The sequence below is a fragment of the Cervus elaphus genome, chromosome 19 (genome assembly GCF_910594005.1).
Source record: "Cervus elaphus chromosome 19, mCerEla1.1, whole genome shotgun sequence".
In the NCBI taxonomy this organism is placed as follows: domain Eukaryota; kingdom Metazoa; phylum Chordata; class Mammalia; order Artiodactyla; family Cervidae; genus Cervus; species Cervus elaphus.
In genome coordinates, this window is record NC_057833.1 from 12,795,735 (window position 1) to 12,867,823 (window position 72,089).

General features: G+C 41.4%; 1 long non-coding RNA gene across 1 annotated transcript; it reads right to left on the minus strand.

The window, feature by feature from the left end:
• Positions 1-16,943: 16,943 nt before the first annotated feature.
• LOC122676164 lies at positions 16,944-32,988 on the minus strand. The gene is made up of 3 exons (XR_006335456.1): positions 32,915-32,988; positions 29,079-29,083; positions 16,944-16,955 (listed from the first exon to the last, which is right to left on the minus strand). It is a non-coding gene; the product is annotated as an uncharacterized LOC122676164 (long non-coding RNA).
• Between the last annotated feature and the right edge of the window lie 39,101 nt (positions 32,989-72,089).

Sequence of the window (72,089 nt, forward strand, 5' to 3'; positions counted from 1 at the left end):
ACATGTCTGTTGGAAGAGTGGGGAGTTGGATTTATGTCTCATTTTACTCAGCTCTACTTCTGAGGAGTGGTATGTAAATTGAGTTTTATTTTTAAGTATATTATGGAAACTTCTTATAACTTTTTCCCCCCTGAGTGAATGTCTCTCTAGAATGAAGATCCCATTGGTAAAATGAGCAATTATGCCACAAAATTATTTGCATCATGAATACGAGTTTCCACACCAAATTCATTTTGAGTTGGTTACACATGTTTATGGTAAGATGTTATAGATGAATGATGGACAAGAAGAACTGTTTGAGTGAAAAAACTTGGATGTAGTTTTTTTAAAGATACATCATCTTTTAAACTGTATAAGAGTAAGCAAGTCAACAGTGCTGCATGGCTGAGACTCATATTACCTCTTTGAATTAATAATCAGAATGCTTTATTATTAGCATATGCAAATCACAGAAATACTTTAAAAATATCTGGCAGCCCTTAGAAATGATTTCTGTTATTGGGTTAGCATTCTTTTTGTACTTTTATGTACTCTGAGGATGTGCTGGAAATAAACATTTTTCCAAATGAATGAAGATATAACTCAGGCCTCAGGAAGATTATCACAATTTCCAAATAAATTTGTTTAAAACTGCAAGTTTATGCTTTGCCTTTTAGTTTCACCCTTCATGGATTCAGAGATTGTTTTGAAAACAAACAAACAAACAAACAAAGCCTGTTAAGAATATAGTGAAAGTCACTCAGTCGTGTCTGACTCTTTGTGAGCCCATGGACTATAGAGTCCATGGAATTCTCCAGGCCAGAATACTGGAGTGGGTAGCCTTTCCCTTCTCCGGAGGATCTTCCCAACCCAGGGATCAAACCCAGGTCTACCGCATTGCAAGTGGATTCTTTATCAGCTGAGTAACCAGGGAAGCCCCTTGAGAATATGGTGAATTATAAAATTTTGTCATCAGCTCATTTTATGTATAATAAACTTTGACTTTATAACAAAAATTGCATGATGTGGTGTTTGTGGTTCAAACCTTGGGGAGTGTAAGCTTTGAGTGCCTTTGCTATTTTAGAACATTTAGGTGGTTGTTAATTTGCAGAAGAGTACAACTGGTGTGAAGGTGAGCAATCAATGTAAGAAATCCTGTTCTTTACTTCTTTCATTTCCTGCAACCTTCCCTTTACCTCCTTTTAGTAGGCATAGTAAATGTCGGATGCTGAAGAAGTAGAATTGATCCATCCTTTTAGCATTTATGACTAGTGTCAGGACTAGGCATTTCTGGGGAAGTACTGTATGATACAGTTCATTTCTCTCCTCTACCACAGAAGAGCACTCGAATCATCCAGATTATTACCTCTTTGTATGACAAGTTTACCTTTTATAACCATCTTTCTTAGGGTTACCTGAGATGGTGTTTTTGCATGTATTTTTTCTGTTGAGTTAAATAACACAGCTGTTACTTTTAATATGTAAAACATCTGTCTCTTCATGGCAGAATGGTATTTTATAAGCAAAGCACCTCATCTTTAATTTACAGGTGTATCGGACCAAGTTCTTTGTCTTCAGAAATGCTCCAAGTTGGCTTCTTTCTCTTTTCTAAGAAATCTATTTTCTATTTTCTCTTTGTCCCTTAAAGAGCTTATTCATTCATATCTAGGCCTTGAAATAGAACTTGGCAGTATTATAAAATCAATGGCTCCTCTTTAGAGCACCAGACCCAATCTGAGTGGTTGAAGTTGAAGCTTTTGTCGCAATTCCAGACAAGTAGCTGGCTGTCTGTGCTCCCTCTCTCCAACCTTCTGGATGCTTGTTTTTGAAATGAGTTTTCTTCTTGCACTGCTGACTTCTCTACCTGCTGGGTTAGTTTCCTACAGCTGCTGTAACAAATCATTATAAACTGGGCAGCAGGAATTTATTTTCTCGCAGTCCTGAAAGTTAGAAGTCTGAAATCAAGGTGGCATCAGAGCCGTGCTCTTTGACAAGGCCCTGGGGAAGAATCTTTTCTTGATGCTTCCAGCTTCTGGTGTGTTTTTCTGCACCCCTTGGGTTCCTTGTGCTGTAGATGTGTTGCTCCCACTTCTGCCTGTTATCACTTGACACGCTCCCTGTGTATCTCTGTTTTCACAGGGTATTCTTTTCTCTATGTGTGCATGCGCAGTCACTCAATCGTGTCTGACTCTTTGAGGCCCTTTGAACTGTAGCCCACCAGGGGTTACAATCCCTCTGTCGATGGGATTTTTCAGGCAAGGATACTGCAGTGGGTTACAGTTTCCTCCTTCAGGGGATCTTCCTGACCCAGGGATCAAACCTGCATCTCCTGCATTGCAGGCTGATTCTTTACTGCTGAACCATCAGGAGAAGCCCTCTTTTCTTTGCATCTCTGTCCAAATTAAATAAAAGTCATTGGGTAAGGGCCCACTCCAATCCAGTAGGACATCCTATTAACTTGAATATATCTATAAAGACCCTATTTAAACAGGGGTCCATTCTGAGGCTCTGGATGGGCATGCCTTTGTTGGGGACACTATTTAACATGCCCAGAGCTGTTAGGCCCAGAGCATGTTCATGGCCAAATATAATCAGTTCTAGTCTAAGATTTTTCTTTTGGTAAGTGTTTCAAATATATAGTGTATTTGTTTTCTTCTGTAAAGTTTTTGTTGAGATTTAACATATATGCAGAAAAGTTCATACATTTTAAGTGAATAAATTTTTACAGAATGAAATACAGCTATGTTACTAGCATCAGGTCAAGAAATAGAGCATTACCAGCAACCCAGAAGCCTCCATCATTTCCCAGTCACTGTTACCCCAGAATGACCTCTATTATGACTTCCATCATCAGCATGGATGAGTTTTCCTTGTTTTCAAGCTTGGAATGTGTGTATTATTTTGTGTCTGGCTTTTTGGTCCAGCGTTATGACTGGGAATTTCATCCATGTTGTAGTATGTGATTATAGTTTGTTCATTCTCTTTGCTGCACAATATTCAATCCTATGAATATGCTACAACTATTTTCCCATGCCATTGCTCATAGATATTTGAATTACTTGTGGTTTAAAAAAATTACAAATAATACTTTGTGAATATTTTTGGGCCTGTGTTTGGATGCACATACATATGTGTCTGTGTTAGATATATAGTCAGGATATGAATTCTTATCAGATACATGTAATTCAAAAATCTCTGAGGTTGGTGTTTTTCTGTTAATGGTGGCTTTTGATTGAATATAATTTCTTAATTTTAATCAACTGATGCTGAATCTTATTTCCTTTAGGATTGACTGGTTTGATCTCCCTGCTGTCCAAGAGACTCTCAAGAGTCTTCTCTAACACCACAGTTCAAAAGCATCAGTTCTTTAGTGCTCAGCCTTTTTTATTGTCCAGCTCTCACATCCATACATGACTACTGGAAAAACCATAGCTTTAACTATATGGACCTTTGTTGACAAAGTAATGTCTCTGCTTTTAAATATACTGTCTAGGTTGGTCATAGCTTTTCTTCCAAGGAGCAAGCGTCTTTTAATTTCATGGCTGCAGTCACCATTCACAGTGATTTTGGAGCCCAAGAAAATAATGTCTGTCACTGTTTCCATTGTTTCCCTGTCTCTCTGCTATGAAGTGATGGGACTGGATGCCATGATCTTAGTTTTTTGAATATTGAGTTTTAAGTCAGCTTTTTCACTCTCCTCTTTCACTTTCATCAAGAGGCTTTTTAGTTCCTCTTCACTTTTAGCCATAAGGGTGGTGTCATCTGCATATCTGACGTTATTGATATTTCTCCTGGCAATCTTGATTCCAGCTTGTGCTTCATCCTGCCTGGCATTCTGCATGATTTTTTCCCCCATATGGATATATAATTGGTCTGGCTCCATTTATTGAAAGGATCATACTTTCTCAGTTTTATTGAAAAGAAAGCAATTGTATATGTGTGGGTCAGTTCCTGGGCTTTCTAGTCTGTTCTGCTTAACTTTGTGCCATTACTATTTTGTTTTTATTACTATAGCTTTATAAGAAATCTGGATATCTAGTAGTTTAAAACCTCCAGGTTTGCTATTTTTTAAAAAAGAGTTTTAGCTGTACTTGGCTTTTTACATTTTAATAAAAAATTTTGAATCAGCTTGTGAATTTCCAAAAGAAAATACCTATTAGGAGTTTAATTTGTAGTTAATGAGTATATAGATTAGTTTTAAGATAATTGACATTTTTATAATTCTGATTCTTCTAATCATTGGAAGTGGTTTGTTTCTCTAATTCAGGGGTTAGCAGCCTTTTCCTGTGAAGCATCAGATAAGAAATACTTTAGGCTTTTTAGACAACATGCAGTCTCTGTCACAAAGTCTCTTTCCTTTTACGTTTACAACCTTTTAAAAATGGAAAAGCTCTTCTTAGTTTATGTGCAGTAAAAAGCAGTTTTCTGTTTGTAGTTTGCCATCCCTTGCTTTGTTAATTTAGATTCTGTTTAATATACCTTAATAATGCTTTATACTTTTCTATGTAGAGTCCTTTTGTGTCTTTCATCATATTTAGTCTTGGCTATTTGTGATTTTTAACACTACTTTAAGGAGTATTTTCTTAAAAATCATTTTTCCAATGTTTGTTTCTTGTACATAGAAATAAAATTGATTTTTGTATATTTACATTTTTCCAGTGATCTTGATAAATTTATTTATTAATTATAATAGTTTATCTGAGATTCTTCTGGAGTTTCTACACATAAATAATGTCATGTGCCAACTATAGATTTCTTTATTTTGATTTCCAAACTTTAAGGCATTTATCTATTTTCTTATCTTAGTGTATAGGCTAGAATTTCCAGTACAGGTTGAATATAAGTGATGACTGTGAACATCTTAATTTTTTCAAGAAGGCAGTTATATTATGTGGTTAATTATAGTATTAGCTATGGGACTTTTGTGGATACTTTTACTCAAACATGATTCCTTCTATTTCTAGTTTGCTAAGAGTTATTTTAAAATTGTTAATAAGCATTGAATTCTATCAAATACTTATTATCTATTAAGATGATCATATAATTTTTCTCCTGTATAATGTGGTATATTACAATTTTCAAGTTATATTTTACTTTCAAGAATTAAACTAACCTTGCATTCCTAGGATCGACTCTATTTGATTATTGTATATTATTTTTAAACATCTATATCTATATCGCTACTTTGTGTATTTTCATGGCAGATTGGTGAGTAGTTTTCCCCCTTTTGAAATGTTTTTATGTTGCTTTGATGTGTAGCCTCTTTTCTATTCTCTTTTTGTCTCTTCTGAGGCAGTTTGTAAAGTGAGTGAAGCTATCTTGGTCTCTCAAATCCAGCCAGGTCGCCTATTAAGTACTGGTGATTGCAGTCAGCGTTATGTAGAGTAGCATAGTCTGAGCTTTGCTGAATTCATGACTCACAAAAACATGAAATAGAATTATAAGGTTATTGTTTTAATTTACTAAGTTTTAAGGCACTTGGGTGTATGGAAGAATCTCATTGTAGTTTTAATTTGCATTTTCAAGATAGAATAATGGTTTGAGAAACTTTTCATGTACTTCTCTGCCAGTCATACATCTTCCTTGGTGAAATGTCTCTTCAAATCTTCGGCCCACTGATTTCATTGGATCTTTCACTATTACTGAGTTTTGAGAGTTCTTTATATATTTTGGATACAAGTTTTATCAGATAGGTGTTTTGCAAATATTTTTCTCTTAGTCTATTGCTTGCATCTTAAGTTCCTTAACAGTATTTTACAAAGAGCAAAAGTTCTCGATTTTGGTGAAGTACAATTAATGAATTTTTTTCTTTTATGTTTTTTTTTTTTTTCCTGTGACTTATTTAAGACATCTTTGCCTTAACCCATGGTCACATTTTCTTTTTTCTTCTGTATATTTTATAGTTTTATTTTTAACATTGTGGTTGTGATCCATTTTGAGTTTTGATTTTTGTTTTTGATGTGAGACAAGATTTGAGGTTTGTATCTTTGCATATGGATATCCAATTGTTCTAGTACCACTTATTGAAAACGGTCTTCTCTCCTTTGAATTACTGTGGAGAATGAATTGACCATATATGTGTATACTATTCCTGGACTTTCTACTCTATCCCATTGATATGTATGTCAGTCCTATCCACAGTGTCCAAATAACTGTAGTCTTATCATAAACTTTGCAATCAGGCTATTACATCCTTCAACTTTGTCTTTCTGTTTCAAAATTATTTTGTAAAAACAAAAAAAAATTGAGTATGTCTTCTGTTTCATGAAAATTTTATAATCAACTTGTGAAATAAAAAGTCCTGCTGGTATTTTGATATGGCTTGTATCGAATTCATAGATCAATTGGGAAAGATTTGATATTGTAAAAATATTGAGTCTTCTGATCTGTGAACATGGCATCTTTGCTTATGAAAGGCATAATTGATTCTCTCAGGAGTGTTTTGTAGTTTTCAGTATACAGATCATAGCTGCTGCTGCTGCTAAGTCGCTTCAGTCGTGTCTGACCCTGTGCGACCCCCACAGAGGACGGCAGCCCACCAGGCTCCCCCGTCCCTTGTTCTCCAGGCAAGAACACTGGAGTGGGTTGCCATTTCTTTCTCCAATGCATGAAAGTGAAAAGTGAAAGTGAAGTCGCTCAGTCGTGTCCGGCTCTTAGCGACCCCATGGACTGCAGCCTACCAGGCTCCTCAGTACATGGGATTTTCCAGGCCAGAGTACTGGAGTGGGGTGCCATTGCCTTCTCCGACAGATCATTTGCGTATTTTATTAAATGTATTTCTTAAGTATTTCATGTCAATGCTATTGTAAATTCTTTTAAAATTATAATTTTCTATTATTTTTAATTGAAGCATAGTTGATGTACAACATTATATGTTATAGGTTATTATAGTGATTTCTAATTTTAAAAAGTTTACTTCATTTATAGTTATAAAACTGTAATTTTTGGCTGTATTCTGTGTGTTTTACAGTACATATTTGTAGTTTATTTTATACATAATAGTTTGTACCTCTTATTTCTCCACCTTGATATTACTCCTCCCCCATTCCCTTTCCTCACTGGTAACCACTGGTTTGTTCTCTATACCTGTGATTCTGCTTCTTTTATGTTATATTCACTAGTTTGTTGTATTTTTTTAGATTCCACATATAAGTGATATCATTCAGTATTTATCTTTTTCTGTCTTACTTATTCCACTTAACATAATACCCTCCAAATTACAATTTTAAGTTGTTCATTGATAGTATATAGAATGTTTGACTTTTACTGACCTTGAGTTATGTTACACTACTAAGCTCCCGTAATAGTCCTAATAAAGTTTTTGTGGATTTCTTAGGATTTTTCACATGATTTTTACTTTGAACAGTCACAAGTATTTTCAAGAACTTAAAGGATACAAATGGTCTCTGTGCCCAGATACTTACCATTTTTGCTGCTCTTTCATTCTTTAAGTCCTTTGTTTTCCTTTGATATTATTTTTTCACTCTGAAGAAATTTCTTAAACATTTCTTTTTTTTAAAATCAGGTGTGGTGGCAACAAATTATCTTTGTTTTCTTTCACCTTAGAATGATTTTATTTTTCCATTATTCATAAAGGGTATTTCTGGTAGAATTTTGGGTTAAAAACTATATTCTTTTAATTCCTGAAAGATGTCTTTCCATTCCCTTCTAGCTTTCATGGCTTCTGATGAAAAATTTGTAGTCATTCAAACTGTTATTCCTCTGTACATGATATGTCATTTTTTTCTCTGCCTGCAGTTTAATTATGAAGTTTCTGGGCATGATTTCTTAATTTTATCTTGTTTGAGTCTCTTGAATCTGTAAGTCAGTATCTTTTCCCCAAAGTTCACGTCTGTTCTTTGATATTTTTCAGTTTTTTTTTTTTTTTTCTGTATGCTTTTTGTTGGACAGTTTCTCTTGGTGTGTCTGATATTGTTTTCTCTCAAGTATCCCATTGACTGTTAACTCAATCCAGTGCTGTTTTCACTTCAGATTTTGTACTTTTTGTCTAGAATTTCCACTTAAATATTTTCATATCTTCTGTTTCTCTGCTAATTGTGCTTATGTTTCCTTTACATGGGCTTCCCTTGTGGCTTAGCTGGTAAAGAATCTGCCTGCAATGTGGGAGACCTGGGTTCAATCCCTGGGTGGGAAAATCCTCTGGAGAAGGGAATGGCTACCCGCTCCAGTATTCTGACCTGGAGAATTCCATGGACTGTCTAGTCCATGGGGTTGCAAAGAGTTGGACACTACTGAGTGACTTCCACTTTCACTTTTCCTTTACATCATGGAGTATATTCATAAGATTTATAACAGCTGCTTTTTCTGAAAATTTCTGCAAATATCTGTCGTTTCTTGTTCTGTTTCTATTGGTTGGTAGAATCTTCTGTTTATAGTTTGTATTTTTCTTCTTTGCCACATGCGTGGAAGTGTTTGATCGGATTCCAGGCACTGAATTTTATTTTGTTCAATGTCAGATTTTGTTGTATTTCTTTAAAGAGTGTTATTTTTTACAGTTGCAGATCAGTTTGATCCCTTTGAAACTTGTTTTCAACTTTTCTTGTGGTAGGTCTGGAGCAGTCTTTATTCTAGGCTTAATTTATCCCCCACTGCTAAGACATGACTCTTTTGAATATTCTACTTAATGTTCTCTATTTTATGAAGTTTATTCACTCTGAGTGATGAGAATGTGAGTTATTCCTATTATCGTGTGATTTCAGGGACATTTCCAGCCTGTTTGGTTCATGTGATTCTATCCCTTGTCTCATGGAGTATTACCCCAGGCATGTGCAGATCAGTAGCTACAGACTTGAGGGGACCCCTTTGATGATCTCTGGAGCATTTTTGCTTAGTGCCTTCTTCTCCAATATTCTGACCTACAGAATATGTCTCTTTAAATGAGAATACTATATTGTTTGAGTTTCCACTCTGAACTACAGTTTTGAAATGTCTCCAGGAAGTAAACTGGGGCAATCAGAGCACTTATCTGATTGTTTTCCTTCTCTGAGAGATCAGAGATTGCCTTATTGACTAGTATGTGAAAAATTGTTTTATGTAATTTCCCTACTTTTCTGATTGTTAATACTAGGACAATCCCTGTAGTAATTGGTTCTTCATACATAAGTAAAATTCCAAAAGTAGACTCTTGAACATTTTTTGTGTACAGAGCCCTGGGTTGGAGTCACAGGTTAAATATTCTCCTAATTGTGTTAAAATGCATGCCGTGTTTATACATACCTCTTATAAGTTATCTGTTTATTTCCTTTCCCCTAGCCTCAAATTTGATACTTTCAATTTATTATTTCTATAAAATTGATTGTGTTTCAGTATAAATGATGATAGATGCAGTTTAGAACTATTGAAGAACTTAGTCATTTTATAGCTGGGCTATTGCGATAGACTCCTAACTGATCCTGATCTTCTCAGTCTCACTGTCTTCCATTCTTATCTCCTCAATATTTCCAGTGATTTTTAAAGTATGTGATCTCCTGGATAATTACAAACACCTACTAACTCTCACTGTGCTTCTACCTTATCCCCCAGCCCCCATCTGTTCTCAACCCAGCAGCCAGAATGATCCTTTTAAAACAATTCAGATCACATGAGACAAGTGCTCAGGGCTGGTGCCCTGGTATGACTCAGAGGGATGGGATGGGGAGGGAGGTGGGAGGGGGGTTCGGGATGGGGAACACATGTAAATCCATGGCTGATTCATGTCAATGTATGGCAAAAACCACTACAATACTGTAAAGTAATTAGCCTCCAACTAATAAAAATAATTGGGACAAAAAAAAATAAAACAATTCAGATCAAGTTACTGTCCTGTGCCTATGTAAATCCTTCAGTGTTTCCTGAGTTCACTCAGAAAAAAAGTCAAAGTCCTTCAAGGTCTTTGAGACCCTACCTGATCTGACCCTGTCTGATCGTATCTCCAGCTCTCTTCCTCTCGTTCTGTTCCAGCCACACTAACCTCCATGATGTTGTATAGGTACATCAAGCAGGGTCCTGCTTTATGGCCTTTGAACTGATCATCCCCTGTGCTTTGAATACTCTTCCTTCAGATTGGCTCACACTTAACCCCTCAGCTCCTTCAGGTTTTTGGGGAAGTGTTACCTTCTCAGTGTTGCCTCCCTGGCCCTCCAATTAAATGATGGAATCTGACCCGGTCATCCTCTCTGCTTCAGCACGTCCAGTGTCTTACACTGCTCTAATTATTTCCACAATATTTATCAGCTTCTAACATCCTAGATAATAAACACTTACTTACTATGTTTAGAATATGTTACCTCTTTCCCACTAGAATGTAAACTCTCTAAGGGCAGAGTTTGTTGTCTGTTTTACTCTCTGATGTATCCCCAGAACCTAGTACTTTTAGGTCTATAACAAATATTTGTTGAATGCATGTAAATTTGATATTCTTTCAAGTTAGTTGATTTAGCTATTAATGAGCATCAGAAGGATAAAGCCTAAACTCTTCACAAAGCAGAGTACATTCTTCATGAGAACCTCCTCTTTCCCATGTCCATCTTTTTAGCTTCTCCATCCCTCCATTCCCTGATTTCCACCCATACTTAATTAGTAATTCCTGAAATATTACTGGCTCTCTCACATTTCTTGGCAACATCTCAGGCAGCACCCATTGCTTCATACTCACTTTATGGCATTATAACAATTTCATATTCAGATGTGAGCAGCCCAAATTTTATTGTCTAATTCACAGTAAAGCTTCTTCCCTCTTCCCTGCTAGGGACATCAGCTCAAGGACCTAGAGTGGTGAAGGAGATGTGGTTTTCTCTTTCATGCTCTATCCTTGCTCCTGTCTGTGCTTCTGTTCTCTCCAGAGTCCAGTGAAGAAGGAGAGAGAAGGGGTGGAGTCTGTCATCAGTTGAGGTTGTAATCTAGTTGTTGGTGGCCTTTCTGAGGCAGATGCTTTCCCCCTGTCATCAGGGACCTCTGAGATGCAAAGCATGCTGATGCAGGTGACATCTCCCTGACTGATTTACAGCAGAATGACCCACTTAGCACCTTTCTACTGGGATATTCTCATATTGGTAAAGCCTTCTTGAGTGGGCTTCTTTCAAGATACCTTGAAAGAGATGCTGGATGTAAATATCGGCTACACAAATACAGATCTGACATCTAAGGCATAATCATCCATCCATTTTACTTTACTGCTGCTCTTGTGGTCCCGAATCCTGAATGTGAGGAAATTAGGTAGAATCTAAAGAATGAATCGAATTCATGGACCTGGCAGAGAAATGGAAATAGTTTCTCAGTGAGACTCAGTAAATGACTTCTGACTGGATGCAAGTTTCTGAACCTTGGTCTTTAACACTCAGATAAACAAGTAAATATGTGCATAGTCATGTTACCACTGACTAGCTGTGAGGTAATAGCTACTTGATCTCTCTGTGACTCAGCTTCATCATCCATAAAGTGAGGCAGTTGACTTTTTAAGTTAATGATTTATTGTAAGAGCCTATGATGCCCTTGGGCTTCCCTGATAGGTCAGTTGGTAAAGAATCTGCCTGCCATGCAGGAGACTCCGGTTCGATTCCTGTGCAGGAAGAGCCGCTGGAGAAGGGATAGGCTCCTCACTTAAGTATTCTTGGGCTTCCCTGGCGGCTCAGCTGGTAAAGAATCCACCTGCAATGTGGGAGACCTGAGTTTGATCCCTGGATTGGGAAGATCCCCCGGAGAAGGTAAAGAAGGCTACCCACTCCAGTATTCTGGCCTGGAGAATTCCGTGGACTGTATAGTCCATGGGGTCCCAAAGAGTTGGACACGACTGAGTGACTTTCAGTTTGGATGATAGCAGACATGATGCCCTTTGATTCTCTGCTTCCCTTTCTATTTCTTGGATGTGTCATGGAGATGAGGCTTTGCAAGGCTGAGCTCCATTTCTTTACTCTTTCTGTAGGATGGCAGTTCCAGCACTATGAAGCATTGGTTTTGAAATTTATATTGAATTATTAATGAAATACCACTTGTAGAGGGTAAGCTAGAACATAGCAGGGAGTCCAAGAAGCATGAAGACCTCAAATAGGGAACATCCCATTGTTTTCTCTGCCAGTGACTGGGTGGCCACCAGAGATGACAGACAGGGGCTTGGCAGCGTGTACCAGGAATGCCTGCCATGGGTCTTGGAAAACAGGCTGCTCAGTAGAAGGGGGTGATATATCTTCCTGACAAAGCTCCTGCCAGGAAAGAATGTACATAACTCAGCCCTGAGCCTTGCTATGAGCTCTGCCAAATCCGACAGGCAGATAACAAAACACTGAAAAGAAAGTAATGTCAGTCCAGCCTAGTGACGACCAATACTGCACCTTAATTACTCTACCTAGTGACAAAAGCTATTTATCAAGCTTGAAATAAAGTGGTTTTAAAGTCAGAAAATTAGGTGCCAGCCAGTCAGAGGCTGTAATTTTTGGGGCATTGGCTTAAAGGCACATAAACTTAAATGAAAACAAATTGGAGAGCTAAGTAACTATACATATGCCCAGTAGCTCCCCCGGTTCTGTCTTTGGTTTTTCTGATTTCCGCACCATGCCCCTGCACCTGTGTTTCTGGTCAATTACAGCATGTCATCTAAGCCAAGATCTCACCCAGGAACCAAAAGGAAGATGTTCTGTCTTTATTTATTCCATTTACTCAACAAGTATTTATTGTATTTTGTGAGTACAGTAGAAAAGAAGGCTGAGGAAGCCTGGAGGAATTCATTTATTCAACAGGTATTTATTGAATACCTGCTATGTGCCAGATATTGACTGGGGAGCTAAGCATGGTGGTGGTGAGCAAGACAGCAGAGACCTCTTCTCCCATGGAACTCACACACAAATAAATAAGAACACGTATAAATGAGAAAATAAATGACAGTGGTTGGAGGGAAGGACAGCAATGCTAGAAGAGACTGTAATGATCAGGGAGCAGAGTTCTAAATGGAGGGAGCAGCCTTTGCAAAAGCAATAGAGCAGGAATAAACTTCGCATGTCTGGTGAATGGGGAAACAGGTCAGCATGACTGAAGAGGGGTGGAGTAGAAACAGACAAGATCAGAGAAGCAGGCAGGGGCTAGATTGAGAAGGGCCTGTGGGTCAGGTGAGGAGTGTGGATTCTATTCGAAGTACAGTGTGAGCCCACTGGAGAGTTTTAGGGAGGGAGCAATGATCTGATCGCAATACTTTGTTGAGAGGGAAGGGGTGGAAAAGATTTTTGCAAAAGAAGAGGCTTTAATGACTTAACAGTTGTTTAATCAAAGAAGGATTTATTGAATTTTCCTCACGTGCCACATGCTGATGACAGAACAATGAATTGGACACACCATGTCCTCAAGATGCTTGAGGTACAGTGGTGAAGTCAAGTGTGTAAGAACAACATGACATTAGTGAGCCTTCTTGGGCAAAGTCACCTGTAGTCACTGCCATTATTAACAGTACATGGCTTCTTAAAGGAGGCTCTTCTGGATGTGACTTTTAAATACAAAAATCACACTGAGGGCAGAAGGAGAAGAGGGCAGTAGAGGATGAGACGGCTGGATGGCATCACTGACTCAATGGACATGAACTTGAGCAAACTGCAGGAGATGGTGAAGGACAGGGAAGCCTGGCGTGCTGCAGTTCATGGGGTTACAAAGAGCTGGACGTGACTGAATGACTGAACCACAACAGCATCAGCAGATGATGGACATGCCACTGGATCTGCTCTCTTATAGATAACACAGACAGTCTAAGAGGCACAGTGGAACTCTAAGTCATGAGACTGACTTCTCTTCTCTATGTGGCTGCAAGGGGCAAGTGTTCCCAGGAATCTGGGCTTCACTTCCTCTATAAGAAAGAGCTGAAATAATTGCTCTATAATGTCCTCTCCAGTTTTATCTGTTTGTAACTTAGAGGATGCTTTATCTTGGTCATTGATTTTAGGCTGCTTTCTTGCCATAGTAATACAGAAGACTAACTTTGAACCCCAATTAAGCAAAACGTTATCCCTCACGAAAGAATTTCAGTCTTCTCATTAGTAGACCTGAATTGCACAAAATTGCACTCAACTATGAGTATATATTTTTAATTTCATCAAGGTATTTTTAGAAATTTGTTTTTTCTCTTGCATCTAAGTCCCTGCATCATCTCCTTGATGCTACATCATGGCCTGAAAAGCTTACAGTGTTTATTCTTGGGCCCTTTATAAAAAAAGATCACTGACTCCTATTTTAAGGCTGGAATGTTGTAGAGCAGAGTTTCCTGGTTTGAGATCCCCAAAACCCCATACCTGCCAGATGCTCAGTGGAGAAGATGATTCCATGGTCCCTGACAAGTGCTGAAGTAAGAAACAAATCCATAACCACAATCAAATGAAGAAACAAACCCATTTCACTTTGTTTAATTCTGTGTTTCCAAATGTAAATGAAGTCAGACCTTTTATTAGATAACAATCCTTTTTTTTTCATTTATTTTTATTAGTTGGAGGCTAATTACTTTACAATATTGCAGTGGCTTTTGCCATACATTGACATGAATTAGCCGTGGATTTACATGTGTTCCCCATCTCGATCCCCCCTCCCGCCTCCCTCCCCATCCCATCCCTCTGGGTCTTCCCAGTGCACCAGCCCTGAGCACTTGTCTCATGCATCCAACCTGGGCTGGTGGTCTATTTCACCCTTGATAGTATACTTGTTTCAATGCTGTTCTCTCAGAACATCCCACCCTCGCCTTCTCTCACAGAGTCCAAAAGTCTGTTCTGTACATCTGTGTCTCTTTTTCTGTTTTGCATATAGGGTTATCGGGTAACAATCCTTAATTGCTCTGAACCCTGGACCTGAGCAGGTTCCCTCACCTGCAGCTCCTGTGTTCTCCTGGCAGGTACTCTTGATTTCACCCTGCCTGGCTGCAACGGCAGGGACGTCTAACTGTGTTTTGTGTTGTATCAGTCAGTTCAGTTCAGTAGCTCAGTCATGTCCTACTCTTTGCAACCTGAATCGCAGCATGCCAGGCCTCCCTGTCCATCACCAACTCCCAGAATTTACTCAAACTCATGTCCATCGAGTCAATGATGCCATCCAGCCATCTCATCCTCTGTCGTTCCCTTCTCCTCCTGCCCCTAATCCCTCCCAGCATCAGGGTCTTTTCCAATGAGTCAGCTCTTCGCATGAGGTGGCCAAAGTATTGGAGTTTCAGCTTCAGCATCAGTCCTTCCAGTGAACACCCAGGACTGATCTCCTTCAGGATGGACTGGTTGGATCTCCTTGCAGTCCAGGGGACTCTCAAGAGTCTTCTCCAACACCACAGTTCAAAAGCATCAGTTTTTCAGTGCTCAGCTTTCTTCACAGTCCAACTCTCTTATCCATAGTCTTCCCCTTTTGCTGGACCAGCTTTGCAGCAAACTGAGGAGCCACACTAGCTGAAATGATACTTCTTCCTTCCAACCCTGGGGAATGCCCTTTCTGAGGCTTCATACTGCATGCCAGTTGGATCAGTTCAGCCTCAGGATGAGGATATACAGATCTATAGATGATGACGTCGTTGTTCAGTCGCTCAGTCATGTCTGGGTCTTTGTGACTTCATGGACTATAGCCCAACAGGCTCCTCTGTCCATGGGATTTCCAGGCAAGAATACTGGAGTGGGTTGCCATTTCCTTCTCCAGGGCATCTTCCCGACCCAGGGTTTGAACCTGGATCTTCTGCATTGCATTGCAAAGGCAGATTCTTTACCACTGAGCCACCAGGGAAGCCCATAGATGATGTAGAACACATGAAATTGCTTTGCCTGTTTGTGGTGAGGCGTTTGAGTTAAGACATAAGTGCTGTCTTGCCTGTTTTTTCCTGTGACTAACAGAACTCTGTCCAGCTTATTATGCTCCCTGAGTTTCCCTGTAGGACAGCTACAACCAATATACAGTACCATGTGGCTCAGCCTATGTTGTGCAGGCCAGGCCTAGGCCCTGACTTCTCCCCCACCACAAGCATAACAATTTCAATAATAATAACTACCATCTCTTCTGAACCTGTGAACCCCCTGGGTGGGCTATGGTGCTGACCTTTGGCTGTGGTCAGAGTGATTCATGTAGCATCTGCAGGGTCAGACTCATCAAGGAGATTTTATCAGCAGTTGTCCAGCAACTGAGGCACAGACACTGGTTAAATGAGCGAGTGGGTGACTAAACGCTGTTCATCTCTGGAGAGCTGCATCATGGTCGGCAGAGACTTGTGCAGTGTAGGTGATCTAGACTACTGTCTGTGCAAAGGATACTATATATAAGAGGAGATGGGGCAGAAAAATTGAATGGACATGGGTTTGAGTCCTAGACCTATCAACGAGGCAATGCATCACTTTCATCGAGTTCTTTAACTTCTCTTGAGTGTTACTCGTCTCCTCTGTAAATGGAATAATCATACCTACCTTGCTGAATTCATGTGATGATGAGGCTATGGACAGGAATTAACATGAAGGCTAGCATGGATCTGGTATGTGGAAAAAACTCAACGGACTTCAGCCATGATTATGAGGTTATTAAGGGTGGGAAGCATCATAAGTCATCACTCCATCAAGTCCCCTCATTCTGTCATTGAGGAGACTTGGTCAATACAGTGGTTGATGGGAGAACACAGGTTTCCTTAGTCCTAACTCAGTGCTCTGCACAGCACATTTCTCTCTTCAGTTGTTAGTTAATTGCTGAGGGGAAAGACCTCATTCTGATCTTGGATATTTCCTATAAATCTTGACTCTGCTTTGAGATCCAAAGGATGGGTGTCTGGCATCCAGTGTGCATGGGTTTACAGTTTGACTTTTTACCCACAAAGCACATTGTTGTCCAGAAACAGGGCCTCTCTCCTGTTGGTACCTCTCACGTTGCCAGGCTAGGACTTGGGAACATTAGGCTCACAGATGCCTCGGACACACGACTGGGTGGCTTGATCACACCTCAGGGCTTGGAGGAGGCAAGCCGCCCTAGAGCCAGGTGCTGCCTTGTTACCACATGCCTGGCTGGAGTGTTCTGAGGAACACCTGGAGGCAGCACTGATGAACAGCGGGGACAGAAGTAGAAGCTGCAGAAGGAGGAGAAGGACCAAGCTCTTGCCATAGGTTGGAGGGAACAGTTGTTTTCCTAAGAAAACCCAGTGTTACACCTGGTGTCTAGATTCCTTCTCAGGCAGACCCATGGAAATCCCATTAGACACAATCTAGCACTTCCAGTCTGGGAATTTACCCAAAGGAAATGAAAATACTAACTCCAAAAGATATCTACACCCCCACATTTATTGCAGCATTGTTTGCAATTGCCAAGGTGTGGAAGCAAGCTACGTGTCCATGAATGGATATGTGGTTCAGTAGTAAAGAATCCACCTGCCAATGCAGGAGACGCAAGTTTGATCCCTGGGTTGGGAAGGTCCCCTGGAGGAAGAAATGGCAACCCACTCCAATATTCTTGCCTGGGAAATCCCAAGGACAGAGGAGCCTGGTGGGGCACAGTTCATGGGGTCACAAAAGAGTTGGACGTGACTTAGCAACTAAACAACAACAACTGCACACACACACACATACACACAATGGAATTTTATTCAGCCATAAAAAAGGAGGAAGCCTTGACATTTGCAACATCATGGATGGACCTTGAGGCCGCTATGCTAAGTGAAATAAGTCAGACAAAGAAAGGCAAATATCATATGATCTCATTTATATGTGAAATCTAAAAAAAACAAAGACAAAAAGTTCCCAAACTGCCCCATTACAGAGAATAGGTTGGTGGTTGCCAGACTCACCGGGAAAAGTTGAAGGTGGTCAAAAGTTACAGACTTCCAGTTATAAAATAAATTAGTCATGGGGATACAGTGTGGTGACTATAGCTAATAATGCTGTGTGTATATTTGAAAGTTGCTAAGACAGTAGATCTTAAAACTTCTCATCATGAGAAAAAGAATTTGTAACTGTAGTGATGGATGTTAACTAGACTTATTGTGGTAATTATTTGCAACACATACAAATATCAAATTATTATGTTATACACATGAAATAAATATTATATGTCAATTATATCTCAATTAAAAAATTTCCACTAAACACATAAAGAATATGAACTATAGTACTCCACAACTGACTGTGCTCCTTGGGTTCCTGTGAATGTAACTGGGTATCTACTTATCCAGCATTATCATAAAATGAGCTACCACTAATTATTTTACTATAAAAATATCAAAAAATATGCCATAGAGTGTAAAACAAAGTCTCTTCCCTCACTCTGCCCCCAAGATAGTCCCACTTAGTCGAATTTTCTGCTGTTAACAGTTTCTTATGTATTTTTCAGATATGCATACTCTCTCTCTCTCTCTCTCTATATATATATAATGTATATGTAGTATTAAAGTGAAGAAAGTGAAAGTGATAGTTGCTCATTCATGTCCAACTCCTTGTGACCCCATGGGCTGTAGCCCACTAGGCTCCTCTGTCCATGGGATTGTCCAGGCAAGAACAGTGGAGTGGGTAGCCATTTCCTTCTCAAGGATATCTTCCCAACCCAAGAATCAAACTCGAGCCTCCTGCATGGCAGGCAAATTCCTTACCATCTGAGCCACCAGGGAAGCCCATACATAGCATTGTTGTTGTTGTTCAGTTGCTTAGTCGTGTCCGACTCTTTGTGACCTCATGGTCTACAGCACGCCAGGCTTCCCTGTCCTTCACCATCTCCTGGAGCTTGCTCAGACTCATGTTCCTTGAGTCAGTGATGCCATTCAACAATCTTGTTTTCTGTCATCCCCTTCTTCCTCTTGCCTTCAATCTTTCCCAGTGTCAGGTCTTTTCTGATGAGTTGGCTCTTCACATCAGGTGACCAAAGTATTGGAGCTTCAGCTTCAGCATCCGTCCTTCCAATGAATATTCAGGGTTGATTTCCTTTAGGTTGGCTGGTTTGATCTTGCAGTCCAAGGGACTCTCAAGAGTCTTCTCCAACACCACAGTTCAAAAGCATCAGTTCTTTGGTGTTCAGGTGCTTTTATGGTCCAACTCTCACATCTATACATGATGACTGGAAAAACCATAGCTTTGACTTGACGGACCTTTGTATAGTAGGTACAAATTCCACAGGCATTGTGGAGGCACTGACATTTGATGTGCTACTGAAGATGGTGAAGAAAGCTGGGTAACTGTCCGGGGGCGTGTGGGGGAGTGCCAGACTGAGGGCCCATGAAGTGCAGAGTCCTGGGTTGGGACCGTGCCTGGTACCTTTGAGGAACAGCAAAGAGGCTGTGGGGCTGGAGTGGAGGGGACAAGAGGTGGAGAATACACAAGGCTTTGTAGGTCCTGGTTGGGACTTGGGCTTTTACTCAGAGTGAAATGAGCTCCTCGAGCAGAGGCATGATGTGACCTGACTTACAGGGAGAAATATTTAGAGGCTCTTATGTAATAATCCAGGTGAGAGATGACAGCATGAACCTTGGTGGTAGTGGGGTGGAAAAATGGTTGGATCCTGGACATGTTTTAGAGAAACACCTAACTGGTGTGATTTGTTGTTGACCTGGTTGTGGGATGGGGGAGAATGAGCATGTAGGGCAGATTCCAGATGTGGTGGCTGAACAACTGGAAGGCTGGGGTTTTAAATTTACCGTGGAGCCAGTATTCAGGACCAAGTGTGCTGGGTCGTGGGTCTCTGCTCCCTCCGCCACATCTTGCCTCCTGGGCACCACATGGTCATCCATCCCACTGTGATGTGGTAGACTTCTGTGTTTCAAGTCAAGGAACAAAATTTCACAGTATTGCCTTCTATTAAGTTGGGGACTTTCTAGCCCAAATTGTTCCTAGTGTCTCAGACTGTGTTATAGTGGCCATTTCTGGTAGGTAAAGAATCTGCCTGTAATGCAGGAGACCTGGATTCAGTTCCTGGGTTGGGGAGATCCCCTGGAGAAGGGAATGGCAACCCATTCCAGTATTCTTACCTGGACAATCCCATGGACAGAGGATCCTGGTGAGTTGCAGTCCATGGGGATCGCAAGGAGTCGGACTGAGTGACTAACATGCACGTATTTAAAAGATATTTATTAGAACCCTGGTAATTCATCCCTGGAGCTCTGGACTCACTGGGACTGCCTGCACTAGCCTGTTACTCTGGAGTCCTGCATCCCTGCTCTTGGTGGCCATACCCTTGGTGGCCTGAGTTTTACCATGCTTTCCTGTCAGTTACTCTCTGTGTCTTATAATGAAAACACAGTGAAGATGAACATGCTATTTATAATCTCCTTCCTGGAGCCATTTCAATTAAAAGTTAATTAAATGTCTTCACATCATAATTTTAAAGTATTCTTTGAGTAATAGTGAGATGGGGTGAGAGCTGTAAGAATTCCCAAGTCTAAAATAAACTTATGCAAATACCTTTTCAAAATGCCACTTTATGCACAGACAGCATTACTTAAACATGATTAGTGCTTTTATGTCTTTATTAATTTTATTAATTAAAATATTTAACAGGTGAGCTTGTGATTAGGGGTGCTCAGTGAAAGCATTCTTTAAGTGCTGGGTTATAGGTTGACCCTTGTGCTCTAGAGCCATGGGTCTATGGCTTTAGAGCCATAGCGAAACACCTCAGGAGCTGATGAAGAAGACAGAGGCTCATTGGACTGGGGCCTGGGACTTGCCTATTTTTATTGGCTCCCACATGATCCTGATACCCACCAAAGTGTGAGAACCACCGCTTTCGAGTGTCAAGCTGCTTTAGTGTTTCCAGTCAATGATTCTGCACTTGAAAAACTAGGGGGCAGATCTATTGTGATCTGCCCAAGGGCACTCAGGTGCTTTAGGCATGATATCTTCCTCCCCACATTCCAGAGTGTGAGTATGTTGTTTACAATGTGACTGAAATGGACACAGGCCCCCGAAACTTCATGCCTAGGCATATTTCATACACTGTTTCCTTTGAAAACAAGCTGTGGAATTCTGGAGTTCATTGATAAGACCTCAGGTATGTAGATTTGTAGGCAATATATTGGCTTGTGCCAAAGCAAGACTCTCATTTCTCTGCTCAATGCATCTCCTACTATGGCAGTACTCAGTCTATTTTTCTGCCAATGACTTCATGGTGGCCGTAAGCGGACGAGGCCTGTGTGGACCAATTCAGGAATGAGTCTTCCCAAACCAGTGGTGGCGGGGGGATGCTCATCTATGGCAGGGAGGATGGTGTTTCTGTAGGGTTTGGGCCTTTTAGGTCTATATCTTGTTTCTAGTCGGTAAGAAAGAGACTCTCGGCCTTATCGATGATAGTGATGGTTAATGGGTGAAGGAATGTTCCACGCGCTTTATATGTATTATCTTAATTAATCTGCATAAATCCCACTGGTGCTAGTACTTTGCTAAGTTGCTTCAGTCGTGGCCAACTGTGCCAACTGTGGGCTATAGCCCTCCAGACTCCTCTGTCCATGGGATTCTCCAGGCGAGATTACTAGAGTGGGTTGTTGTGCCCTCTTCAGGGGAATCTTCCTGACCCAGGGATCGAACCCGAGTTTCTTACATCTCCTGCATTGGCAGGCAGATTCTTTACCACTAGTGCCACCTGGGAAGGACCATAAATCCCACGGAAAGTTTGATATTATTTCTATTTTAAGGAAAAGGAAATGGAAGTACAGAGAACTTGCCCATGGCCACCTCAGCTAGTTGTGGACCCTAAGATCCAAAGCTAAGCCAGGCCGTCTGGCTTCAAACTTTATCATTTTAACTATTATGCTCTGCTGTTTTCCAATCTGACAGTATTTATGTTCCTTCTTTCTGTTATGTTGGCCTAGGAGTCATCAGTGAGAGTGACACACAGATGGACACTCCAAAGGGCAGCCATGCAGGGTACTGAGGAATTCGGGGACAGACGGGACAGACGGGAGCTCCTGGAAGCCCTCCCTCACCTGCAGAACCAGAGCCAGGTGTGGATAGAGGTGCTGGTGGGGCTATACAGGTTAGCATTCAGCAGTAAGACCAAACTCACTCCTTGCAGGTAACACCCATTCTGATGGGCAGTGCCATGGTACACCTGACATGGGGTGTTTTGAGTGTTGTTGCTGGTATATATCCCTCCCCTAGAGCCATAACTGGCTTGGAGATAGTCCCCTTGGTTATAATGGACCTTCTTCTAGTCCAGGAGAAGGAGAGGGCCAGCTGTCTACCAGGGCTGTTCAGATGCTGCTGGCAAATAGCAAACTAAAGGCCCCTGGGAAGCCCCTGGGTGACGGGGAGAGAATAGGTGGAGGATGGTAGAGGTGCAGTGAATAGGACAGGTGTCATGATCCAGGGCAGGATTTATAAAATTTGAGTAACATAAGGATTTATTTTCAAGGAAAACTGCTACAGCGTATTTCCAGTGGAAAAGGAAATTAGTCTTATTACAGTATTACTTAAACATGTTCAAACAAAACTAATTACAAATTCCTCACGTTTTTAGCTGTTGTACAGCTGTAAAACTGAAACATTTTAGTAAAACCAAATAAAAGCAAAATTATAATAGCAGTAATATTCCAGTTAGTGGCACTGATTTAATGTGATGGATACTGCTGTTTTGCTGAAATAGCCACAACGCATTATTAACACATGTGCATGGCAGTGACGCTGTAGGTTCTCTGGATGTCATGGCCTCCACTTCTTGTGTCATGGGATGACTCAGTTATCCATTATCCAGCTCCACTTGTCCGGAGGAACAACCATGTGGCTTTTGCTTGTACAGGGGTGGTGATGTCCTTTGACCTCCATTGAGTACAAGGACATCATTGGCTTCTGCCCAACTCCTTGGTGCCAACCTGATCATGGTACCAAACCTGGATGCCAGTGTTATATGGCTCTTCTTGGTGATAAAGGGATTGATTATACAGATGATAAAGAATGTACATATTTTGATTTTTGTTGAGATGATTTGGGATTGCACTCCACTGAAATGTAAGCTGTCTTGAGAGCAGGGACTTTGATCTGCACTCTGCCATATTCTTGGTGCTGAGTGTAGTGCCTAGAACATCTCTGTCCAATAGAAATATAATATAGCCCATAAATATGAGCCACATATGTAATTTAATATTTTCTAGTTGCTACACTTAAACTAAAAAGAACAGATGAAGTTAACTTTATTAATATATTTTATTTAACCCAGTATATTTTATATGTAGTAATTTCAACATATAATGAGTATAAAAATTACTAATGCAAGATTTTATATTTTTCTTTTTCTGTGAAGTCTTGCGTGTATTTTACATTTATAGCACATCTCAGACTAGCCATAATTCAAGTACTTGGCTATCGTGTTGGATGTGCAGGTGTGGAAGATAATAGGTGCTCAATAAACATGTTTTTAAAAAGAATATTTCTTGATGAGTTAAATAACTTTTAGACATTCAGGATACTGTTCTCAGAAATGCTGGTGCTCCCTCTTATGTTACAGTGAGGCGGGCGAGCAGAGGAAGATGGGGCTCTAGGTTTTTTGCCTCTCTCTTGAATGATTGAGACATCCTCCTGTCTGGTCTCACTGTGTCCAGCCTTGCTCCTGCCGTTGTGCTCCCCAGGAGGACCAGAGGACTTTTTCCTAAAATGAAAAGCCTATCAAGTCACTCCCTTGTTTAAAAACACTCCAGCGGCTTCTCTTAGGCCTTAGAGTCTGAGTTCCTTACCTTGGTTTACAAGGCCCTGGATGGTCTGGCCCTGGCCCTTTTCTCCAGAGTACCCTCTTCTGCTGTCCTCCTTGAGCCCCCTGCTCCTGCCACACGGGGCTTCTTTCTCTCCTTTCACAAGGAAGGCAGGAAATACCTCCCCCTCTGTGTCTTTGTTCACGCCACTTCCTATTCCTGTGACAGTCCTTCCTCCACGCTTCGTTCCTTGCTTATTTCCTGTATATCCGTCAGGTACAGGTTAAAATGTCACCTCTTCCAGAAAGCCCTCCCTGAACCCGCTGTCCTGTCGGGCCCCTGATTCCTGGTGCTGTGTGCTAGTTGAACATTTATCTCTCTCATTTCTCGGAGCTGTGCCCTCTACCCTCTGAGACCTGGAATAACTTAGGAAAGAATACAACTGATATGGATGAGGGAGGCCTGGGAGACTTTACTGTTGTCATAAAGCATGTCCCAAAGTCTTGGAACAAAAGGAACAGACATTTCCTACCTGATAAAAATATGCACTATGGGCAAGGCTTAAATAAAATACAGAAAGCCTATTCCTCATGGCAATCCCTTCCCTCTCCTCACTGCAAAGACCAGAGGATTTTTCTAGAGGGCTCAGCCACGAAATGTAACCTTCCCTCAATTGGGAGATGTTGATTATTGGAAAACTTATAACTCATCTGTCCTTGAGTATTGAGGGCTCCTCCCAGGCCCTCCTCCTCCTCAATTAGAATGACTTCCATAGTAGTTATGCTTAGTGTCTGTATCAGCTAGACCAGTGATTCTGAACCAGAGGAGCATCTCAGAATCACTGGGGAGTTTTCCTAAAGTACAGCTGTCTGATACTCATCCTCCCCCAATTCCCCTCTAGACCAATGACTCAGACTCTCTTAGGATGGGGCCCAGGAATGCATATTGTGAACAGGCTTCTCAGCCAACTCCGATATTTAATCTGTGGTTAAGAATCGCTGAGCTGGAGTGCAAATCCCTGAGCTGGGATCCAAGAAAGCAAATAGTCTAAAACCAAAGCCATTTCAGGTTATAATGGGTGCTTTTTTAATGAGGTGCTCTAGGGTCTAAGGGCAGTGACAGTTCCTACTCCAGGAGAACAATCTGGGAGAACCATTAGCCAAGGCAGAAATGGCATCCCATAGGGAAGGTGAAAGAATGCCATACCTGAGTGATCAGGCTTTATTTGTTCCTTGTGCAGCTCATAATCTTAACTTTTATTATTGCACAGCTGCCAGTTCGATTTTACAATGCAAATAAAAGTCTGACATGTTATGACACTTAGCATGTATTGTTCACCATATCTATTAAGAGATGAAATAGTTTATTAAAAATTGTTCTCAAACCACATTCAAATGCACATTGATAAGCATGTTAATATAGTAAAATCTGATCTTCCATATTCCACTGGCCATGGGGCTGGAGACTGAGGATAAAGCGTGGTGCTTCTGTATTTGGGGACCTGGGTTAAACGAAGCCCACAGTGTCGGTTCTCACAGTATTTTTGTTCATTCAGTAGCTACTTATTAAGGCCCTGTATCAGGGTCCTGTTTCTAGCAATAAAAGAAGGTCCAAACCTCTGCCCTGTGGAACTTATGTTTTAGTGGAAGTGACAAAAATAAGCAAAATAAATAAATACTTACATTAACTATATAGTGATAGAGATATGGTAATTGCTAGGGAGAACAATAAAGACTGAAAGGAGGATAGAATTACTGCATGTGGAATGTTTTTTGAAAAAAATTATTTGTTTATTTTAATTGGAGGATAATTACTTTACAGTGTTGTGATGGCCTCTGCCATACGTCAGCGTGGGTCAGCCATAGGCATACATGTGACCCCTGCCTCCTGAGCACCCCTCCCCTCTCCCTCGCCACCCCATCCCTCCCTCAGGTGGTCACAGAGCACTGGCCTTGGGTTCCCTGTGTCATATATCAAACTCCCGCTGGCTATCTATTTTACGCATGGTAATGTATATGTTTCAGTGCTGTCCTCTCAGATCATACCACCCTCTCCTTCTTCCACTTCTCCATCCAAAAATCTGTTCTTTATGTCTGTGTCTCCTTTGCTGCCCTGCATGTACGATCATTGGTGCTATCTTTTTAGATTCCGTGAAAGTGGAAGTGAACGTCACTGATCATGTCTGACTCTTTGCAACCCCATGGACTCTATAGTCCATGGAATTCTCCAGGCAAGAATTCCCTTCTTTCCCTTTTCCAGGGGGTCTCCCCAACCCAGGGATCGAACCCAGATTGCCCACATATCAGGTGGATTCTTTACCACCTGAGCCACAAGGGAAGCCCTTAGATTCCATATATATATGTGTTAATATATAATCTTTGTCTTTATCTTTCTGGCTTACTTCACTCTGTATGAATAGACTCTAGGTTCATCCACCTCATTAGAACTGACTCAAATGCATTCTGTTGTAGAGCTGAGTAGCATTCCATTGTGTATGTACCACAACTTCCTTATCCAGTCATCTGCCGATGGACATCTAGATCGCTTCCATGTCCAAGCTATTGTAAATAGTGCTGCAATTGTTGTGTGTGGAATGTTGATGGGCATAGGTGGTGGTGGTGGTGATATGTGAGCACAGACCTGAAGGGGAAAAGGGGATGGACTGTGCAGGTGTCTGGGAGTAAAGTGTTCCATGGGGTACAGTAAGTGCAAAGCCCTGAGACAGGCAGCAGCATATTTAGAGTGTCTGCAGAATCACCAAACAGTGAGGCGAGTATGGAGAGAAGAGGGAAAGCAGGCAGGAAATGAGGCTAGGGAGGTAAGAAGGGGCTGCAGCAAGAGTTTCACTCTTACTATGAATGGGAGGAAAAGCCAGTGCTGGCTTTTGAGCTGATGTGTAGAAGAGACGATTTAATTTCAGCAGGATCCCTCTGGTGGTGGATGGAAACTACCCTCTACAGGAACCAGGGTGAAGCAAGAAGAACCTTTAAGAAGCTGTTGCAATATCACAGATGGGTGATAGAAGGGGCTTAAATCAGGGTGGCAGAAACAGAAGTGGGAGAAGGGGTTAGATTCTTGACCTATTTTGGAGGGAGAGCAAGCAAGATTTGCTGAGCGTAATGTCAGAGAGAAAGAAAAGAGTTAAGGATGAGACCTGGGACATGTGTGCACCTGGAGAGATGGAATGGCAGTTCACTGAGATGAGAAAGGTCACAGGGAAGCAGGGCAGGACAGTGCTCAGAAATTCAGGAACTTGTTCTAGACCAGTTTACAAAAGCAAGTGGTGGTTCCCTTGCAGCCCTGAGCTTGCTACTGTACGCGGTTACTGCTTCTGAAGTCTTAATGCTTCTTGTCACCTTACTAGCTCATGTCAAATGGCAACTTTTATTGGTCATGTGCTTCTGAGAAAGGAATTAGGATGCTCCCAAATTTTGTTTCCTGATCTACAATTATTCCTTAAAAAGAAAACTTTTTTAAAAAATGTTTTCTTTAAACGTTACAGGATTAATTTCTTAACCCCTAATTTGGCTCTTTTCTGTGTGTCTTAATTAAATAATTCATCTTCCTTTTCAGAATTTCTGCTTCCAAGGAGCTGGATTAATTTCTCTCTTAAGTTGTTCCTTTTTAAAGAGAGTGACCCCACTCAACTTTCTAAGTTGTGAGAAACAGATTCTCTCATGTTCCCCTTAGTGGTAAGAATTCATAGTAAGGATTCTGTAAAATCCTTTCTGGGAAGAAGGATTGAGGTGAGATTGTTTCTTGCTTGATTCATTATTATATATTTTTTGCATATGTATATATATCATAGAATGTAAGATTGCAATTGAATAAGTACATAAAATATAAACAAATATGTGGGCTCATAGTGACACTAAAATGAAATAAAACTCATTGGTCACCATTAAAGATTGCTAGGGTACCACCTCAATAGTCTGAAAATAATAAAATGATGAAAACAATCTAGCAATTATTCTGTCTTCCTTGTATACTGTATTTGAGTCTGATCAATTGTTAAGGATTTGTTAAGGATTCCTTATAGAAGAATTTCAGTGAAAATGAAGAAGGAATTATGAAATCATAAATAAATGGATCTAGGCCATGTTCATAAGTGGGCGGTAAAACCATCGTGGGAAAGGAAAGGCAGATGTAGAATTTCATGATGGATGGGCCAAACTGACCATACCTGAACCCACTGATCCAGCAATTTCAGCTTGGCTCGAGGTCGGACACTTAAGGGAATAGATGCATAGGGGTTCACTGTCTTGCTCTATTTTTGTGGTGTTTGAAACTTTTCATAGTAATACAGTTTTAAAAGACAAAAATATGTTGATATTATGCACACACAAAATTTTTAACTACAAATAGGATCATACTCTCTATGTTGCTCTGCACTTATCCACCAAACTGATTTTCTGTGGGTTCGATATAGCTCAACCTAACTGGTCTCTAGACTTTCATATAGGGTAACTTTGCTGAGAGCTTTTATTTATCAGGACTGATAGTGAGTATAGGAGATCAGTGATCAAGGACAAACAAGCACTTTTCTTCCAAGACAGGCTTGCAAAGTGTACTGGCAGGGACCTCTTGAATCCTAAGAGATAAAAAAAGAGACTTTAGGTGAGAGGTGTCAAGGAAGCAGAAGTATTTGAAGCTGTTTTCCTGAGCAGGGAAGGGATTCACAGACTGTCCATGCTGCCATTTGGCGTCTTTAACCTTGGAGCAGCTTGGAGCGTGGTGGGGAGTGGGGGCTGCTTCCTGATGGTGGGTGGGAAGCCTCCTCCTCAGTATCTCCAGCTGTGCTGGCAGACAGTCAGCTTCAGACTCTTTCCCCTGGGTTCCAGAACTCCAACCTCAGCAGTTCTTCCTGGAGAGTTTAGGTCTGCTGCCTGACATCCCAGAGGGTACAGCTCTGGCCAGACACACGGTGCTTCAGCAGTGGCTGGATCTCTCCAGAAGCTGCTCTGCTGAGAGGCGTTTTGACAGGTAAATGGGGAGAGCAGACTGGAGTGTGTGGAAAGAGTATAAACTTTGGAGTCAGACAGGGATTTGAACGGTGGTTCTTCATCAGCTGTGTGTCTGTGGGCAAACCGTTTAGTCTCTCTGTGCTTCCATTTCACTCCTTTGTAAAATGCTAAAAAAAATTCCTGCTTTCTGTGGCTGTGATAGGGCTCAGTGATGCTGTGTAAACTAAGCCCGTGATGGTGCCTGACACTTGGCAGATAATTTAGGAATGCTCAGTCTCGATAGAAGCTATGCTACAGAGATTAGAGTTTAGGAGATGAAAGTGAGGGGTCCTGGTTGGGCCTCGGAGAGTCTGGGTTCTGTGGACTGAAAGCTGGTTTCTGAAACTGACAGGATCCAGGGTGAGGCTTCGCGGAGCTGAGGACCCTGCTTCCAGGAGGCACGGCATTTACCACTGTTGGCCACACTGCTGGCGTCATTGTGTGTGTGTGTCTGAGCCAGGAAGCTCCAGGAAGTCAGGGCCTGCCCGTCTCCTGCTGTCTGCGCTATCCTTCAGTGCCTCATGTGCCACAGGGACTTTATACTGATCCGCACACGAGTGAATTAGTGTTCATGGAAGAAATCTGAGCAAATACAAGTCAGAAAGAGGAAAACCCACCCTTAACCTAATCGCCCATTGCTAACATTATGGGTTTTTATCCTTTCAGTCCTTACACTTATAGTTTACAAAACTGGGATCATATGGTTTTATAATCTGCTTTGTGAAAATGTTTTGAACATTAAAAAAAATTGTGTATGCTTTCCTATAAAATGATTTTAATGACTACATAATAATCTTTGTATGTACATACAATGATTTTTATAGTGAATGAATTCCCTGTCTTTAGACATTTAGGCAGTTTGTGCAGTATTTAGCTGATATAAATAGCATTGTAATATTCTTTAAAATTTTTCTATTTGCTTATTTTTGGCTATGTTGGGTCTTCGTTGCATTGTAATGAACATCCTTGCTGCTACAATCCTTGACCGAATAACTGATTGTTGTTGTTCAGTTGCTAAGTTATGTCCGACGCTTTGTGACCCCACGGACTGCAGCACACCAGGCTTCCCTGTCCTTCACCATCTCCAAGAGTTTGCTCAAACATATATCCATTGAGTCAGTGATGCCATCCAACCATCTCATCCACTGTCGCCCCCTTCTCCTCCTGCCCTCAATCTTTCCCAGCATCAAGCTCTTTTCTAGTGAGTTGGCTGTTAGCAGCAGGTCGCCAAGTATTGGAGCTTCAGCTTCAGTATCAGTCCTTCCAGTGTATATTAGCTTCTCCATTTGAATACCAGTTTTATTTTACTCTTTCTTTTTGAGATAATTGTAGACTCACATGCAGTTGTAAAAAATAATACGGACAGATTCTTCAGACCCTTCAGCCAGTCAGTATCCCCCAGTAGTAGGAAAGTGTATTGTATTTCTTCAGAATAACACCATAATCAGGAAATTGACACTGATATAACCCCTCAATGCCTATTTTAAGTTTTTTAGTTTGCCTTGGCCAGACAGATGTTGTAAACACTATTGTAAACTCTAGATTTGCATTTTCAAGCATGTTTCTTTCTTCTTCAGTCAGCTACCCTCTTCTGCTTTTCCCCTACCTCTCCTAGATAGCCTGTCATTATGACACTATTCTAGCTGTCTTTGTGCAGGTGTGTGAGCTCTAAATTCTTGGAATTCCAAGCACTGATGTTCCTTAGAGCCCCTGTGAAATAAGGTCAGAGACTATTTCTTCTTTTATCAATTTGTAGCCTTCTCTTGGTTTCTACTCCTAATACCAGTGTAGGTAACAGCAGGGTATCAGAGCTGGCAGGAATAATAGATACAGTCTGCTGTCCATCAAGTTCACTAATTAAAGCTGTGAGTCAGCCTGTAAGGTTACATTCCTTTGTTCTTATTTCGGATTCTGTGTAGTCACATATTATATACATATGAAAGTGTGTCTATGTTATATTAAGAAAATTTCACCTTACGCACACGTGAAATCGCACAAATTTCAAATAAAAAATATCAAGAATTGTGTAATTTCAAAAATAACATGCAGCTTGAATGAAACAGTCACTGTGTTTCCCTTTGCTTCACCTTTTGCTTTAGCCCTTGCAAATGGGCACACCCACCACGGCTTGTCAGAACAGGAACTTCTGCAAGAGGTGTTGGTGACTGTTGTGCCTTTATCTGAAAAGTCACTGTTATAATTGAGTCTCTTTTTGTAATTGTAAAATAATGTCATACATGTATTTATTAGTGTCTTGGACAGATGCTGGTGCTAGTTCTGAAAATGTGCCTGGAAACCAGTCAATAGAAAGGAAGGGAGATGTGATAAAACTATTGAGACAAGCATGTACTATGATCCTCTGTGCTTTTAATTTCAGAGAGAGCATTTCCTGAAATATTATAGATAATGCCAAGGAAATAAAAGGCTGCATTAAAGGGAAATAAGCTACAATGGTTGTAGATTTATGTGCCAGCATCTTCATACATTATATTTATTCCAGTGGGAAAATTAGTCATGAATTATGCAAGTTTTGATTTATGCGAGATCTTGACTAACTTATCCCTTACATAAAATGCATCCCCTTATAGTACTGAATTTACTTTGTTCATGATTCACATGGTGTGTACATTTAAGATGGGAGTTTGAAACTTCTTAGTCCTAGTGGAATTGAATTTCTTCTTTATTTTTACAACTTATGAAAATTTTAATTCAGTTGTTTTAAATTCAAGGATACATTTCTCAAAGAAACAGTCATTACATAGGAGCTCACATTTGTTGATTACCTAGTATACATGTGTTGGTGCTTTACGTATTCTTTCTATTGGTGGTTTAATACAGTCCTTTCAACAACTCTGACATTCACCACCCTGAATTTGTAGAAGAGGCTTCCAAGAATCAGAGGTGAAGAAATGGGTCCCACAAAGATGAGAAGGCTAGGATTCAAATATACATATGTCTGATGAATATTTGATGTATATCCAAAACCTGTGTTTTGTCTGAGAGCCCATGGACTCTCAGAGCCCATGAGAAGTCAGTGTATGTCCGAAAAAATTATAGGCAAAATTTTGTTGACCTGTGTATTCATTCTTCTGTGCAGAAGGCTCATGGCTTTCATCAAACATACAAGGAGTTTGTTAACCCCTTCTAGTGTTAAACACCCCAGAACCACACCAAAATCCCTCCTAAATGACCCACAGAGCCTTATTTAACCCTCGCCACATATTAATCTTAGCAGTCAGCTATTTTAGGTGTTAATTAAGCATTGATGTCTTTGGGAAAAACATTTCACAGTGTGCAGTGAAACAGGGTTTCTCTCTGTCCCACACTTCCTCTCAGAGGGTGGGGTAAAATCTTTTGGCTGCGGGACAAAACTCATGATAAGCCTTGAACCCCTTTTGCTCCTTGGGTTTCTAAGGGATCCCAGACCTGTCCTCCACATTTTGTTGGACATCCAGGCAAATGTACAAGACCACTAAAACAAGAATCCATCTGGTTTCCTATTTGTTTCTCTCGTGTGGCATGTTTTTTTCACATATCATGTTGTCTTAAAATGGTCATATTTATGCCTTATCTTCCCATTCAAGTTACAAGTCTTCTGAAAGCAGGAGCATGTTTTGCTTATCTTGGGGTTTCCCAAGTGCCCCGGATCATGTGTCACAGGGACAGAAAAGCCCTGAAGTGTCAGATTCACAGCAGTTTTTCTGTCCACATCTTGCTTTGCATGGAGTCTTTGACTGATGTGGCTCCTGGCTTTTGTGGGCTGGCTGTGGTATTGGAGTGGGGGAAGGTGCAGAATAGCGATGGTGGATAGCAGATCAACTTCAACTACCTGTGGAAAAAGAAGGCAACAGCCAAGGGGCTGGAGGAAAGGTGAGGCTGAGAAGAAATGCAGCTGAAGTTCAGTGTAGGTTATTTGAAAGGAGAGAGAGGTGTGGGAGCTGCTCTGTCAAGGGGCACTCTGGGGAGAGAGATGGTAAAGAAGGTTGTGGAGAATTATTCTATGAACTTGTGTATCCTCCCCACTCTCCATCCCCATGTTTCTATCCAACCCCCCAAATCCCATGGATCTTCAAGTCTTTGGGGACTATGCTTCTGGTTATATTTCATTGTGTAGCTAGGTTCATGCTGATGGGGGACATGCAGATTTGTCAATTACACATCTCTTTTAAGAGCAAAGTAAATATAGAACAGTTGAGCAAATTGATTAGGTTGGGTTTTAGTAAAAATGCTTGTCTTTTTTTTCAAATTTCAAAACTTAATTATAGGGATGTCCCTGGTGGTCCAATGGTTAGGACTTTGCCTTCCAATGCATGGGACATGGGGTTGATGCCTGGTCAGGGGACTAAGATCCCATATGACTTGAGACCAAAAGAACCAAAACATAACGCAGAAGCAATGTTGTAACAAATTCAATAAAGATTTTATAAATGATCCACATCAAAAAAATCTTTAGAAAACTTAATTGTAGAACATAGCATTTTCATAAATTTAAACAATGTCGAAGTATGTATAAAAACAAAGCTTCCTTTACCCTTCATGTCCCCCTCTCCTCTTCCCATCCCACATCGCCTCTGCTAATAATTTGGATTTGCTTATCAAACCTCTTTATGCAGTATTTGTCTTTCTATGGCCAAAGCCCCACAGAGTTAGGAGAAGGAAAAATTCTCTTCTGGTAGTATGAATTCTAAATAGTGACAGCCATAGAATTTCTTCACTCAGTTTGATCAGAAAATGTAATTGCTTCTGCTGTCATACTCAAGAGGCCACTTGTATCTCCCTTGCAGGAAACCATCTGCATGAGTAGGTCTGAAATTCAGAGGGTGTGAACGCAGAACATCCTGTAAGGAAATCTCTTAAATCTTTGTTGCCCTCTCCTGACCACACAGAAATTGCCTTTCCCTCTGTCATTCATTTGAATAACCTACAGCTGCTTTTATGGCTGTTTTTTCTTCCTTTTTTTTTTTTTTTTGTTTGACAGTGTCCTTTCAGTCAGAACATCTTAGCAAATGCTCTCCTTTGCTAAGCTTCCCAAGGCGGTGTCAAATAAAGCACCAGGAACATCTGAAATAAAAACAGCATCAGTCACAGTGTTGAGGCTGGCTGTAAATGAACACGTTCGTGAAGTTTACAAACCATGGTTGATGCTCATGAGGGGCTGCCCACAGACTGGGGTGCAGACTTCCTTACCAAGTGATACGCTTTGTAGATGCCTAGCACTGTCCCTGAGGCCTTCATGGAAGCGCTTGTCTGTGCTCTTGGCTTGTTTCGGCTCACTGCCTACATCCCGGTGGGGACTTACTCTGTGTCCTTGCCTTTGGTCTACTGAGTCTGCTGTGTCTCCCTGGAATGCTCTTACCCCGCTCTCCCTGTGTCCTGCTCTCATGCCCTTTTTGCATGGCCTCAGTTCAGTTCAGTCGCTCAGTCATGTCCAACTCTTTGTGACCCCGTGAATTGCAGCACGCCATGCCTCCCTGTCCATCACCAACTCCCGGAGTTTACTCAAACTCATGCCCATCGAGTCAGTGATGCCATCCAGCCATCTCATCCCCTGTCATCCCCTTCTCCTCCTGCCCCCAGTCCCTCCCAGCATCAGGGTCTTTTCCAATGAGTCAACTCTTCGCATCAGGTGGCCAAAGTATTGGAGTTTCAGCTTCAGCGTCAGTCCTTCCAATGAACACCCAGGACTGATCTCCTTTAGGATGGACTAGTTGGATCTCCTTGCAGTCCAAGGGGCTCTCAAGAGTCTTCTCCAACACCACAACTTAATGTAATTCCCTCAGATCCCCCACATCAGGTTTATCTGCCTTGCCTATCTCTATGAAGTATTTTGTACTTCATCCAACACTTAACACTTAGAACTTCTTGGTTGACGTCTCTTTTCCTTCCTGGGTGGGAGCCTTCCCGAGAGTCAGGACTGTGCCTGTCTCCATCACAGCCATATCACCAGTGTTTTGCCCAGAACCTGACACAGAGAAGGTGCTCAATAAATGAGTTGTCAAGTCATGGAATGAGGTTAAGAACAAGGTTTTCTAAGCTCAGTTAATCAGAGTCACCAGGAGAAACTAGGTTGCAGTACATATTTTGGGCTCCTTTACTGTGGAGATTCTGATAGCAAGTCTAGGGTTGGCTTCAGAAATGTGTGTTGTTTTAAGCACTAAGTGTGTAGTACTCTGTTATGCAGCATAGAAAACTTAACATGGTTAATAATTGATGAAGTGATGCTGTGTAACAAACCACCCCAAAATTCAATGAAAATTTGTGATGATAAGCATTTATTCGCATGCTGAGGTGTAGTGTGGCATGGCTAGTGTAGGCTGGGCTCAGCTGCTTGCTGTGGGTTATGTTGAGGTCTACTCCACATGTGTTGGGCTGAGGGGCAGCAGTTTCTCCTGATGGTGATCCCCTGGTGCTCAGGAGCCAAGTCAAAATGTACAGATTCATCTAATGCCTGTACTGTGTCACATCCTTAACATTTCGTTGACCAAAGCTAGTCACATGACTTTCCAACATCAGTGGGAAATGAATTATTTTCTGATCAATAATAAAAAATATAAAAATTTGTCCGGCCTCTCTGTTTTGTAGCTCATTCTGTTCTCCCTGAAATCTTATAAAGAAGGCAGAACTTTTTTTTAAAATTTCATTTTCAGTTGAGGAGAGAAGGGCTCAGATTGGTTAAGTGAGATTCTATCAAATGGATGGTTTCTGTCAGAGCTGTGACTATAAGCAGAGTCCTTTCCACTGCTCTTCTAATGGTCTTCCCATGGCAGGCATTTCCCGGGATATAGTCAGTCTCTGTTAATAGTGCATAGCAACACTGTTAAGTGTTCTAAGAACCATGCAAGTGTCTAAGTCATTCTGAATGGCTCACTCCCCTGAGTACCCCGCTCCCTCATTCCAGGCCTCTGTGCTGGTCATTCCCTTGTGTGTAATGGTTTTCCCTGCTCCTCCCAACGCACAGTGCCCCATAACCTAACACCTCTACTTACTGTCCAGCTCTCTGATCTCAGCTTAAACTTCAAGAAGCCTTCCTTGGCTTGGGCTCTTTCTGACTTCTCTTGTCATGCCCTGAATGTCTCTCTGTTGTAGCAGTTACCTCACTGCGTTAGTTACCTGCCTGCCCTTTGGACTCTTGAGTGCCCGAGAGGCAGTAGCTAGGCTATGCCTCCTTTTCACTGCCATGCACTGAAGACCTGGGACATAGTAGACAGTAGTGTTTGTTTATTGATTGACTAATGTTTTCTGCTTGTGGCCTCAAGTCACAGATGCTGCCATTTATCTGTGAGTGACACCCTGCTCTAATGCTTTTATCTTGTTGTTTTACTTACTTTGCATAATCTGTCTTTATCCCCCCCAATTATTAAATAAAACCTGGATCATTTTTAAGAGTACATGGGCCCAACTAGCAATTTTTAGATAACTGTGAAGTCTCCTTGACAAAAATAGAATGGTGATGGGTGTGGCATGAAAGTTCAGTCATCCTGGTTCTTGGCAAAATCATGGAGACATTTAGATATTTAGACTCCCCACTTTTAATAGCGTTGTGGGAAGTCACAGTGCTTTTGAGAGGAGATTGACAAGGTCAAATGAGTGTTCTGGGTAGTTTTGTTTTGTTTTGTTTTGTTTTTTTGGGTAGTTCTAAATGGATGAGCAGAGGTGAATGAGGGATACCCATGAGAAACTGCAATCCTACTGAGAAATCCTGTCAGCTTGGACCAGGGTAATGGCGGTAGGAAAGGAGAGGAGAGATAAATTCTGGTATTGTGTGTTAAGTCACTTCAGTCATGTCTGACTCTTTGTGACCCCATGGACAGTAGCCCACCAGGCTCCTCTGTCCATGGGGATTCTCCAGGCAAGAATATTGGAGTGGGTTGCCATGCCTTCCTCCAGGGGATCTTCCTGATCCAAGGATCGAACCTGTGTTTCTTATGTCTCCTGCATTGGCAGGTGGGTTCTTTACCTGTTCTTTACTTGTTCTTCGGGCCACCTGGGAAGCTCTAGAGAGATTCTAGAAGTAATGAAACACTCTTATGGGAGATTGGTGACTTTGGGGCAGAGATGTGAGATTCCTGCCTGCCTGAGGCATTTTGGATTCTGCTCCAAAGTAAGAAGCCCAGTGCAGAAATCTGTGACCTAAAGAGGACAGCCCTCATGTGTAATGCAAACAGAATAGCCTTTGGAGTCAGAGGTGAGTTACTTAACCTCTATGAATTTCAGAATACACAATGAGGAAATAAAAATGTCCCTCATAATCAAATGAGATGGATATGTAAATATGATCAGTGGTTGGCAACCACCATTAAACATTCTGCACTATAACCACCTGACTTGTTTGTATCTATTAAAAGTCTACTCATCCCTCAGGGGTGAAATTGCCGTCTTCCCTGACCACTCCCACCTGAAGCGGTTCCTGCCTTAATGCTTGGAGGGAGCATTGTTGTCTGTATCTGGCACATGGTGCCTTTCAAATTTGGTTTGTTTTGCTTTGTCTTCAGGAGCTGATTGAATTGATCATACTCCTCACACTCGATGGATTGGTCCCAGCGAGGCATTCTCTTGTTTTATCCCTTTTTATTCCTTTCTACCCCTTCAGGAAACCACTTCGGTGTGTTTTAGTGTATATCTTTTTGTTCATATGTATGCTTGCAGAACGTCTCTTGTGGTTCTGTGAACATATATTTTTAATTTGCATAAGTGATACTGTGTTCTACATCTCATTCTGTTTCTTTCCTTTTCCTCAGGACTGAAATTTAATGCTGCATTCCTGTTGCTATGGTGTGCTTCTAATTCATCACATCGACAGCTGCATACTATTCCATGCTGGGCATCCCTCACATTTTACTTACGCATGTTTCTGATGTCAGACCCCAGGGTCGCTCCAACGCCTTTTGTCACAAGTGATGCTGTGGTGCACATCCTTAAGTGTGTCCCTTTATGGCATTGGTTTTCAGTTGGGGATGATTTTGCATCTCCAGGGATATTTAGCAATTTCCGAAGACATACTTAGTTCTGACAAGTGGTGGAAGATGCTACTGGCCTCTGGTCGGTAGTGCTGCAATAACATCCTGCAATAACAGAACAGTCCCCCCAACAAAGACAGGGTCCCAACCGTCAGTAGTGTCGAGGCTGACAAACTGCCTCATGGTCACCAGATAGGATTTCTTAGGACAAATCCCAAGCGTGGGCTTGTGAGTTGTGGTGTATGTATATTCTCAGTTTGAGCTGGTGGAAACAGATCAGGGTTCCCGCACTTGCTGCGGGACTTCAACACCTCACCTCGCTGCTAGTACTTGGATTACCCAGCTTTTGATTTTTTCAACCTAATGTATATAAAATGAGATTTGTTATTGTTTTAATTTTTCTGATTGTTAGAGAATTAGCAACACTTCTTGGGAGGTCAGAAGAACACATAATTGAGAAGCTGGGAACCTGCTGTTTTGCCTTTTATAAAATTTTTTACCAATTACCTGGTCTCTCTAAGCATCAGTTTTCTTATTGATAAAATCTGGAATAAAAATAGTAAGCTACTTATAGAGTTATTGTTATCCCATGATTATCTCATCATCATAATTAATGAGACAATAAAAATTAAGCTTTGCCTGGCACGTAGTTAGCACTAAATGAAAGTGCTATTATTTTAATGGTAATATAATATGATACCTTTCTTACTTAAAGTATATACCTTCCAGTACTTGGCACATAAAAATGCTTCATATGGTGTCATTGAGTAAAGAGCCAAAGGCTGCAGGAAGAAGGGATAAGGGGAGGAGGAACAGGTACTCTTATAACCTGGCCCACCTTTGAGCTGATGATTTATTGCTTCCACAGATGTTGTAAATCTCAGGGCAGCCAAATTCAAGGCTGCAAAAGACAACTCCATTCCTCTCATTTTCTGATGATGCACGGTCGCAAAGACAAGCATCTACATCTTAAGGGCACTTTCTATTTATTAAATAAATGCCTACCAAGCGCCATGAGTTTCACATGCAGATACATCATTCAGTCCTCATGACTGCCCTGTAAGGTTGATCTTTTTATCCCCATTTCACTGGCTCTTGGGTGATCTGCCCAAGCCACCTCCCTTCTTAAGTAGTGAAGGATTTGATGTTGGGACTTCTGGAGTCCACTTGTTCCCTCTAGCTGAATTTAGCTGAGCTCTCAGAGAATATGTGTTTTCTTAAAACATTTCTTTATTGGAGTAGAGTCAATTGACAACATTATGTTAGTTTCTGCTGTATGGCAAAGTGATTGTTATACATATTTCCATTCTTTTTTAGATTCTTTTCTTATATAGGCCATTACAGAGTATTTAGTAGAGTTCCCTGTGTTGTACAGTAGTCCCTATTAGTTATCTATGTTATAAATATGGTAGTGTGTATATTGGAGAGGGAAATGGCAGCCCACTCCATTGTTCTTGCTTGGAAAATCCCATGGACAGAGGAGCGAGGTGGTTTATAGTCCATGGGGTTGCAAGTGTTAGACACACCTGAGCGACCAAACCACCATAGTGTATATATGTCCATTCCAATCTCCCATTTTATCCCTCCCACCAATCTCCTGGGGACCATGTCTGTTTTCTACATCTGTGACTCCAGAAAAAGTACTTTAGATGTGCAGTGGCTTCGGTAGTCTAACAGCTCACTTTCTCTCATTTATTCAGAGTCATCAGATGTGTCTGACTGTATGCAGGGGGTCTCTGGAGAAGCTTATACACTGAAGCAAAGGTGTGAGCATTTCTGAGTGTTGTGTTACAGGTTCCTCTGATGGCTCCAGGCAAACAAAATACAACATGATGTGTACTGGAGGCAGTGTTCTAATTCTGCTGTGGTTTGTGCAGCTAGGCAAATGATCTCTGAGCTGGGTCATGAAGCATCTCAGGCTCAATGCAAATGCCATAAGCAGTGTAGAAATTGAGCTGAATACTGTGCCCCGTTTGTACCCCTGATCTTCGAGTTCTTGTCACAATTGGATTCACAGAACACCTTCATAATTCTGGTGGTCTGATGGAAATATTGTTTGCCTGATCTCCATAAAAATTGACTTCAGGAAAGGTTAATTCTGGGCTATAAAAGGACTAAATCTTTTCCTTAACAAGCTTATTTCCTGCCTAACAAATATAATGAGCTAATTAATAAACATGAGCTCAATTTGGCCACTCTTCTGAAGCCAGGCAGTCCGATTTTTACTTCTGAGAGGCACAAAAGAACAGGAGAGCTTCATTATTAAGTGCTAAGTGGAGTCACCTTTCTTTGTGCCTGGTTCCTTGTAACCGCTCCTCTTATTTAAAGGCCAGATGCTCAGATCTGACACCTGGGAAGCTGAGAACTTGGCGACAATAGCAGAAGGAAAAAGTGGTACTTAATTACCTTCTTGCACCTATCAGTTCCACCAGGAAGGCAGGCCCCAGGATAATGATACTGACACCCTGAAACTGGTGTCTTTGTATTTCTTTTTGATAGCTATAAAATGCGCTGACATGTTTCACTGCAAATTACTTCTTAAACCGTTAACCATAACCTAATAAAGAGACATTTTGACAGAATAAAATGGGAGAGGTTATTTTTGTATAATGAAAAAACATTTATGAGTTGATACAAAAATACAGTGTAAGTGACGTAACTTTGCTCCAGCATCCACCATGGATCAGGTGGGCTCCTCCTTAGAATGGATTCAGCATTTTTGAATCTTTTGTGATGTGATCCAGGAGGAACTACAAGTTTGGTTTTAGCACAGGATTTTTTTGTAAGACCCGAGTTGTAGAATGGCTCAGAATAGAGGTGTAAGGTGATAATGGCAACCTTCCAACTCAGAGCTGCCTAGGGCAGGAGGACTTAAAAGCTGGAGGTGTGGGTGAATATTTAGGGGTTCTCCCAGTGAGGTTCTGAGTGGGTGGACTTTGTCTCAGAAGGGTTGGGCATCCTGAGCTCCCAGAGCCATCAGATATTCCACTTTGACGGCTGTTCTGTGTAGGGCAGGGCCATCCTAGGGTGTGTGGGCCCCTGACAATATAAACAAGTCTGATTAAAACTGCGTCACAGGATTCCTGGGCCCAGGCTAGGTAAGTGACGTACCGAAGGAGATTTAGAATAAAGAGGGGGAGGCAGTACTGGCTTAGGTGTTGGTGAATTGTCCAGTCATTGCCAGAGAACACCTGTGTGGTATCCAGGCTCTCTCTCTTCCTGTTCCATCTGGAAGCCATCTCTTTGTGTTCTTTATTGTTAAATGCAGTCTTCCTGGCTAGTTTCATGGCTCCCACAGTCGGGAAAAGGTAGCGACGTTACTGTTGCTCACACTGATGTGCCTCATCGCAGTCTGTATGAAAGCCAAACCATCAGTGGAGGGGATAAGGGAGGGTCCTGGGGGCCGAGTGAGCAGAGGGGCCCATGTGAGCAAGGGCCGTTCCTTCTAGATCTGGCGCAGCTTAACATCAAGTCTCTGTGTCACTGGGGTCAAGTGAGGACCTGGATTGGAAGGGCCCAATAGCCTTGCAGAGTAATTGTCTTGAAGGCCCTGGGGATGGAGGCGCCATGTGGGAAGTGCAGCTTGGCACAGGAAGTGTGGAGTCTGCGGGGATGGGCATTGGAGAGGGAGGGGCCGCTCTGCCAGCTGGCAGCGGGGTCACACATTATGGAAGACCCCTGCTGCCCCCAGGGCCATCCTTGGGGGCTGTACGCTGGAGGCAGCACCCTGGTCAGAATACAGACAGGCAAGAACCAGAGCTAGAGCCCACCCACGCGGCTCAGGACTGCTGCGACCCTTCCTAAGTGACGCGTCCGACCTGAGTGAGAGTCATCCCCGATCTGTATGTCAGCACTTTGCACGGACCAATCTTGTATTGTCCCGAGAAAGAAACACTCTGCTGGCTACATCACTGTGTTGGAACTGGAGCTTCCCTAAGATGACAGCTGGATTGCTGGAGCTTTCTGAATCGCCTGCGGAGCTCTCTGTACAGAGCCTGGGGATAAGCGATCCGGGAGCGCCCTGAAGGGGAGAAGTGGGAACCATGTGGCGCTGGTGCAGAGAGTGGCACTGCTGGCCCTGGCACGTCCCAGGTGGCAGAGGAAGGTGCTGCTACTGACTGATGGCCATCTAGGGCCTGGTCCAGGCCTCCAAATCATGGGGGACTCTGAGGCCCGGGTCTCAGCGTGTACATGAGCACTGGGACCATTGCGAAGCCTGAGAAGGGCAGAGGCAAGAATGGTCACCTTTCAGCCTGGGTGCTCTTTGCCCCACAGGCTGCCCTGCCAAGCCCTGGGGTGCTGTGATGCTCACGTGTTGCCCCAGGGCTCTCTTTGGCTCTGTCCTCTGGATCTGTGTATTTGTTTTTGGCTTTCTTCTTCTAGCAGTACCTAAGGAATTTGTGTTTGCTTCTTCCGTTTCACATATTCTTATTCTCATGATTGCATCTCCAGTTTCTTTTAAATAACCAGCTGTCTCCCCCAACTCTCAGCGTGCATTGCTGGAGCAGGGCTGTAGTGGGCCAGATAATAGTTTTGGCTTTGTGGTCTGCATGGCTTCTGTTGCAACTGCTCGATTCTGACGTGGGAGAGTGGAAGCCACCATAGACAGTACGTAAATAAATGGGTATGGCTGTTCTCCAGTAAAGATATTTTTACGTAAACAGGCTGCATTTGGTTTTCAGGCCATAGTGTGCTGACCCTTGCCTGAGAATCTAGGGTCTAATCGGGTGGAGAGGGAGGTGGGAGGGAGGATCGCGATGGGGAATACATGTAACTCCATGGTTGATTCATGTCAATGTATGACAAAACCCACTACAATATTGTAAAGTAATTAGCCTCCAACTAATAAAAATAAATGAAAAAAAAAAAAAGCAATGGCTTTAAAACCTTTTTGAATGTGAGTCACAGAAAGCACATATTTTACCTTACTACTTTATTTACTGTACACACACACACACACACACACACACACACACACATACATATATATAATTGAAATAAAAGTTTCATGAGGCTCTATTTTCTACTTTTAATATACTCTGGTCTATTCCCCTCCCTTCCATTCTGTCTCATAATTAAAACATGCTAGTCCTGACTAATTTGATTTTATGACCTACTAAAGGTCACAACGCACCAGTTTGAAAGACAATGCCCTAATGAGGTTGACCCCACTGAATGACCCAGGAGTGGGCATGTGGCAGTCAGCACATTCTGTTTCTTTCCGCCCCTGGGCCCTTCTCCCATCCTGCTAGCTAGGTATTCTGAGTTGATTTCCTTAGGGAAGCAATGGTCTACTGGTTTGCTTTGAGAGAAGAGTCAGTTCTTGACTTTTGGCATACAATCTAATTAAATGTAAAATTTGAAGACAAGGTCTGACCAGGAAAATGCTTTGCAGGGCCTAGTGTAAAATGAAATTGTGAGGGTCCTCATTAAAAACCCAAGAATTCCTTGATGGACACCCGAGCATTAAGCCAGGTGTATGGAGCCCTTCTAAGCACCAGGCCTTGTGTGGCTGCACAGGTCCCATACACTGTAAGCCAGCCCTGTGTGGGGGCAACATGGTGAATTAGACAGAAACTCCTATCCAGGCTGGGAGCAGGAAGGGCAAGGAGAGGATGTGAGGGGAGAGAGGAGAGGATGAAGGGTCTGGGCTGGAGCGATGTGTGTGTGGATCTGAGTTTATTCAATCTCTTGATCTCTCCCAGCTCCCACGGGCACTTCTGTGAGTGGAGCCCGAGTCAGTGCTCTGGGGCCCTGGTGTACACCTGGGTGAACATGGGTTTTCCTGCATGGCTCAGCTGTCTCTGCAGTATCTGGTGGAGACTTCCCTTCTGCAGTAACCATGCATTGCTGTTAGCCTTGGCCATAGAGCAGGAGAGATGCCCTGGAGCTGTGGCTTAGCCCTCCTCTCGCTTGCCTGTTGTTGGCAACAGCCCTCTGACATTCCCAGATGCTGCTGCGCCCTGAGATGCAGGAGTGCCACGGTCATCTGGCGGAGGGGCGCCTGCATTTGGACGGGTGGGGTTTGTGTTAGTTTGCCAGGGTGACCTGAAGACGGTGTCGCAGACTAGGTAACAGGATAACAGAATGCGTGGTCTCACAGTTCTAGGTGGCGGAAGCCCAAGATCAAGGTGTTGGCAGGACTGGCTTTCTTCTGAGAAATTCAAGGAAGAATCTGTCCCATGTTGCTCCTCTGGTTTCTGGTGGTTTGCTGGCGGTCTTGGGCATTCCTTGGCTTCTGCTGCATCAGCCCCATCCTGCCTTCATCTTTCACGAGGTTCTCCTTGTGTGAATGTGTATGTCTGGATGTCCTGTTTTTATAAGGACACCCGTCATAATGGATTGGGGGCTTGCCCCATGCCAGCATGACCTCATCGTATACCTGCAATGACCCTATTTCTAAATATAGTCAGTTCTGTGGTGCTGTGTGCTAAGACATCAGCGTATGAATTTTGGAGGGCACAACTCAGCCCATAAAAGGGCTAAAGGAAGCCAGCTTGTCTTTCTCCTGAGCTACCACAGTGGTGAAACATACCTCGATCAACACATAGAACCTTGACCCTGGGAGGGGCTTGTGGCTTTGGGGTGTGTGCCTGGCAGTTACTTAGTTATTGTTCCTTACCCACCTCCCACTGCTGAAGCTGGGGAAACCAGGTGTTACCCAGGTTCTCAACTTTTGGGGCTTCCCTGGTGGCTCAGAGGTAAAGAATCCACCTCCCAATGCAGGAGATGTGAGTTCTCTCGCTGGGTGGAGGAGATCCCCGGAGAAGGAAATGGCAACCCAACTCCAGTACACTTGCCTGGAGAATCCCATGGACAGAGGAGCCTGGCTGGCTATAGTCCATGGAGTTCCAAAGAGTTGGACATGGCTGAGTGACTAAGACTACAGCGATAGCGTCCCCTTGCAGTTCGGGGTGGCCGTATGCCCTAGTTCTGGCTAATCACGCATAAGAGGTGGTCTCTGGGAAAGCTTTTCTTTCCAGGTGAAAGGAGAGAGAGGGCAGTGGAGAGGGATATTGTTCCTGCTCTTGGAGTGTTGCCGTGTGAGATGGAGGCTCACTGCTCTTCTAGTTTTCTGCCACCATGAGGGAAAGACCAGCAGAGTCACAGAGTGTCACACCCAGCCCTGTGACCTCCACGAGCCCCAGGCCAAATAGGGGAAGTCTTCCCCTGCACTGTGTGACATATGAGGTGTTTAAATGTCTATAGTAAGACAGTGCTGGCTAGGTATCACCGGTTGCAGCCAACAGTATGCCAACTTTTATAGAAGTTCTGCAAAAATGGTTAAATAGCTGAGGGAAAATGATGAATACTATCATTTCTCTCAAAGCTTCAGAGTGAATTCAGCAATTCAAAGACTTTACAAAGTTTTGTTAACCCCAGTGTTTCATAAATATTTGTAACTATGAGACTTGTCTTATCCATCCTCTCTCTCTCTCCTTCTCCCTCTCTTCTTTCCTCCCTCTCTCTCCAGTGTCATCTATTGATGTAACCATTGTCTCTTTTAGTATAACATATCTTGATGGAACTCATTTTGGAAAACACTAAAACTATGGTATCAGATATACTCAAGCTCTTTGCCGAAGCCCAAGTTTCTGACTTTTTCCTGCCACCCACACCACCTCTGTAAATTACCACTCCCAGCACATCTGTCTTCCAAGAACAGGCAGCTCAGTACCCTCACCCCGCTGTGTCTGGAGGAACAGAGCTGCACACTTTGGCCCCCAACTTTGGGCAGATGGCTGACCGCTGAGGGCCCCCTCGTGCCCCTTGGGAGATCTTCCTAGATGAAGCAGTGACCTCTCACCAGCTCATTTACCACCTCTCTCTGCTTCTATTAGAGACAAGCAGAGAAATGTGGGAGCCAGAGGCTGTGCTTAAACTGTCAGCCGCAGAAGAGCCATTCTCACCCTGGAGCTGGCTGAGACCAAATTCGGGGAGAATGTATGTGCTTCCTCTCCGGGAGACAGAATGGAGCAGATGGCCTATTAGCCAGGAAGGAGTTTCATTAGCATCAGCTGAAACAACTTCAAAGAAGCAGCTTTGGTGAATACCACTTGCAGCTTCCAGGGGGACTTAGTTGCTTTCGAACAAAACCTCTACAATTTCCTGTCTTATGCTTTGTTGTTTCTGGGCTGGCAAGGTAGAGAATGAAGCCAGTTTATGCTGCATTATATTTGTATTACATTCTGTATGTATGACGTTCCACAAGGTCTTCCCTTGTGGCTCAGCTGGGAAGGAATCCGCCTGCAGTGCAGGAGACCTGGGTTCGATCCCTAGGTTGGGAAGATGCCCTGGAGAAGGGAAAAGCTACCCACTCCAGTATTCGGGTCTGGAGAATTCCATGGACTGTGTAGTTCATGGGGTCACAAAGAGTTGGACACAACTGAGTGACTTTCACACCACGTGTATACAGTTGTTTTCATCTGGTCCCTATGGAAAGTTCTCTTTGCTATCACCTTATCTCAAGAGGAAAATCTACCTTGTTTCACCCCCTAAATCCACAAAGATTAGAATGTGCATCTTGCTAGTTGCTTAATTCATTCAGGGGGTACCTTCATAAAGTCAAATATCTCAGCAGCTGCAGAGTGAAATTCACACACCTAGCACAGTGAGGCGCACTGAGTGGTGGAGAATGACTCGATTTGGAATTAGACCCAGCAGACAACTAACGCCAGCCTCTTACAGGTGGTTTTTCAGGAAGTGGCTTGAGTTTTCTAAACCTCTCTGTCCTCATTTGTAAAGTGTGTGTCCTGACCACTCCATAGCATTGTTGTGTGGATTCCACGGAGGAGGCTGAGCTTCTCATCTTATTCTGTGTCTGTAACAAATGGCAGCACACTCCAGTATTCTTGCCTGAGAAACCCATGGACAGAGGAGCCTGATGGGCCGCAGTCCATGGGTCTCCAACAGTCAGACATGGCTGAGTAACTGAGCACACACATTTGTAACATTGGGCTTGTTCCCTGGTGAGTCATAAATATTTAATTAACAAATGTTGGATGAAAAGAGGAATGAATGAGTAAGGGTTACTGTTTCTTGTGGCACTTTCAAATATTACTCCTAGCAGTTATTTGGTTTGTGAAATTGCTTGTTTAATATTTTGACACTTGTTTTAACTACAAAATGACATACAAATATAATAATAACAGTAATGTTAATTGTTTCTTTTAACACAGATTGTCCAGGGTCTAGATAATTTAAATAGATGTTCGAAGATTATAGATCCCCTCTCTCAGGTTGTAGTCAAATGTTTGTCACGGTATAGACTCAGACCAGTTCATGCCTTCTTGACTCTCAAGGTGCTGTCTGTTTATGTTCAGCATATGGAAGTTAGAGTGTGTATAAGAGCTTCCAGAGGTTAGGTTCAGAAGACAGTAGGGATAACAGAATAACTTTCAGGATATATGACTTCATACTTTTGAGGAATGGCAATAGTTCTTACTGACATGTAGGTGGAGGTTCTTGCCGTTTATATATTAAGAAACATACTGAGCAAATATATATATTGAGCACTTTCTATGCCAGGCAATGTGCTAGGCGCTGGGGAGAGAATGGTGAGCAATATAGACTCTCTTGCCTCCTTTTACAAAGCATAGTATCTGGAGAGGGGATAAATATTAAACATTATTTGTGCAAATAAGTCTATGCATATAAATTATACATATATGCATAGTTATATCCAGTATACATATAGTACATAAAGGGTGTTTACAAAGTACAATAAGAAATGATAAGAGAAAGAGAGATTTACGTTAGGGGCGGAGGGCTGCTATGAAAGAGTGTAGTAAACTGAGACCTAAATGATGAGTAGATGTAGCAGGTGAAGAGGAAGGATAGGGTGGGAAGCTGCAAAGGCCCTGGGGTGGCTACATGACCTGCAGTGCAGAGAACAGGTGTGATATGTGGCAGAGACAAATCTGGAGAGGTGAGCGGGACCAGGTGATACAGAACTTTGTATCAAAATGAAGGATTTTGGTGTTTTTTTTTTTTTTTTTGCATAGTGTTTTCTCCAGCTTTATTGAGATAAAATTGGTATGTAACAGTATGCAAGTTTAAAGTATACAATGTGATGATTTGATACATGTGTATATTGTGACATGATGGCCACAATAAGGTTAGTTACACATCACCTTACATAATTACCTTGTATGTGTGTGTATTGAGAACATTTCAGATCTACTCTCCTGACAACTTTTAAGCACATGATATAGTATTATTAATTATAATCAACATACTTCGTGTTGTTGCTGAGTTGCCAAGTTGTGTCCGAGTCTTTGTGACCCCCCTGGACTGCAGCATGCCAGGTTTCCCTTCTACTTCACTATCTCCCAGAATTTGCTCAAACTCATGTCCATTAAATCCTTGATGTCATCCATCTCATCCTCTCTCACTTACTTCTGCTCTTGCCCTCAGTCTTTCCCAGCATCGGGGTCTTTTCCAGTGAGTCAGCTCTTCATATCAGATGGCCAAAGTGATACTACATGTTAGAGACCTAGAACTTATTCATCTTATATCTGGAAGTTTGTATACTTTGTCCAATATCTCCCCATTTCCTCCAACCCCCAGGACCTGCTAACCACCATCCTATTCTCCGTTTCTATGAGTTTGGCTTTTTTAGATTTCACATGTAAGTGAGATCATAAAATATTTGTCCTTCTCGGCACTATTTCACTTAGTGCCCTCAGGGTCCATTTATGTTGTCACGAATGACAGGACTTTATTCTTTTTATAGTTGAGTAATATTCCATTGTGTATGTGTGTGTATATCACATTTTCTTTATCCATTCATTTGTTGATGGACATTTAGATTCTTTCCATGTCTTGACTATTGTGAATAATGCTGCAGTGAACTTGGGAGTACATAAATCTCTTTGAAACACTAATTTGATTTCCTTTCGATGTATACCCAGAACTGGGATTGCTGGCTCATATAGTACTTCTACTTTTAATTTTTTGAAGAACCTCCACACTGTTTTCCACGGTGGAATTGGTGCATCAATTTACATTCCCATCAACAGTGTACAAGGGTTCTCTTTTCTGCACATTCTCACCAACACTTATTATTTGTTGTCTTTTTGATAATAGCCATTTTCACATGTTTGAAGTGATATCTCATAGTGGTTTTGTCTTAACTGCAGTGAGAACCTGTTGAAGAGTTTTCAACAGGGGTAAGATTTATGCTTTTTAAAGATTGTGTTGACCAATGTGTGGAGAATGAATTAGGGTCACGTGAGAGTGAACAGTTCAGAGGTTATTGCTATAAGTCAGACAGGGGATGATGGTGTTTTGGATGCAACAGGTGAAGGTAGAAAAAAATGGAAGAATCTGAAATATTTTGGAGGCAGTATCTCTGACTGTTAGAGGAATTGAACATTTGGACAATGGAGAAGATGAATGATGAAGGTCTCCAGATTTGGGGCCTGAGAAATTGGTTGGATGGAGGAACTACTGGAGGCGTAGTAATTTGATGAGAAAGTTTAAACATATAAACTCAGGGTAACCTTGCTTTCTTTTATTTTTTTTAATAAGACTTAAATTTGTAGAGGAGTTTCAGGTTCACAGAAAAATCGAGTGGTACATTTGTTGTGACTGGTAAACCAACACTGACACAGCATAATCACCCAAAGTTCACAAGTTACATTAGGGTTCTCTCTTGGTGTTGTACAGTTTGTGGGTTTGGACAATTGTATAATGACATGTATCCTTCATTATCAGACAGAGTGTTTTCACTGTCTTACAAATCCTGTGTTCTGTCTGTTCAACCCTTGTTGCTCCCCTTTTTATCTGCATTTCCACCTCCTACTGCCAACCACCTAATCTTTATGCTGGGTCCATAGTTTTACTTTTCCTGAAATGTCATATAGTTGGAATAAAACAGTATGTAGTTTTTCAGACTGACATCTTTCACTTAGAAATATGCATTTAGTGCTGGAGAGGGTGTGGAGAAAAGGGAACCCTCTTACACTGTTGGTGGGAATGCAGACTGGTACAACCACTGTGGAGAAGAGTGTGGAGATTTCTTTAAAAAACTGGGACTAGAACTGCCATACGACCCAGCAATCCCACTGCTGCGCATATACCCCGAGGAAACCAGAATTGAAAGAGACGTATGTACCCCAGTGTTCACTGCAGCACTGTTTACAATTGCTAGGACATGGAAGCAACCTAGATATCCATCGGCAGAAGAATGGATAAGGAAGTTGTGGTATATATACACAATGAAATATTACTCAGCTATAAAAAGGAATGCATTTGAGTCAGTTCTAATGAGTTGGATGAAACTGGAGTCTATTATACAGAGTGAAGTAGGTAAGAAAGAGAAGCACAAATACTGTATATTGATGTGTACATATGGAATTTCGAAAGGCCATAACGATGATCCTATATGCATGGCAGCAAAGGAGACACAGATATAAAGAACAGACTTTTGGACTCTGTGGGAGAAGGCAAGGGTGGGATGATTTGAGAGAATAGCATTGAAACATGCATATTACCATATGCAAAATAGATAACTAGTGCAAGTTCAGCGCATGAAGCAGGGCACCCAAAGCTGGTGCTCTGGGACAACCCAGAGGGATGGGTGGTGAGGGAGGTGGGTGGGGGATTCAGGATGGGGGGACACATATGTACCCATGGCTGATTCATGTCAGTGTATGGCAGGAGTCATCACAATATTGTAAGATAATTATCCTCCGATTAAAACAATTTAATTGAAAAAAAGAAATATGCATTTAAGGTTCATCCATGTTTTTTGTGACTTTATAGTTCAGTTCTTCTTAGCACTGAGTAACATTCCATTGTCTAGATGTACCACAGTTTGTTTATCCATTCATCTACTAAGAAACATCTTGGTTATTTTCAAGTTTTGGAAGTTATGAGTAAATCTGCTATAAACACCCACATGCAGGTTTTTGTGTGGACATAAGTTTTCAACTCATTTAGGTAAATAGTGGCTCACACAGTAAAAATCTGCCTGCAGTGCGGGAAACTGGGGTTTGATCCTTGGGTCAGGAAGATCTCTTGGAGAAGGGAATGGCTACCTACTCTAGTATTCTTGCCTGGAGAATTCCATGGACAGTGGAGCCTGGTGGGCTACAGTTTATGGGGTCTCAAAGAGTCAGACATGACTGAGTAACTAACACTTTCATTTTCATGATTGTTGGATCATATGGTAAGAGTATGTTTAATTTTGTAAGGAATCATCAAACTGTCTTCCAAAGTGGCCTTGGCATTTTGCATTCCCACCAGCAATGAGAAATTCCTGTTGCTCCACATGCTTCTTAGCGTGTGATGTTGTCAGTATTCTGGATTTTCACTAGTAGGTATGTAGTGGTAGTGTTTTAATTTGCATTTCCCTGATGACATATGATATGGAGCATACTTTTATATGCTTATTTGCCATCTGTATATCTTTGGTGAGGTATCTGTTAAAGTCTTTGGCTAGTTTTTAATTTTTTTTTGTTTGTTTTCTTATTGCTGAGTTTTAAGAGTTTCTTGTTTATTTTACACCTGAAAAGATGCTCAACATCACTCATTATCAGAGAAATGCAAATCAAAACCACAATGAGGTACCATCTCATGCTGGTCAGAACGGCTGCTATTAAAATGTCTACAGACAATAAATGCTGGAGAGGGTGTGGAGAAAAGGGAACCCTCTTATACTGTTGGTGGGAATGCAAACTAGTACAGCCATATGGAGACAGTGTAGAGATTCCTTAAAAAACTGGAAATAGAACTGCCATATGACCCAGCAATCCCACTGCTGGGCATACACACCGAGGAAACCAGATCTGAAAGAGTCACGTGCACCCCAATGTTCATCGCAGCACTGTTTACAACAGCCAGGACATAGAAGCAACCTAGATGCCCATCAGCAGACGAATGGATGAGAAAGCTGTGGTATATATACACAACGGAATATTATTCAGCCATTAAAAGGAATGCATTTGAATCAGTTCTCATGAGGTGGATGAAACTGGAGCCTATTATACAGAGTGAAGTAAGTCAGAAAGAAAAACACCAATATAGTATACTAACACATATATATGGAATTTAGAAAGATGGTAACTATGACCCTATACATGAGACAGCAAAAGAGACACAGATGTATAAAATAGTGTTTTGGACTCTGTGGGAGGTTAGAGTGGGAGGATTGAGAGAATAGCATTGAAACATGTATATTGTTATATGTGAAACAGATCCCAGTCCAGGTTGGATGCATGAGACAAGTGCTCGGGGCTGGTGCACTGGGATGACCCACAGGGATGGGATGGGGAGGGAGGTGGGAGGGGGTTCAGGATGGGGAACACATGTACACCCACGGCTGATCCATGTCAATGTATGGCAAAAACCACTACAATACTGTAAAATAATTCGCCTCCAATTAAAATAAATAAATTTTAAAAAGTTCCTTGTCTGTTTTGTATAATAGTCCTTTATCAGATATATACTTTGCAATTATATTTTCTCAGTCTGTGGCTTGTCTTCTTGTTCTCTTGACATGATTATTATCAGTGCAGAAGTTTTTACTTTTAATGAAATCCAGCTTATTAATTATTTCATGAATTCTGCCTTGGTGTTGTATCTAAAAGTTATCACTACACCCAAGATCATCTAGATTTTTTCCCTATGTTCTCTTCTAGGAGTTTCATAGTTTTGCACTTTACATTTAGATTTGTGATTCATTTTGAGTTAATTTTTGTGAAGGATGTGAGTTTTGTGTCTAGATTAACTCTGTTGCATGTGGATGTACAGTTGTTCCAGCACCGTTTGTTGAAAAGATTCCCATTGCTCTGTTGTATGGCCTTTGCTCCTTTGTCAAAGATCTGTTGATTATATTTATGGGGATCTATATCTGTGTTCTCTATTTCACTGATCTATTCCTCTGTTATTTCACCAGTTCCGCACTGTCGTGACTACTGTAACTTTATAGTAAGTCATGAAGTCAGGTAGTACCGGTCTTCCACCTTTGTTCTTTAATATCTTGTTGGTTATTCTGGGTCTTTTGCCTTTATTTATTTATTTTTTGGGTAACTTTTAGAATCAGTTTGTCAGTATCCACAAAATAACTTGCTAGAATTTTGATTGGAATTGTGTTGAATCTATAGATCAAGTTGGGAAGAACTGACAGTTTTGAAAAGTTGAATCCTATTCATGAGTTTGGAAGTATATCCTTTCTCTTATATTTAAAAACAAATTTGGGTTGTTTCGGATTCAACTTTTCATATTTTCTTAGCAGTTGCAGGATATGTTCATTGAGAAGGAAAGTGAAATTCACGTTTGTAATCCTTATGTTTTTAATTTTGAAAGCACGCTTGTTATTGTCTGTGTTGTGTTTCTTAGTACTTTTGAGGCAGATTTTGCAGATAGGACTACATTAACTACCACACATTCATTTTGTTGAGCTGTATCAGGAGAAATGTGGGGAAATCAGTCATACTTTATCATGAAAGAAAGTCTACTTGGCATTATTTGGCAGAGATGCTGGTTAGATTTCTTAGGTTATTAGAGATAAAGAGTGATTAAGGTGAAAATTTCTGTTTACCCCTTCAGAATGTAAGGAAGGTCACTAACAGCCAGTCATATTAGAAGATTTTTCACAGTGGGAGGAATGCTGAAGGCAGATTAAGTGTTCCAACCTGCCAGAATCCTTCAACAGACTCTATCCATACTTGGTAGCATTAGGCAAATACCAGTGGGCTCCATTCAGGTAAGGAATACGGTACTTATTACTTAGCTTTTGGAAGGAGCTTACAGCCCCTTTCAGTTCCACTGAAATGTTTACTTTGATGAAGAATGGTTTATTTTAATTCCTAGGCCTATGGAATTAAATAATTGATAAATATCTAAGATTGGTGCTTATTTTCTTGGTAGAAAATTGAAAAAGATTTTACTTGAATAAAAGCAGTCTAACTATAGTCGAGGTCAAAGTGGTAGATTCAAGAGCTATCTTAAAGAGAATCAGGTGATTTCCTTTATTTGCTCAAATTGATAATCTGAATTAAATGACATTGAGGCACATTGCTAATCATACACTGAAATATCAAAATTGGGTACCAAATCACCAGAAATTCCAATATAAATATATTTTGGATCATTTATTGAATATATTCCAAGTTTCCCATTTATGGATTGTATGTCAAAACAGTTCAAAAATATCAAGCTTAAGATCTACTCTTCACCTATTTATGCAGTGCATAGTTAAGTCATTGTGTAACATGTCACATTACCTTAGTATCCAGTATGGGGATGTGGGGAGGGCCATGCTGCTGCGGCTGCTAAGTTGCTTCAGTTGTGTCCGACTCCGTGTGACCCCATAGACTGCAGCCCTCCAGGCTCCCCTGTCCCTGGGAGAGTGCCATACACATTTAAAATCTCTTAAATTATTTAACATATGAAAATCCATCTGTGTTACTGTTCATGTAAAAAAGCTTTTCCTATTTCCTTGGCAGTAGCAATTAAGCTTCATTTCTTCCAAGCTTAATGATCACAAATATGGTGCATATACTCAATAAATTTAGTTATGAAGAATACTGAGTCCTCCTTGATAAATTAAATATCTTTAAAACCCTCCTCCATGAAATTTAGAAACTTCAGATTCATGAAAGGCTATTTAAGAAACAGTGAGATTAGGACAGAGGAAAGAGAATAAAGTTGTAGGACTTAGGCCAAGGTTAAAAATAGTTTTGCAATTCACCAGTCCTTTATTGAGAGTAAGCAAAGGTAATTATACTCAAAAGTGAGAGACAATATTTATTTCATTTATTATCATTACCTGAATATATTTCCTTCCAAGAGTTACTGTAACAAAGCTCTACAGTTGGGTGTCTTAAAACAACAAAAATTTATTCAGCCTGAGATAAACTCAGGACCTTTAACTATATGCATCTTTGAACCTTGCTCTTAAGTCGCTGCTATCAGTTCAGTACTTACTGATAGGTTTGACCTATTTGATCACTGGTAATATCCCACCTTGACATATTAATTGTTTTAAATCGCTGGAACACAAAGTTAAATCCTGTGTTTGAAGAAAACCAGCAGAAGTCTTCGTAATACTCCTCCTGGTACTTAAATGCTAATCATGAATTCTGCACTCCAGCACAGATTACAAGTAATAGTATTTTACTCACATACAATATGCTAGTGTTGAGCTTTCTTCCCTTGATGTCTGTGAGCCTAGAGTTACTGGTGTCAAAGTCTTTTCCACAGTGCACAGCCTAGGATACTATTGGTAGAGACTGATGGGGATATCTGTTAAAAACTTCACTTTTTAGTGCCCATTACAAAATGATGATCTGTACTAATTTAGGATTGAAATTTGATTATGTTAACATTTTAATTTTGGCTATGAATGTCAGCTTCTATAAAAATGATTACTTTTATATTTTGAATCACCTTACATTAAATATCATTTTTCTGTTTATTCATTCTTTTTTTTTTCCATTTATTTTTATTAGTTGGAGGCTAATTACTTCACAACATTGCAGTGGGTTTTGTCATACATTGACATGAATCAGCCATGGAGTTACATGTATTCCCCATCCCAATTCCCCCTCCCACCTCCCTCTCCACCCGAGCATCCCTGCTCTCCTCTCTACTTGTCACAGTACTTTGCATATTGTAGGTTAAATAAATGTTTAGTTAAAAAAAAAATGATAGTAGAAAATTTTTGAAAACTTTCACCTACTACAAAGAGGGCATATTTTTTTAAACAATTTGCTTTTAGAATTTCATTAAACTAACATTTACTATGAACTTACTGCATTTGAGATATTTTCCTAGGTAATGATAATGAATGGGACCTGGTCGTGGAGCTCACGGTCAAGTTAGGGAGATCGCTGGAAGTACAGGATTGTCACCAACTACAGTGCTACTAACAGAAGTCTCTCGTTGACTCAGTGCACGTCCCCCGCTTCCTTACAAGTGTGGACTTTCCCTTTCACTACCTGTTTAAAACCCCCCCACCCTTATTACATTCTGGATTTTCTGGAGTGTGGAGAGGTTTGATGGGATGAGAGCCAAGTAATGTCTGCTGGTGTGGGAGTACTGAGTGGCTAAGGGTGAGGTGAGGGAGCAGAGGGGGGAGGAGAAGGACGTCCTCTGTGCTACAGAAGAGGGATCAGGTGGGATCCTGCCCACAGACCCTGGTGCAGGACATGCGTGACTCTCCTTGAAGGTGAAAGCTGAGCTGGCCTTGGGCAAGGACTCAGTTCTCACGACTTCCATTGGTTCTCAGGCCTCAGGACCCCAGCTCTTTTCATCTCCTTTGCCCTGATTGCTCCCCTGTTTCCTAGTAGCCTTGAGTCCCACCCTTCCCTCTGCCATACAGATTCTTCTGTATTCTCTTCTTCCATAAAAGAACTTATTTGCAAAATGTCTCCTACCTGCCCCCTCCCCCCAATTTTTTCCTAAAACTTTTGGAGGTCAGGAATCAAACTTTCAAAGGGGGAGTATGTTTTCTTTCATTCTTTGACTGAAGCAAAAGAGGGGAAGAAGACAGAATATTTCCATTTCCATATTTTTTTTTGTTTGTTTTAATTTTTATTTATTTATTTATTTTTTTGTCATACATTGATATGAATCAGCCATAGATTTACACGTATTCCCCATCCTGATCCCACTCCCACCTCCCTCTCCACCCGATTCCTCTGGGTCTTCCCAGTGCACCAGGCCCGAGCACTTGTCTCATGCATCCCACCTGGGCTGGTGATCTGTTTCACCATAAATAGTATACATGCTGTTCTTTTGAAATATCCCACCCTCACATTCTCCCACAGAGTTCAAAAGTCTGTTCTGTATTTCTGTGTCTCTTTTTCCGTTTTGCATATAGGGTTATTGTTACCATCTTTCTAAATTCCATATATATGTGTTGGTATGCTGTAATGTTCTTTATCTTTCTGGCTTACTTCACTCTGTATAAGGGGCTCCAGTTTCATCCATCTCATTAGGACTGATTCAAATGAATTCTTTTTAACGGCTGAATAATATTCCATGGTGTATATGTACCACAGCTTCCTTATCCACTCATCTGCTGATGGGCATCTAGGTTGCTTCCATGTCCTGGCTATTATAAACAGTGCTGCGATGAACATTGGGGTGGGTGCACGTGTCTCTTTCAGATCTGGTTTCCTCAGTGTGTATGCCCAGAAGTGGGATTGCTGGGTCATATGGCAGTTCTATTTCCAGTTTTTTAAGAAATCTCCACACTGTTCTCCATAGCGGCTGTACTAGTTTGCATTCCCACCAACAGTGTAAGAGGGTTCCCTTTTCTCCACACCCTCTCCAGCATTTATTGCTTGTAGACTTTTGGATAGCAGCCATCCTGACTGGCGTGTAATGGTACCTCATTGTAGTTTTGATTTGCATTTCTCTAATAATGAGTGATGTTGAGCATCTTTTCATGTGTTTGTTAGCCATCTGTATGTCTTCTTTGGAGAAATGTCTGTTTAGTTCTTTGGCCCATTTTTTGATTGGGTCATTTATTTTTCTGGAATTGAGCTGTAGGAGTTGCTTGTATATTTTTGAGATTAATCCTTTGTCCATTTCCATATTAAAACAGGTTCAGTTCAGTTCAGTTCAGTCGCTCAGTTGTGTCCGACTCTTTGCGACTCCACAAATCGCAGCATGCCAGGCCTCCCTGTCCATCACCAACTCCCAGAGTTTACTCAAACTCATGCCCATCAAGTCGGTGATGCCATTCAGCCATCTCATCCTCTGTCACCCCCTTCTCCTCCTGCCCCCAATCCCTCCCAGCTCAGGGTCTTTTCCAATGAGTCAACTCTTCCCATCAGGTGGCCAAAGTATTGGAGTTTCAGCTTCAGCATCAGTCCTTCCAATGAACACCCAGGACTGGTCTCCTTTAGGATGGACTGGTTGGATCTCCTTGCAGTCCAAGGGACTCTCAAGAGTCTTCTCCAACACCACAGTTCAAAAAGCATCAATTTTTCGGCGCTCAGCTTTCTTCACAGTCCAACTCTCATATCCATACATGACCACTGGAAAAACCATAGCCTTGACTAGACGGACCTTTGTTGGCAAAGTAATGTCTCTGCTTTTTAATATGCTATCTAGTTTGGTCATAACTTTCCTTCCAAGGAGTAAGTGTCTTTTAATTTCATGGCTGCAGTCACCATCTGCAGTGATTTTGGAGCCCCCCAAAATTAAGTCTGACACTGTTTCCACTGTCTCCCCATCTATTTTCCATGAAATGATGGGTCCAGATGCCATGATCTACTTAGACACAAACAATTATGGTAGGAATCCAGTGAACTTTAGTAGAGGCAGATAGAAAAGTTTATAAGAGCTATAAACTTAGTCAAAGGTATGGTTTTTCCAGTAGTCATGTACAGGTGTGAGAGTTGGACCATAAGGAAGGCTGAGCACTGAAGAATTGATGCTTTCAAATTGTGGTGCTAAAGAAGACTCTGGAGAGTCTCTTGGACAACTAGGAGATCAAACCAGTCTGTCCTAAAGGAAATCAATCGTGGATATTCATCGGAAGGACTTATGCTGAAGAGCCATCACTTTGGCCGCCTGATGCAAGGAGCTGACTCATTGGAAGAGATCCTGATTCTGGAAAAGATTGAGAGAAGGAGAAGGGGGTGACAGAGGATATGAGATGGTGGGATGGCATCACCGACTCAATGGGCATGAGTTTGAGAAAATTCTGGGACCTAGTGAAGGACAAGAGAGCCTGGTGTGCTGCGGTCCATGGGATCTCAGCGTCGAGCATGACTGATGACTGAACAACGAACGGCATGAGAGCAAGTGGAGGGAGCCAGAGGTGAGTGCAGCCTTCCCCGGGGGAGTGGTGTGGGAGCTGGGTTGGCAGATGTGTTGGGTTTTAAGAGAGAATTCCCAGTGGGGCAAAGACGTGCAAGGAGCCACAGAGGAAAGAGCTTTGGGCAGGTGGTGGTGGCTTCTGTGGGGCAGTCGGTGGTGGGCGCTGCGTCAGGGTGGCCCAGGAAAAGCTGACTGTGACGGGCCGTGTAAGATGCGCTGAGGAGTTGGGTCTTGACCTTCCAGGCAATGAGAAACTATTACCTAAAACAGAGGCACCCTTTCCTGCCCTCCCTCTAAATCAGTCTAGATGTTAATAGCATCCCTTGGCCTCACAATAAATTTGGGGTCGTCCTGCCCACTCGGGCTCACCCCGAGAAGCTGGTGAACAGCTGTCATCTAGTAAATGAACCGTATGTTCAGTAGGAAAGGCTCTGCCTTCTCTCATTCCTCCCAGCCTGTCTAGTTAATCAATACTTGTATATCAACAGAGAGCTGAAGAAAAAGAAGGGAAGATAAATTATAGTTGTTGAGTAAGATGGAACCTGCAGATTCATGGAAGCCTTCGAGGGAAAAGCAAGGTCTAATCGGCATTTCTTATCTTCTTGGCTTGGGTTCAGGTGATGAATGGAAATGGATTGATGGACACTGGTGACAAGGCTGGCACTCCCAGAGTGATGAACTCCTGCCACCCTTGTCTGCTCACTCCTGTGCAAAATGAGGACTTGGCTTCACTTTCTCCTTTGTTTTCCTCTTGCTGTCGAATAATTTAAAAAATCATTTAAAAAATGAATTAAAGAGTCATCACTTGTCCTGCCATGTTGGTCAAGAGAGTAAGTTTAAATCCCAAAATAATTTTAAGTAACCCATTTAGAAGTAATGCCAAAAAGGTTAAAATTTATCAGGAAGGATAAACATTTAAGTTTTACCCTTTTCAGATATCATCTCAGGGGATATTTATCCTTTCAGGTCTCACTTTATCTACACAGTTTTTGTCTTGAATGCATCCTGGTGCCTCGCAGGCCTGACCGGATGTATTTACTGTGGTAGAGCTTCTGTAAATCTTGTCTGCTGATGGGTACAGCCAGTGACTGCCTGGGTGAATTATTATGTATGTAAGCATGAAAACGAAGTGCTCACTTGAAGGGCACAAATGTTGGGAGTTACCTGAGGGCATTTCGAAAATGGCAAGTGTCTGTAACTAGGATTTCAAAAAGGACATCTCATCTAATTAAAGGCAGTAGGCATCACATTAAAGTTGTAAATCATGTGCTTGGAATTTCTTTTGGGATTCTGCATGAAATCTCATTTAAGACATTTACCTGGACATTTGAATCTGGGTAAAGTGAGAGATGCCTTTGGACTCTGTTTTGGTTTTTTTTTTTTTTTTTTGGACTCTGTTTTTAAGGGCAGAAATCCATTGGCTTCCATTGCAATAATTCCTAAACTTTCCCAGTAGAATTTCTCCCCAGCCTTTCCTCTCCTGTTGATTTCTCCTTTTGGTGGCTGGGGGCCTGCTGCTGTCAATGTTAGGATGAAGGCAGAAGGGTAGTCGACTAACAACCATCATTGTTGGGGGTGGGTAGGAAGCCCAGGGGTAAAGAAAGGTATTGCTGTTTCTGTTTTCCTTTTAAAAAGTTTTGTACATTCTTTTGTTCTGTTACTCAGTTGTGCTGGACTCTCTGCGAATCCATGGACTGAACCACACAAGGCTTCCCTTCCTTCACTATCTCCCAGAGTGTGCTTAGACTCATGTCCATTGAGTCGATGATGCCATCCAAGCATCTTATCCTTTGTCACCTCCTTCTGCTCCTGCTCTCAATCTTTCCCAGCATCAGGGTCTTCATATTGGAGTATGGTTGATTAACAATGTTGTGTTAGTTTCCGGTGTATAGCAAAGTGATTCAATATTGCAAACACATGTTTTCTAACTAAAAACTGTAGGCAATTGCCCAGGGGATGTCAGTGAAGGTTCTGCCATTATTTAGAATCCTAACATCTTAGAATCTCATATGCCTGGGATCACACTTGAGATTTGGATTTAGTAATTTTGAGTGGGGAAGCCCAGAAATCTGGCTTTAAATTAGACATTCCAGGTGATTATTTTTTTAGAATAGAATGTTTTTTATTTTTAAAAGTTTTATTATTATAGAAAATTTTAAGTAGTCATGAAAATAAAGTTAAATAATGAATCTGCATGCATCCATCACTCACTTTCATCAATTATCAATATTTCTCATGTATGTACCCATTACGTTTTTCCCCCTATATATTTTAAAACCAATCCAGATAGCAGGTTGTTTCATGCATCTCTTTGATCAGAGTTTTCAGGGGCTCCCATCATGCAGGTGTGACTGACTACTCACAGAGTTGATCTCAGTCTCTGATCCTCAGCTTTTGGATGTTGACTAGCACTGCTGATACCAAAGCCCTTATCCTAAAGCATAGTGTTAATACCTAAGGTGGCCAGCCTCCACTCTAGAGCTATCTTGTATGGCCTGCATTTACTCAAAATCACATTGTTGACTATTCTGTGTGACCCAAGGCCAAGGCAAACAAAGGTACTCCTATGAGGCATCACATTCCAAGGGCTCAGAGATTATATCCCAGAAGCTAAGGGCAAAGAACAGACCTCTTTTAACCTCTTTTTGAGCACAGTTAATTTATTTTTACTGTATACCTATTCAGTTCAGTTCAGTCACTGAGTCATGTCCGACTCTTTGCAATCCCATGAATCGCAGCACGCCAGGCCACCCTGTCCATCACCAACACCCAGAGTTTACTCAAACTCATGTCCATGAGTCGGTGATGCCATCCAGCCATCTCATCCTCTGTCATCCCCTTCTCCTCCTGCCCCCAATCCCTCCCAGCATCAGGGTCTTTTCCAATGAGTCAACTCTTCGCATAAAAGTACTGGAGTTTCAGCTTCACCTTAAGTCCTTCCAATGAACACCCAGGACTGAGCTCCTTTAGGATGGACTGGTTGGATCTCCTTGAAGTCCAAAGGACTCTCAGAGTCTTCTCCAACACCACAGTTCAAAAGCATTAATTCTTCAGCACTCAGCTTTCTTTACAGTCCAACTCTCACATCCATACATGACCACTGGAAAAACCATAGCCTTGACTAGATGGACCTTTGTTGGCAAAGTAATGTCTCTGCTTTTTAATATGCTATCTAGGTTGGTCATAACTTTTCTTCCAAGGAGTAAGTGTCTTTTAATTTCATGGCTGCAGTCACCATCTGCAGTTATTTTGGAGCCCCCCAAAATTAAGTCTGATATAGTTTCCACTGTTTCCCCATCTATTTCCCATGAAGTGATGGGACCAGATGCCATGATCTTAGTTTTCTGAATGTTGAGCTTTAAGCCAACTTTTTCATTCTCTTCTTTCACTTTCATCAAGAGGCTTTTTAGTTCCTCTTCACTTTCTGCGATAAGGGTGCTGTCATCTGCATATCTGAGATTATTGATATTTCTTCTGGCAATCTTGATTCCAGCTTGTGCTTCTTCCAGCCCAGTGTTTCTCATAATGGACTCTGCATGTAAGCTAAATAAGCAAGGTGACAATATACAGCCTTGGTGTACTCCTTTTCCTATTTGGAACCAGTCTGTTGTTCCATGTCCAGTGCTTAGTGGTGATTCCTAACCTGCATAGAGGTATCTCAAGAGGCACGTCAGGTGGTCTGGTATTCCCATCTCTTTCAGAATTTTCCACAGTTTATTGTGATCCACACAGTCAAAGGCTTTGGCATAGTCAATAAAGCAGAAATAGATGTTTTCTGGAACTCTCTTGCTTTTTCAATGATCCAGTAAATGTTGGCAATTCGATCTCTGGTTCCTCTGCCTTTTCTAAATCCAGCTTGAACATCTGGAAGTTCACGGTTCACATATTCATGAAGCCTGGCTTGGATAATTTTGAGCATTACTTTACTAGTGTGTGAGATGAGTGCAATTGTGTGGTAGTTTGAGCATTCTTTGGCATTGCCTTTCTTTGGGATTGGAATGAAAACTGACCTTTTCCAGTCCTATGGCCACTGCTGAGTTTTCCAAATTTGCTGGAATATTGAGGGCAGCACTTTCACAGCATCATCTTTCAGGATTTGAAATAGCTCAACTGGAATTCCATCACTTCCACTAGCTTTGTTCGTAGTGATGCTTCCTAAGGCCCACTTGACTTCACATTCCAGGATGTCTGGCTCTAGGTGAGTGATCACACCATTGTGATTATCTGGGTCATGAAGATCTTTTTTGTACAGTTCTGTGTATTCTTGCCACCTCTTCTTAATATCTTCTGCTTCTGTTAGGTCCATACCATTTCTGCCCTTTATTGAGCCCATCTTTGCATGAAATGTTCCCTTGGTATCTCTGATTTTCTTGAAGAGATCTCTAGTCTTTCCCATTCTGTTGTTTTCCTCTATTTCTTTGCATTGATTGCTGAGGAAGGCGTTCTTATCTCTCCTTGCTATTCTTTGGAACTCTGCATTCAAATGGGAATATCTTTCCTTTTCTCCTTTGCTTTTTGCTTCTCTTCTTTTCACAGCTATTTGTAAGGCCTCCTCAGACAGCCATTTTACTTTTTTGTATTTCTTTTTCTTGGGGATGGTCTTGATCCCTGTCTCCTTTACAATGTCACGGACCTCCATCCATAGTTCATCAGGCACTCTATCTATCAGATCTAGTCCCTTAAATCTATTTCTCACGTCCACTGTATAATCATAAGGGATTTGATTTAGGTCATACCTGAATGGTCTAGTGGTTTCCCCTACTTTCTTCAATTTAAGTCTGAATTTGGCAATAAGGAGTTCATGATCTGAGCCACAGTCAGCTCCTGGTCTTGTTTTTGCTGCCTGTATAGAGCTTCTCCATCTTTAGCTGCAAAGAATATAATCAGTCTGATTTCGGTGTTGACATCTGGTGATGTCCATGTGTAGAGTCTTCTCTTGTGTTGTTGGAAGAGGGTGTTTGCTATGACCAGTGCGTTCTCTTGGCAAAACTCTGTTAGCCTTTGCCCTGCTTCATTCCGTACTCCAAGGCCAAATTTGCCTGTTACTCCAGGTGTTTCTTGACTTCCTACTTTTGCATTCCAGTCCCCTATAATGAAAAGGACATCTTTTTTGGGTGTTAGTTCTAAAAGGTCTTGTAGGTCTTCATAGAACCATTCAACTTCGGCTTCTTCAGCGTTACTGGTTGGGGCATAGGCTTGGATTATTGTGATATTGAATGGTTTGCCTTGGAAGTGAACAGAGATCATTCTGTCGTTTTTGAGATTGCATCCAAGTACTGCATTTCGGACTCTGTTGTTGACCATGATGGCTACTCCATTTCTTCTAAGGGATTCCTGCCCACAATAGTAGATATAATGGTCATCTGAGTTAAATTCACCCATTCCAGTCCATTTTAGTTCACTGATTCCTAGAATGTTGATGTTCACTCTTGCAAAGCATCTCCTGTTTGAGCAGTTCCAATTTGCCTTGATTCACAGAACTAACATTCCAGGTTCCTATGCAATATTGCTCTTTATAGCATTGGACCTTGCTTTTATCACCAGTCACATCCACAAATGGGTATTGTTTTTGCTTTGGCTCCCTTTCTTCATTCTTTCTGGAGTTATTTCTCCACTGATCTCCAGTAGCATATTGGGCACCTACAGATGTGGGGAGTTCCTCTTTCAGTGTCCTATCATTTTGCCTTTTCATACTGTTCATGGGGTTCTCAAGGCAAGAATACCGAAGTGGTTTGCCATTCCCTTCTCCAGTTGACCGTATTCTGTCAGACCTCTCCACCATGACCCGTCCATCTTGGGTGGCCCCACACGGCATGGCTTAGTTTTATTGAGTTAGACACGACTGTGGTCCTGTGATCAGATTGGCTGGTTTTCTGTGATTATGGTTTTAGTGTGTGTGCCCTCTGATGCCCTCTCGCAACACCTACCATCTTACTTGGTATACCTATTATATTATTATTATATTATATATTATAATAGGTATACCTATTATATTATTATTATTATTATAGCAGAAGGAGAAACCATAACTGGCTCATCAGGGGTACCACTTGGAGTCACTCAGGAGTGCTTCATCCCTCCTCGGGAGTGGAAGATCATTTTTGGACTTGTTCAGGGTCAGCCCAGCACATGTGGTTGCAGGGGAGAAGATGAGCCTGTGAGAGGAAGGAATTGCCTTCTCTTTGTCCCCATTCTGTTATCATATTGGGCAAGCAGTGATTATAAACACTGGAAATTCTACTTAATAAGTTAGTTTTTCTCAGGGGGCCTGAGATATTAGACCAAAGAAAACCAGTGCCCTCTTTGATCATAGCAAAAGTGATGAAAAGCAGTTGCACTATAAGAAATGATTAGGTTTGAGTTGAGGGGTTCTAAAACTAATGGACATTGTGGAATCTTAGTTTCCTTCTGAACTCTCCTAAAAGCGGTGTTGTTGATTTTACAACTGGAATTAAAAAGAACTCTAGGTCACTTAACTCTTCCTCTTGCTCACTAAAAACTTCACTTAATCATGTCAGGCAGACTGAAACCTCTCCTAATTGCAGAACCTCCCAGGAAAATCTGTTGGATGGGGCTCTTTTTCACTCTTATCAGAGATAACTGCAAAAATGTGCATTAACCATAGGTTATTGAGCAGATACTCCACTGCTTGCTGCTGCTGCTGCTAAGTCTCTTCAGTCATGTCTGACTCTACGTGACCCCACAGACTGCAGCCCACCAGGCTCCCCCGTCCCTGGGATTCTCCAGGCAAGAACACTGGAGTGGATTGCCATTTCCTTCCCCAGTGCATGAAAATGAAGAGTGAAAGTGAAGTTGTTCAGTCTTGTCCGACTCTTCGTGACCCCATGGACTGCAGCCTACCAGGCTCCTCCATCCATGGGATTTTCCAGGCCAGAGTACTGGAGTGGGGTGCCATTGCCTTCTCCACCACTGCTTGCTAGGGCACCCAAATAGAAGGATTTATCCTAAGCACCTGCCTTTGGCCAATGGAGGGAGCTTTGATGATGGGTCCTTACTGGCAGAAACCTTGTTTTCCTTGTCTGCACTCTTGGTGCCCATCCCAGGGCTTGGCAGTCAGTAGGCATTGCCTGAGAGCCTTTAGACGGAACCCTGAAAGTAGTGGCTTCTGTGTAAAGGTCTACTGTGTCCAGATTAGCTTTAGTTTGAAAAACTTTTGAAAGAGCCTGTTTTGTTAGTTACTGAAATAATCCAGACTAGGTAGCTCAGCTGGTAAAGAATCCAGTTGCAATGTGGGAGACTTAGATTCTGTTCCTGGGTTGGGAAGATCCCTGGGAGAAGGGAATGGCTACCCACTTCAGTATCCTGGTCTGGAGGATCCCATGGGATTGCAGAGAGGCGGATACACTGAGGGACTTTCACTTTTACATGCAGAAAAGGAACTGGAAGCCTGTCATGGCATAAAATGTTGGGAATTTTTTTTTAACAAATTAAGCAAATTAAACTTGTTTCCCAGGTGCTGAAGTATCACTGACATAATAGCCAATTGAGAGTTGATGGGAAGAATAAGAGGGGAGAATGAAAAACTTAATAGCATAATAAATATGCAAGAATAATTAGTAAAACTTGGTATCAATTTAATTAGCTTAAAATAATAATTATTTTTAGTTTTTAAACATGATGGGGTGTTTTAACCTTCTTGGTCCTTTTATTTAAAAAAAATTTTTTTAATTGGCTGATAATTGGTTTACAGTATTGTGTTGGTTTCTGCCAAACATCAACATGAATCAGTCATAGGTTTTTATTGAAATAGTTCACATGTAAAGGAAATCATTCTTTTTCTGACTTATTTTAGTATATTACCCTCTAGATCCATCGATGTGTTGCAAATGGCAAGATTTTTTTTAATGGCTTGGTAGAATTCAGTTCAATCTTTTTTTTTTTTCTTTTTTTTTCTATTTTTTTTCATTGATATGAATCAGCCATAGCAGTTCAATCTTTTTATGTAGTACTCATCTTCTTTGTCCATTTGTCTGTTGATGAATACTCAAGTTGCTTCCATATCTTGGCTATTGGAAATAATGCTGCAGTGAACATTCGCACATTTATCTTTTTGAATTAGTGGTTTTTTTTTTTTTTTTTTCTCCTTTGGGTAAATACCCAGGAGTAGAATTGCAGGATCATATAGTAGTTCTATTTTAAATTTTTGAGGGACTTCCATACTGTTTTCCACAGTGACTGCATTGATGTACTTTCCCACCAACAGTGCACAAGTTTCCCTTTTCTCCACATCCTTGCCAACACTTATTTGCAGTCTTCTTGATGATAACCATTCTAAAATATGTGAGGTGATATCTCATTGTGGTGTTGAATCCTTGGCATTAGTGATGTTGAGATTCTTTTCATATATCTGTTGGCCATCTGTATGTCTTTGGAAAAATGTCTATTCAGATCCTCTGCCCATTTTCTAACTGGATTGTTTGTTCTTTTTGATATTGAGTTGTATGAGTTCCTTATATACTTTGGAAATTAACCTCATATGAGATATGTTGTTTAAAAATATCTTCTCAAATTCAACAGGCTGCCTTTTTATTTTGTGGATAGTTTCCTTTGCTGTGCAAACCGTTTTTAGTTTAGTGTAGTACCATTTGTGTATTAAAATTTTAAAAAGTTTTATTGAGCTATGATTCGCATACCATATAAAGTATTAAATTCCACCCACTTAAAGTATTAAATTCAGTGGTTTTTTAAAAATATATTTAAAGATATGTGCAACTGCCACTGCAGTCAGTTTTAGAATACTTTCATCACCTCAGACAGAAATTCTATACCCCTTAATTATCATTCTCTTACTTCCCCTGCCTTCTCCAGCCCTAAGCAATCACTAATCTCTTTTCTATCTCTGTAGACATGTCCCTGATTTGGACATTTCATATGATTGGAATCATATAATATGTGGTCTTCTGTGTCTGGCTTCTTTTACTTAGGACAAAATCTGTTTATTTGTTCTATAGTATCTATCAATGCTCCATTTGTATGGCTGCATAGTATTCCACTACAACACATTTGTATGATACATTTTATTTTCTATTTATCATCATTTGATGGATATTTGGGTTGTTCCCATCTTTTGGCTAATATGAATAACATTGTAGAAAATGCTCTTGTACAAGTTTTTGTGTGGACATATGATTTCATTTATCTTGGGTATATACCTGGGAATGGAATTGCTGGGCTTTTGATAATTCTGTGTTTAATTGAGGAACAGCCAGACTATTTTCCAGGATGGCTGAATTATTTTACATTTCCACTAGCAGTGTATGAGAATTCTGAGATGTCTATATCCTTGGCAAAACTAATTTTCCATTAAAAAAGATTTTTTAAAAATTATAGCCATTCATGTGCATGTGAAATGGTCTCTCATTGTGGTTTTGATTTTCATTTTCTTCATGACTAATGAGATTGGGCCTCTTCTCATGTGCTTATTGGCCATTTGTATATCTTCCTTGTAGAAATGTCTATTTTTCATTTTTCCTATTCAGTTCTCCTTAAGCTTCAGCTGAAAAATGAGGTTGTAATGCCTAGTTAATAGAACTAAATGAAATGGTACATGTAGCCATTTAGTCTGTGTCCAGCTCTTAATTAATAATTCTCATTATTGTCATCACTCACAACAACTCTGAACCTCTGTTTCTTCATCTCCATTGTCCTAAAAATCTGTGATATTTTTCCTAGTATACGACAATTATAAAAGTAATCACTGGTGTTTAACATTAAATCATATTCTGTGCTAAGTCCTAATGGATAGATTTATTTGATTCCTGCAGACTGCAGTCTTGGTATCTGATGTGGATTCTCCTCAGCTTGAAGCATTAATGAGTGTGAAATGGACATCCTGGGAGATCATTTGGAGACCCAGTGTTTGAACCTCAGATTCCACATGGTTCAGGGATGGTGTTAAAGGCCTGTAACTGGAATGTCACACCAAGAAATCTCAAGAATTAAGTAGAACAAGAGTTAAGTAAATCTGTAGTAATAGGTATGGATGGAAAAACACTGTCTAGCATAGCTAACTCTTAAAATAATAACAGTCACTTGCATAGCACTTACTTTGTGCTGTACGTTTTATAAGATACATATAATACACTTATTTAACCTTCACACAAAATGTTGAGTAAGTGGAATGAACAGATTCTTAAGTGCTTCTTTTGTGCCAGGCAGGCCCTCTGCTCTATGCTGGCAAACCAAGCACTGAGCCAAAAGCACAGTTTCTACCTTCAGCGTCTGCAGCGTAGAGAGAGAGGTGACGTGGCTCAACTGATTCCATCAGTGATTGTGGATTACACTGAGATGGGAGCTGCGGAGGCATGAACGTGGTGCTGTGCAAATGCTTGCTGGAGGGGGATTACTCTTCTGGGGCAATAGCTGAGCTGAGAGATGAAAGGAATGTGTTCGCTGGGGTGGAGTGAGATGCCAGAGGAAAGAGCAGGCGCCAATGTCCTGTGGCTGGAGGAAGCAATGTGAAGCTGAGAAACTGAAAAGTCAGGGTGTCCGGAATACAGAGAGCAAGGGGAACATCCGTGAGGTGGGCAAGAGCCCTGTAAGCCTACAGGATTTTGGTCTTTGTTTTGAGAGCACAGGGAGTGATTGAAAGATTGTAATTAGGGGGATAACATGACCAGATTTCTGTTGCTGTGGCTGCAACGTGAGAAATAAAGGGGGAGGGGCTAAGGGGGCTGGGAAGACCAGTACAGACGAAGACTCAAGTGAGCAAGTTAGGGAGGTCCACGTTCATAAGGTGGATGACTCTACCGGCACGATTCGCCTTTGTAAGGCTTGGGTATTTGTCTTCCCAGTCATGCTGTGGGCTGTCTTCCAGGTGCCAGCCAGCATCTGACAGGAAAAATCAATTTTCTGGACACATAAGCATATGACTTAGAACATGGAAATACTGAGCTTATCCAGGATGCTATTCTGTTATAAACCTTATAATGCCTGAGATACAGCTCCTCTCTTGGTGCCTTTTTAGCCCTTGACATCCTGCAGGACCTAACTTTGAGTCCATCTCTTCCTTGATTTCTTTTCCCAGCACTCTGCCCCTCTTTGATCTCTCCTTCTCTGAACTCCTATTAAAGTTTGTCATCTATTTTTAGTTTAGGTTTTGCAAGGTCAAAGCTTAGAGTCTTTCCTGCAGTTGGACCTCCTGCTGTCCCCAGGTGAATATATCTTTATATGACCTCATGTTTCCGACAGCTGGGTTCTCCACAGGGAAGGTTAACGGCGAGAGAGAGCAGCATCCATTTCCACTAAATGATACCCAAGAGCAGTAGGCATTAGAATCATGTTTGTTAGACTTACTTTGATAAGAGTCACTGAACGTATATATATATACATTTTATAATATATATATTATATATATTCATATATATATGAATATATTCATATAAGCTAATATATATACTATAAATATTAGCTTATATGAATAAATCACTGAATTTAAATAAATGTTCAGTATTTACCAGTACCACTGAGATAGAGACTCCTTCCCGCCTCCACCCCCCCCACCTCCTCCCCACACCTTTTGATCTGTTCTCAATTCTGCAATCTGAATACCTAGAAAAGTGCCTGGCACAAAGTAAGTTGCTCAATAAATGTTGCATGAATGAGTGGATAGCTGAATGAGTAAATGGAGAATTTTCTGCATGTCAAGCACTGTTCTAGTTGCTTAAGTTGGATAATTTTCCCATAACCATTATAACAGCTCTAGGATCTGAGTTTAGTATTATCTTTCTAAAACAGTGCTGTCCAACAGAAATATAATACAAGTCATGTATGAAATTTCAAATTTTGTTGTATAGCTACATTTTTAAAAGCTTTAAAAAGCAACATTAATTTTATAGTATATTTAATGTAGTTAAAACATTTAATATTTAATCAATATAAAATATTAATAAAGTTTTATTTTGCATTTTTTGTCCTTTGTCTCTGAAACCCAGTGTGTATCTCACAATTATAGCATATCTCTGCTCAGAGTGGCAATAGTTCTGGTGTTCATTAGCCACATGTGGCTCCCAGCTACTGTATTGGCCAGCAGAACTCCAGAATCTAGGATGGCTCTAACTTAAGAAATATGTAGATATCATTAAGCAGACTTATTAATCCTTAATCATTATCAAGTTTCAGTCAATATAACCCAATAATTCTGTGAGGCATGAATATAAGGTATTTTTTAGTTCCTGCTAAATCTTTCCTCTCATTGGCCTCCTCTGGGACTTGCTGTCTGATCCAGGACTTGAGGCCACCTTGCCATCAAAGCCCCTCCAGAGAGATGTCCTCAGCCTGATTCCTCTCTGTGATTGGTACCAATGGTACCAACAATCTGTTCACATTACTAAGACCACTGGGAGAAAGGAAAGCATGGCCTTTATCCTGCCTGGTCCTGCTGGGTCCTTAGCACTGCCTCCCTGCCCGATTCTCCTTGGCTCCCTTGTATACAGCGATCAAATTGGAAAGGGAAGAACAATATACATTTGCCCCACGAGTGCCTTTCCTGCCAGAAGTCTTTTCCTGTCATTTTGAATTTAGAGTTGTGTCATTTCTATATTTAAGTTGAATAATTCTATCAATGATTACAACCCTGGATGCCATACTTTAGTTTGGACAAAGACTGCTTTTAAAAAGGAGAAATCTTATCTTTTTAAAGAAATTTTCTGTTACAAATTAGTGCTTATATTTTTCAGATATAAGAAATAATTACCACCCATTTAGCACTTGGTCATTGTTCAGCTGAAGTGACTTAGCAGCAGCAGCAGCATTGTTCAGCTTTCTATTGCTATGAAACTAATAAAGCCCAAATTTCGGGACTTAAAACATTTGTTTTATGTAGTTCATGATTTTGTGGGTTAGAAATTTTGGAAGGGCTCAACTGGATGGTTCATCTCGTGGCTGGGGAAAGATCTACTTCCAGGATAGCTTCTTCACCTCCATGTCTAGTGCCTCAGTACTTCTTAGCCTCCTCTGTCTTACCACATGGCATTTCATTCTGCAGGATTTCTCCAGCATAGCTTGGATGTCACAGAAGGATGGTTTCATGGTGACTGCTATTCTTACATGTGATTGGCTTGTAAGAGGTAGGATGCAGAAGTTTCCAGGACGGTAAAGAGCTATGCTTGGAACTGACATAGTATTACTTCTGCCATATTCTGTTAGTCAAATCGGTCACCAGGCCCAACCAAATTAAAGGGGGTGGAGAAATAGATTCTACCTTTTGAGAGGTTATGTGGAGGTCATATTTCACATGAGCATGTGGGATGGGAAATACTGTTGCATATATTTTTGGAAAATGCAATTGCTAGTTTTATGCCATCTTGGATGGTGTCCATTTGTCTCATATTTGTCTCTTTTTTCCACTGAGGTTACAAGAATCTTCATATACCTTCTTTTCTCTGGTTTTCTGTAGAGACCATCAGTCCCATAATAGATACTAACTAATTATTATTGATTTGCAGATTGTTGTTGTTTAACTGGTAAGTCATGTCTGACTCTTTGCCACCCTATGGACTGCAGCATGCCAGGCTCCTCTGTCCTTACTGTCTCCCGCAGTTTGCTCAAATTCATGTCTGTTGAGTCAGTGATGCTATCTAACCATCTCATCCTTTGCCATCCGCTTCTCCTTTTGTCTTCAGTCTTGCTCAGCATCAGGGTCTTTTCCAATGAGTCGGCTGTTCACATTAGGTGGCCAAAGAATTGGAGCTTCAACTTCAGCATCAGTCCTTCCAATAAATAATCAGGGTTGATTTCCTTTAGGATTGACTGGGTTGATCTCCTTCCAAGGGACTCTCA